The 72,089-nt window shown below is 43.6% G+C and overlaps 1 protein-coding gene across 1 annotated transcript; it reads left to right on the top strand.

Annotated features, from left to right (window-relative positions):
• The first annotated feature begins 17,505 nt into the window (after positions 1-17,505).
• Positions 17,506-40,355, top strand: polr1f (RNA polymerase I subunit F). The gene is made up of 4 exons (XM_078238490.1): positions 17,506-17,763; positions 29,454-29,595; positions 31,193-31,401; positions 38,701-40,355. Exons 1-4 carry the CDS (start codon positions 17,525-17,527, stop codon positions 39,089-39,091), a joined length of 981 nt encoding a protein of 326 aa, XP_078094616.1. The 5' UTR covers positions 17,506-17,524; the 3' UTR covers positions 39,092-40,355.
• The last annotated feature ends 31,734 nt before the right edge of the window (positions 40,356-72,089 follow it).

Below are 72,089 nucleotides of genomic sequence, written 5' to 3'. Positions count from 1 at the left end.
TTTTGCTGATCCTCAAAATGTCAGAGTATGATGACTTTACTGAGTCGTCTTCTTCCTTCAGGCTGCTGATCACAGAGCTCTCTCAGTGCTTTTTGGAAAAAGAAAGGTGAGCTCATCTTACCCTGCTTCATGGGGCGGACTCTGGACCGGAGGGTGGTCTTGGAGGCCTCCAAGGCAAAGAGTGAAGCTTTCTGGCCCTTCACTCCCTGGAGATCCTCCTTGACAGCGACCTCTACTGATTGCAGCCGGAGCAGGTTCTGCATGCTTTTCTGGAGTCGAGACATTTACTCCTGTCTCTCTCTCTCTCGCCTTCTGTACACCTTTGAGGCTGAAATACTTCTTGATGTTCTCCTTGATTGCTTCCCACCAGTGTGTCAGGGACTCAAAGTGAGGTTTCACGGTTCTCCAGTCTGTATAATCTCTTTTGAGTTCTTCAATGTCCTCTGGAGTCAACAGTTTCATGTTCAGCTCCCATGTCCCCTTGCCAACCCGCTGATCTTTCTGCCAGTCACAGTCAACCAATAGAAGGCATTGGTCAGAGAACACCAGCTTGACATTGGTGGATCTGACCACGAAAGCTCGGGGCACAAACAGGGAGTCTATCCTGGAATGGACAGACCCATCTGGCCGTGACCATGTATATCTACACTGTGCTCCATCTGTAGGGTTGCTGAAGATGTTGTGCAGTTCAGCATCTTTTACCATTTCCATCAGGTGTCCGGACATGCCATTCAATCTCTGCAGTTGACCCTGTTGGATCATCCAGCCTCATCAAGATGATGAAGACAAGATGAAGGCATGTAAAATCGCAGGCTCCAACGCACCCCTCCCTGATGAGCTCAATGCATTCTACTCCTGTTTTGAGCAAGAAGTCAGTGAGAGCATGCCCTCAATCCTGGAAGCCCTGGATGAACCCGTATCTGAGGTCACCATTGCAGATGTCAGAGCAGCTTTCTCGAAGGTCAACCCACGGAAAGCGACTGGTCCGGTCGGGATACCTGGACAAGCACTCAGATCCTGCACGGATCGGCTGGTGGGGCTATTTGCAGACATCTTCAGCCTCTCTTTACAGCAATCTGAGGTCCCTATCTGCTTCAAGAAGGCAACCACCATCCCGGTACCTAAGAAAAGCCAAGCAGCGTGCCTTAATGACTATTGTCTGGTGGCTCTGACATCCATCATTATGAAGTGCTTCGAAAGGCTAGTCATGGCACAAATCAGTTCCAGCCTAACCCACAGACCACAATCAGTAAGGATAGGCAACAACACCTCCTCCATGATTATCCTCAACACCGGTGCCCCACAAGGTTGTGTTCTCCGCCCCCTACTATACTCCTTATACATCTATGATTGTGTGGCCAAATTCCCCTCCAACTCGATTTTGAAGATTGCTGACTTCACCACCGTAGTGGGTTAGATCTCAAACAATGATGAAACACAGTTCAGGTGAACTGGTACGACAACAATAATCTCTCCCTCAATGTCAACCCACAGACCACAATCAGTAAGGATAGGCAACAACACCTCCTCCATAATTATCCTCAACACCGGTGCCCCACAAGGCTGTGTTCTCAGCCACCTACCATACTCCTTATACACCTATGACTGTGTGGCCAAATTCCCCTCCAACTCGATTTTCAAGTTTGCTGACGACATCACCGTAGTGGGTCGGATCTCAAACAATGACAAGACAGAGTAGATGAAAGAGATAGAGAATCTGGTGAACTGGTGCGATGACAATAATCTCTCTCTCAATGTCAACAAAATGAAGGAGATTGTCATCACCTTCAGGAAGCATAGAAGAGAACATGCCCCTGTCTACATCAATGGGGATGAAGTAGAAATGGTCGAGAGCTTCAAGTTTTTAGGTGTCCAGATCACCAATAACCTGTCCTGGTCCCCCCATGCCGACACTATAGTTAAGAAAGCCCACCAACACCTCTACTTTCTCAGAAAATGAAGAATATTTGGCATGCCAGCTACGACTCTCACCAACTTTTACAGATGCACCATAGAAAGCATTCTTTCTGATTGTGTCACAGCTTGGTATGGCTCCTGTTCTGCCCAAGACCGCAAGAAACTACAAAAGGTCGTGAATTTAGCCCAAATCCATCATGCAAACCAGCCTGCCATCCATTGACTCTGTCTACACTTGCCGCTGCCTCGGCAAAGCAGCTGGCATAATTAAGGACACCATGCACCCCCGACATACTCTCTTCCACCTTCTTCTGTCAGGAAAAAGATACAAAAGTCTGAGATCACATACCGACAGATTCAAGCTTCTTCCCTGACTTTTGAATGTACCTACCTTGCATTAAGTTGATCTTTCTCTACACCCTAGTTATGACCTGCATTTTCTCGTTTCCCTCTCTCTGAACAGTATGCTCTGTATAGCGCGCAAGAAACAATACTTTTCACTGTATACGAATACACATGACAATAATAAATCAAATCAAATCAAATCTAATCAAATCAATAATGCAGCTGAAGTCACCACCCAGAATGACCAGCCTAGAATTTGCTAGCAGCAGTGGGAGGTGCTGAAGGACAGACAGCCGCTTGCTGTTTTGAGCTGAGGCATACACGTTAATTCATCAGAGTGGAGCGTTCGTGTACAATTCGTCTGCTACTTGGAGGTGCTCGCCCGCCACCTCCTTCATTTCGTTTGGCAAAGTTGCTCTCCCTGCAGCAGAATACACAGGAGGAACGCAAGTCATTTCCTCCTGACCAGATTGATGGCCCCTGGGGCCACCAATACTACAGTTGCCTGTAGGAGCTGAGCTGTGGTACTGTACACTCTTGCATAAACAGCAGGATAGCTTTGACCTTGGCACCATAATCCAAGGTCGCAACAAACTGCATAGTAGATTTAACATTATGCACATTAACTGACACAAATTTTATCCCCATTTTAAAGTATTTTGTCGCTTACCAGACTTGTTGCCTTTGACAGTTCCAATCCTTTGGTCAGCTTCTGCCTACCCAAAGTATTTGCAAATTGCCTCACTTTCAATGGGCTGGACATCCCCATTGGAAATATTCCACCTAGGTGACAACAGGGGGTTCATGCAAAGAGTGAGATTTGGACTGTTCTCTGTTGGAGGAGTCTATCCCATCCATTGTCTCTCAGGGGCATTGCTGCTTCCAGCTTCCCAGAGCTGTATGTGCTGAGTGCATAACTGCTCCCTGCTTCCTGGAGATGGGGTGCACTGGCCTCTTCACATTGAGGACGATGTTGGGGTCACCTGCTGCCACTTCACTGATTGGTCCTCTGCTGGTTTCTCCTCCATTGATTCAGTCTGCTGAGAAATGAGAGGTTCAGGGGCGGTGCTGTCTTGGCCGTCTGCTATCTCACTCTTCCCTTTCTCCTTGTCTCTCTCAGTGTCTTACTTAATCCAATTCTGCTCACAGGATGCTTTGATGGGTGAAGATTTGCGAGTCTCCTTGGCAATTCCATCTGCTCGACTCTCCTTGGCTTTTGTCATCTATGAATAAGTCAGGTAGCATTTGGGGTAGATCACATAGTGATCACACAGGTTGTACCACTTAGTCTGCTTGCATTCCCTTGTCTGATGCCCTTCCTGCTTCCAATTCTTGCAGATGACTGAGCTGCAGTTGGCCGCCACATGACCAGATTTTCTGCATGTGAGCCAAACTTTGCGCTGCCCAGCATAGGTAAGGAAGCTGGACAGAGGGTGGAGAATTGCTGCCATACCATCTGTCTAGAGTGTGGCCTTGACCTGCCATTTGCTGGCCCAGATCCTGAAGGGATCATTGACCTTGATGCAGTTACTAACCTTGTCAATATGCCTGGCAAGAAAGGTGAGCACGTCAATGACAGGAACATGTGGGTTGTAGAGGTCACAGTCAACACCCAGTTTCATTGCAATGGCCGAGTAAAGAGGCCTCTGCTTTGGGGATTCTCAGCAGTGATAGGTCTCTCCTCTCCTTAAAGATCTTCAGAACATGCATGTGGGCAGTAACGTTCTTGAAGGTCACATCAACGTATCCAGTGCTTGGGAAGTTCTGCAGATAGTAGGGGTGGAAATTTCCCGCCCTGCCGACCACATAAATCGTAGTGGGCAGGGGCAGACCATGTAAAATTCTGTTGACCACAGGTGGGAATTTCCGGCTTAGGGGCGAGCGCAGCTGAAAAATCCCACCCAAGGTATCTGCAGCTTCAAATCTGCACAAATCTATAAGGATTCTCTTAATGAATCCCCCACCCTCCCCTCAGATGGTGTTACATAGCTCTGATTTGGGGATCGACTGGTTGTCGCCATTGCCTCTTTAAGTTCCTTATTGTGGTGAACCATCGTTGGTTCCCACTAGGTAGTACTGAGCCAGGGTCTGGCCAGTACTACGAGTATGTATATATGTTGCTGTTGGGGTTAGGGATGGGTTGTTCTACTTGTTGCTGTTGGGGTTAGGGTTGGGCTGTTACACCTTGTATTATAGTTATTATGGTACATCCCAGTCGGGCTCCGCCTCCTGGGAGAGGTATAAAGGTCACTGCTCTGTCTGGGACCCCTCAGTCTGGGATCGTGTACTATACATGGTAGCTTCGTTGTAATAGTAAATAAAAGCCTTTATTTCCTTGAGCATCTCAAGCCTCGTGTGTGATAACGCGCATCAATTTTATTTACTATTAATTAAACTCTCGTCGTTAAAAAAAAAAGAAAACGATACAGAGAGTATGGAGCAAATGATAAAACCCGAACGTCTTACACTGGATCCACGTGCGGCGGGCGCCTCTAACACCTTCGACCACTGGTTGAAATGTTTTGAGGACTACCTTGCAGCCTCCGCAGCGGTCACCACAGACGACGACAGACTCCGGGTCCTCCACACGAGGGTAAGCGACGCCATATATCTCGCGATCCGTGCGGCCACCGACTACACAAGGGCCCTCGAGCTTCTTAAGAAGCGTTACATTAAACCGCCAAACGAGATGCATGCTCGATACCTCTTAGCCACTCGACGACGGCAGCCCGGCGAAACGACGGAAGAGTACGCGAACGAGCTCCTACAGCTAGCCAGGGGCTGTAACTGCAAAGCAGTGTCGGCAGACCAGAACATGAACGACCTCGCTCGAGATGCGTTTGTGGCGGGAATCGGATCATCTTATATCCGACTCAGACTGTTGGAGCAAGATAATCTTGATCTCACTAAGTCGATAGAACTAGCGGATACGTTGGAGACGGCCTCCAAAAGCCTAGTATTGTATCCCGAAGACCACGTGGAGACAACGTGGCAGGAGCAGTCGCTGATCCCTCCTCGTCCCTCGGGTTCGAAAAGCTGCGTGATGGCGTGCCCACACTCGGGCCTGACGATGGCAGCAGCTCCGGGCGGCCCGCGGTGTTACTTCTGTGGGGGAGTGAAGCACACTCGGCAGCGATGTCCCGCTAAAGCTGTGTTGTGCTCCGCCTGCGGTAAGAAGGGGCACTATTCGAAGGTATGCCGATCCAAACTTACTTCCAGGAACAGCAGTGCGGCCTGCGACGCCCCGGAGCCTGGTTCTTCGTCGTCGGCATCGTCGAGGGTTTCGTCCACGTGCGAGGCCAGGACGCCGCCATTACAGTCGACGGAGTCGCAAGAGATGCGCGACCACCAGGGGTCGCTGATTTTGGCGCCATCACCCACGTGCGACCTATGAGAGCAGCCATGTTGGTCGGCACCGACCGCGAACGACCAGCAGGGGTCATCTTCATCTATCTCAGCTGCCTGCAGTGGCGCTCACGAACCAACGGTGCCGTCGATCATCCTGGACCAGGCCAAGCCTCACAGACTCGACAAGTCTATGATGGACATTCAGGTAAACAAACACTTGATTTATTGTCTGTTTGACAGCGGGAGCACTGAGAGTTTTATTCACCCAGACACTGTGAAGCGGTGTGGCCTCCAGATCCAACCTGTCAAACAGACGATTTCGATGGCATCAAGGTCCCGGTCTGTCATCGTGCTAGGGAGTTGCGTGGTAAATTTAACGGTGCAGGGCACGGTTTACGAGCGCTTCAAGCTCTTGGTGTTACCGCACCTTTGCGCGCCAATACTCCTCAGACTAAATTTCACGGTCCACTTGAAGAGTGTAACCCTACAGTACGGTGGGCCACTCCCTCCGCTTTCAGTGGGAGAACGGCAGCTTCCAAATTGCCCAACGCCATCACCCACGTGCGACCTATAGCCTCTCTGTAGCTTCTCAACGCTGAAGATTACCACACCCTCCCTGTTCCAGAATCTTGTGCCAGGCTCCAAGCCCATCGCGACGAAGAGTAGGCGTTACAGCGCTGAGGATCGGATCTTCATTCGATCTGAAGTTCAGCAGCTCCTCAAGGAAGGGATCATACAATCTAGCGCTAGTCCATGGAGAGCGCAGGTCGTGGTGGTCAAGAGTGGGAAAAAACCCCGGATGGTCATTGACTATAGTCAGACCATTAATAGATACACGCAGCTGGATGCGTATCCCCTCCCGCGCATATCTGACATGGTCAACCAGATTGCGCAGTACCGGGTGTTCTCCACCATAGACCTCAAGTCTGCCTACCACCAACTCCCCATTCACCCAGAGGAGCGACAATACACGGCTTTTGAGGCAGATGGTCGCTTGTATCACTTTCTCAGGGTTCCTTTTGGTGTCATCAATGGGGTCTCGGTCTTCCAGCGTGCTATGGACCGAATGGTGGACCAGAACGGACTGCGGGCTACCTTCCCGTACCTGGATAACGTCACCATCTGCGGCCATGACCAGCAGGACCACAACACAAATCTCCTTAAGTTCCCACGCACTGCATCTCGCCTGAATCTGACCTACAACAGGGAGAAGTGTGTATTTCGTACGCGCCGTTTAGCCATCCTCGGATACGTGGTGGAAAACGGGGTCATTGGCCCTGATCCAGACCGTATGCGTCCCCTCCTTGAACTTCCCCTGCCCACGAGCGCAAAAGCACTGAGAGGATGCTTAGGCTTCTTCTCTGACTGTGCACAGTGGGTTCCCAATTACGCGGACAAAGCCCGTCCGCTCATCAAGTCCACCTCTTTTCCCCTAACACCAGAGGCTCGATTGGCCTTTGATAAACTAAAAGCCAACATCGCGAAAGCCACGATGCACGCTGTTGATGAGTCCATCCCCTTTCAGGTGGAGAGCGATGCATCTGATTTCGCCCTGGCCGCCACACTTAACCAGGCGGGCAGGCCCGTCACCTTTTTATCCCGCACCCTCCAAGACCCCGAAATCCGACATTCAGCGGTGGAAAAGGAGGCCCAGGCCATTGTGGAGGCCGTCAGGCATTGGCACCATTACTTGGCGGGAAAACGGTTCACCCTGATCACGGACCAGCGGTCCGTGGCGTTCATGTTCAATAACACGCTGCGGGGCAAGATCAAGAATGACAAGATCTTGAGGTGGAGAATCGAACTCTCCACCTATAACTACGACATCATGTATCGTCCAGGGAAACTCAACGAGCCCTCGGATGCCCTGTCGCGTGGAACATGCGCCAGTATACAGGAGGACCGTTTACAGGCTCTCCATAATGACCTATGCCATCCTGGGGTCACTCGGCTCTACCACTTCGTAAAAGCCCGCAATCTGCCCTACTCGGTGGAGGATGTCAGGTCCATAATGAGAAGTTGTCGGGTATGCACGGAATGCAAACCGCACTTTTACCGACCTGACCGGGCACAACTAGTCAAGGCCACTCGTCCCTTCGAAAGACTGAGTGTCGACTTTAAGGGCCCCCTTCCCTCGACAGATTGGAATGTGTACTTCCTCAACATCATTGATGAGTACTCGAGATTCCCTTTTGTTATTCCCTGCTCTGATACATCCGCTGCCACGGTTATCAAAGCATTCCATGATCTTTTTACTCTGTTCGGGTACCCCTGCTACATTTACAGCGATAGGGGCTCGTCGCTCATGAGCGATGACTTGAGGCAATATCTGCTCTCATACGGGATTGCCTCTAGTAGAACCACGAGCTACAACCCTAGGGGTAACGGACAGGTGGAACGTGAGAATGCTACAGTCTGGAAGGCTGTCTTACTGGCGTTGAAGTCAAAAAGCCTTCCAGTCTCCCGTTGGCAAGAGGTGCTCCCTGATGCGCTCCATTCCATACGCTCACTCCTGTGTACGGCAACGAATGCTACTCCTCATGAGAGGCTGTTTTCATTCCCTCGGAAGTCTTCCTCTGGGACCTCATTACCGTCTTGGTTGACGTACTCAGGACCTGTCCTCCTGCGGCGACATGTAAGGGCCCGCAAGTCCGACCCGTTGGTCGAACAGGTCCATCTCCTGCACGCCAACCCTCAGTATGCCTATGTGGCATACCCTGACGGGCGAGAGGACACGGTCTCGATTCGAGACCTGGCGCCAGCAGGGGACGTAGAAACCCCTGTCGCTCCCATACCTCCTGTTAGAGACCCCCCAACTATTGTTTCCCCTCCTGACACGGCACGGGCAGCATCGGGACCATTACTTAACCCTTTTACTCCCGTGTACAGCTTGCCTGAGTCCAGGAGATGGTCACCACTTCAGGGCGTGTCGGAACTCAACGGATTATCATCACCTCAGGGTCAGCTGGCCCGTGTGACTGTGGAGGAACCGTTGGACATCGCCTTGGGGAGAACGCCACCGCGAGTGCCTACTCCGGTGTCATCACCGGTGTTGAGGAGGTCACAACGACGGTGCGGTCCCCCTGACCGTCTGAACTTATAGACTGATGACAAATTATTCTGTTTTTTTTGTACCCCGCCGGCCTTTGTCTTCAAAGGAGGGGTGAATGTGGTGAACCATCGTTGGTTCCCACTAGGTAGTACTGAGCCAGGGTCTGGCCAGTACTACAAGTATGTATATATGTTGCTGTTGGGGTTAGGGATGGGTTGTTCTACTTGTTGCTGTTGGGGTTAGGGTTGGGCTGTTACACCTGTATTATAGTTATTATGGTACATCCCAGTCGGGCTCCGCCTCCTGGGAGAGGTATAAAGGTCACTGCTCTGTCTGGAACCCCTCAGTCTGGGATCATGTACTATACATGGTAGCTTCGTTGTAAATAAAAGCCTTTATTTCCTTGAGCATCTCAAGCCTCGTGTGTGATAACGCGCATCACTTATGTTCGGCATTAAAACCCCTCCAAAGAGAACAAACAACCACTGAAGAGCTTCCAACACCAAAGGCCAAAGCATTTGCTGAAACGCCCCAGTAAAAGAAATGAAACCCATAAAAATCAAAACTTATACAAAATCGGAAGCGACCATCATCATTGTATCTCCCAACCAGGTAATTTATATGCAAACTCCAGTTCCAATCCCCTATATTAGCATAAATGTTAATTGCAATGTGGGGAACTATCTTAGTTGTTAGTCTATACACAGTAATATTTTGCTTGCAAACATGTTACAAGCATCTGCGATATACCAGGATTTTAGTTTAATCAGAATAAACCTCTCTGCATTCTGTGTTACTGTCTTGAAGCAAACGCTTCGAAGGCTCTCTTTAGGCTCCTGATTGCTCCAACACTTCTGTAGCACTTGACTGTCTGACTGCCTTTTTGGTGTCTGGGGTTTGATTTTTCAAAGCCTTTTTCACAGATCTACCAAGCTCAAAAAGGTTTCCTACATATGAAGATGTAAAGTGTCTTTCTGAATACCAGATATACTAACAAATCACTCAGAGAGAGAGAGAACCAAGAGACATCGCTTCTCATTTTGCATATTATTTTGCTCTTGTCCGACTATGGATCCACAACCTGGTACAGAGCTGTCCTGAGAAAATAATGCTTTTTAAACAAACTTTAGCTCCCAGCACATTTTAAGGTTTTCCCTGCCTCAGCCCTTGCAGTGGAAAAATAGATAAAGAATGATGAATCATGAAGAAGATCAACAAATAAGCTGTTGAACTACCGCCTTTAATGTTCCTCAAAGCAACTTCCTGAGATTATCCATCTGATGATTCATATGAAGAATTACTTTCCTCAAGGCTTGTTCGAGCTGTTTGCTGGAGATACAGAGGATGTTTCCTCACTGAGTGCATTAATTGGCTTTATTGAGCTGTCCGGTTATTGCACTGGTGGAATGAACAGGGTTTGAAAATGTAGGGTGTGAATCTCAATGTAATGTTCCCAATAGCAAGCCCTGGGCATCCCACCCAATGTTCCTCCATCCCAATGTAGCTCCTTTAATAAATACTTATCATGTGGGGTGGGAGGTGAAATTGATCTTGCGAGCTGGGTACTGCAAAATGGGCAATAGCAGCAGTCCATTTTACAATAAAATCCAACCAATTACATCTTTATCATTCATGTCTTTGATTACCTGTGCAAAACATTGGGCCTGAACCATTGCCAGAGTTGGATTGGGACTCCACTCCAAATTTCTTATGTGATCTTATTGAATGGCAGGGCAGGCTCGGGGGGACCAAGTGACCTACTCCTGATGAAGAGTTATCCAGACTCGAAACGTTAGCTCTGTTCTTTCTCCACAGATGCTGTCAGACTGCTGAGATTGTCCAGCATTTTCTGTTTTTATTTCAGATTCCAGCATCCGCAGTATTTTGTTTTAATTTTTGCTTTGACCTACTTCTGCTCCTATTTTGTATGTTCGTATAGCTGTCATATACCAGGTAAGTTAAAGGTCCAGCTAAATTATAAGGTCCTTGATAGGCCACTAAAAAGGTAATTATAGAGGGTAAGTGGGTAGGATTTGGGAGTGGGGGATTTTGGGAGGGTAGTGTTCGGATCAGTTTGTGCCTCAGGGAGGTTGGGGTGGGGTCTCAGTGTTTGGGTTCGGCCTCAGTGGGGTCGGGTCAGATCAGATCAGATCCAGCCTCGAGGGTGGTTGAGTGGGGTTGGGCTGCGGGGCGGGGGATGTGGTGAGGGGGTGTCAGGTCGGGCCTCAGTGGAGTGGGGTTCGGCCTTGGGGTAGGCGTGGGGTCAGGTCGGGTTGGGTCGGGCCTTCAGGCAAGTTGTGTCAGATCAGATCATCCCTCAGCGGGGCTCTGGGTTGGGTTGGGCCTGGGGAGAGTGGGTGCGTCAGATCATTTGAGATCTAGCCCTGACTGGTGTGGGTGGGGAGGGGAGCATTCAGGGAGGGTGTCAGGTCTGACCCTGAGGCAGAGGTCAAGTCAGGTCAGGTTTCGGGAAGGTGGGTTGGGTCATGTCACCAAGCCCTCAGGTGGAGGGCAGGAGGGTGGGAGGTGGTGGGGGAATAGTGGCAGGTCGGCTCTTGAAATGATGTGAAGTTGGGCCAGATCAGGCCCCAGGGGGTGTTGAGATGGATCTGGCCTCAGGAGGTTGGATTGGACTGGGACGAGCTGGGCCAGGCCTTGGCAGGAGATAGTGGGGTATGGGTGATGGAGTGGGGTACAGGTTGAGTTGGGTTGGGCCTCAGGGTGGGAGGTTGGGGGGCTGTGTCAGAGTTGCTTGGTCAGGCCTCAGGGCGTTGGGTGGCAACAGTTGGTTTTGGGCTTGTGGGGGGAGGGTTGCCCCAATGGCAAAAGGGATTGCTTGGTGTGGAGGGGTCTTCATTGGGGTGGGGAGTACCCATGGGGGAGATCGGTGGATGGAGGGTGTCCTATAGGGTAAGAGTTTGAGAGTTTGGGAGCAGTCCCTGGGATGTTGGTATTAGTCTGTACAATAGTTACTCAGTAGTTGAGAGAAGTTTTAATGTTGTTAACTTGTTTTACGTAACTATTGATGTAACACAGTTGGAGCCACCTTAAGTTTATGATTTAAATCACATTCTCGGATGATTTCCAGTGCAAGACAGTTTCCCAAGAGAAATTTCAGTTCAGGGGAGGCAATTGCCATACAAACCTTACCAGAGAACATTTGGGAAGTGGAATGAGGGGAGGGGGTGGGGGGTGGTGGGGAGCAAGGGGGGGTGCAGTTGGGTCAGGGGGGTGATGGATGGTGGTTGTTAGAAACATGTATAGCTTTAAGTTTAATTGATATTTGGTATTTATTTGGTAAGAAAGTTGAAGCCATGTCTAGTTTCATTTAGGACCTTTTTTGTGAGATGGGTGCTGACAAGTCTGGGGCCTTGTTTGCTTACGCGCATTTTTAATGAGGTTATACAAGTCTTGAGGTGAAGTTAAAAAGTAGCACAAAACAGAAAAAACTGTGCAATTGCCTAGCTGGGGGTTCGGGCACACATAGAAAACAGCAAAACAAAGAAAGGCTGTTCAATTAGTTAGTGGACGGATATCGCAGAGTGCAGGTAGTCTAATGTCTAAACTCTCTAAAACAAAATTATGCAGTTTTCTGTGGACCTGAATTTAAGGAACTCATGCTTGCTTTGCAGAAGTAATAGTGAGTCTAGAGTCCAATTTCTGGGTGCCTCAGGGAGAGACAACAATTGAAGAAGAACATCTCATGAATGTTCAGAAGTCTGCCAGAAAAAAACTGTTTGAAATTGATCCTTCGTGTTGAGATTGCGGCAAATCTTCACTGGGGTTTTGTGCCTGTAAGAGGGGGTAATAGGAAGAGTGCAACTTTGAATCATTTTTTGGTATTTGCAGTGAAATCTTTCCAACCTTTTACCTCGTGTAATATAATTCATCTTTCTTGTTTAATAAATGTTTTATGCTTTGTGTTAAATTTAGATCAGCAGACTTCAATCAGTAACTGTCCTCCACAGTTTGTAAAAAAATTAAAAGTTAGAATCTATCAAGCCAGATTCAATTCTGGGATATGATTTCTCCAGTAGTAACAGTAGCAGGAATGGTAACAGGTTCCTCAGGGAACATTAGGCAGTCTGAAGATAAAATAAGGGCCAGAGTTAGTGTTTCTGGTTGTCATATTGTCAGGTTAATATTTGTAAGCGGGAAGAATCCACTTCTGGAAGAAATGGAGAAGTTACTTAATATCCAAGTAGGACACCAGCTTCAAAAAAAGTTCCTGTTTAATGGCCCAATTATTAGAAGTGGAGGAGTTGTTTCAACCTCATCAAGTCTTTCCTAGAGTGATTTACACTGCTATTACTCCTTACCAAGAACTTTATGAAATTGAAAGGCAAAAGTCAAAAATAACACCTTTTTTTGTATCTACTGCCACGTAAACACCTATAACAGCTCCCTTACCCTTTCCCTTCTTCTCCACCTTCCAATATACTTCCACCAACATTACCTCCAAGCTTACATTCGGCTGGAGATCTTTAAGTGTATGTGTGGCTAATATATATTTCTTACTTTGTTAAACAGCAGGACATCTTTATATTAATAAAAAACATTGTTTTTATTCTCTATACGTATCAAAGCTTTGGCTGATTGGAACCTATCTGACTGACTCCCATTATAAAATATGTTTGTTCACCATTTGCGAATTTGCCAGTTGCAAGGTTTTCTAAGAAGACAACCCTTGCAAACAGTTGGACTTTACTGTAGATCATAACATTTTCTTTTCCATTGAACTTACGTCAAACATTTTGAGGTCATGAAACATCCTTTCCTTTATACTCGAGGAGTTGTTATGATTTTGGACCAGACCCTGAAGTTTTATTCAATCTGACCAGTCACTTCTTGTTTAGACAAGATTTGAGATCCAAGGCACCAACTAAGAAAATAAGACAGAAGACTCCATGGGTTTTGAACAAACAAAAATAAACTCTACAAGATCAGAAAGATAAAACAAATTTACAATCTCTATCTTATACTTTAACATTCAAGGTTTAAATTAAGTATATATGATGTGAATTAACAGGCAAATTGTGGTCGAACACACCACACTGTACAATCAATGGTAGGTGCAACCAAGAAAGGTTCCACAGATTTCTCAACATCAATCCAGATGTCAGTAACACTGAGTCAACCAATCTCACTAAAGTTCTGTCGCACTCATGAGGGATTCCAATCTTCACTTTCAAAGATCTAACTTTGGAATTCTATCCAAAATGTCATTCCAACTTGAACTGCTCCAATGATGGCACACCTTGCAAAGTTTCAGTCTTATCTTCCAAAGCTTTTTCCCCCTGTATTCCTGAGTATGCACTCCAGCATCAATGTTGAAACATTACCTCAGCACTTAGGCTGCCCTGAGCTGAATACTACTGTTCCAAAAGGTTACCTTTGCACAACAGCAAGCAGCATGGAATCACCAACCTTCCATTGATTGCCAGGGCTTCTCATGAGTCATTCTCCACTTAAAGACGGCCAACTGCAACCCTTTTTCTGTTTGGTGCTGTCTTTCTGGTCCTCTGTCTTCCTAACTTAACTGGGACACTTTCCTGTCCCCTGTCTAAGACTCTTCTCGGGTTATGCTGCTCCCCTCCCAGTCATATCACTGGAGTTATCATGCCATTTCTTTTTTTCACTCTTTTTACACAGGCGCACTGCAATCAGGATAGCTAAGCCCTTTTAATTGCCAGATTGCCCATGCACTGCCCACACCCAGCCCTTGCATGGTCAAATACTCCAAGGTCTGTTGGCACTTGGAGTTCCCAGTCCCCGCTCCACGAGGAGCATCACAGAATCCATGTCCGAAAGAGTATCCATTCACACCACTCTGTCAGCCAATGTAACAAGACTCACTGAAGTCTATTTGACAGCCAATATAGTCTGTTTACTCAGCAAACAGAATCATACACCCTATTTAAAAACAATTTCCTTGAACTACAGCAAACTGAACTCATTATTAAAATGCCTCCAGAAGAAAAAAACAAGCTGATTTCTCCAGCAAAATGCAGTAAATGGAATATGGCTACACACAGATTACGTGTATAAAATCTACAGTAGTCACTTGCATCAGTGCAGGCTCCTAACGTGATACACAAGGGAATTACCTAATCACTTTATTCTGACTGGAAATGGTGACATCATTATATGCAGCCCAACATCCATTGGGAAATATCAGCAGTGACATTGATAATCAATGGTGACTGCAAACTCCAGATTGGAGATAAACAGTGATGTGTGCCACAGACCACAAAGCTCAAACCCCCGAGGCCTGTTCCTGGAATTCATATCTTTATTTTACTTTGTTGAATGATCATGTCCTGTATTTTTTAAAGAAGAGAAAAATAAACAACTTGCACTTCTACAGCACCTTCAATTCAGAAACAGGTCACAAGGCGCCTCAAAGACAAAAATATTGAGACAAAAAAAATAATGGGTATATTTTCCAGCCCTGCCAGCTGCGGGAATCGTCATGGGAGGGACAGAAAATTTGACGTACCACTGAGAGGCCCATTGACCTCGGGTGGGGGTTTCCAGTCTCAGGGCAGGACGGACTGGAAAATCCCAACCAAGAGCGTCGACTAATTGCTTGGTGGGAGGGGTGAGCTGTAAAGGGTGCTTGATAGGAACAGACATAGATGGAGAGGCAAAGACTTAGGATGGGAATTCTAGAGTTTGGGCCTTAGATAGCTGAAGGCACAACTGCCAATTGTTGGGAAGGGGGTAGATTTCACATGTATTTAGTTTCAGCGTCAGTTTTAGTGGATGCAGAATGTGGTTGGGAAGCAGAGCGGGGATCAGGGGGTGGGAGGATGTGAATGGCAAGATAGACACAATTTATAGGCTGGTTCCAAAGATAGAAATACAGCGGGGCAAGATTACAAGGAACTTACACGTGTAGCACAAGCCAATGTGAATTAGCAAGAACAGATGATGCAGAATAAGGTGCAGTCAGCAGTGTTTTTTTATTCATTTGTGGGACAAGGGCATCACTGGCTGGCCAGTATTTATTGCCGCTTCTTAGTTGCCCTTGAGAAGCTGGTAGTGAGCTGACTTCTTGAATTGCTGCAGTCTACATGCTGTGGGTTGACCCACAATGCAGTTAGGGAGAGAATTCCAGGATTTTGACCCAGCGACTGCGAAGGAACAGTGATATGTTTCTAAGTGAAGATGGTGAATGGCTTGGAGAGGAACTTGCAGGTGGTGGTGTTCCCATGTATCTGCTGCCTTTGTCCTTCTAGATGGAAGTGGTTATGGGTTTGGAAGGTGTTGTCTAAGGATGTTTGGTAAATTGCTGCAGTGATGGCAATATGATTGAATGTCAAGGGGCAGTGGTTAGAATCTCTTTGTCATTGCCTGGCATTTGTGTGGTGTGAATATTACTTGCCACTTGTCACGCAAGCCTGGATATTGTCCAAATCTTGTTGCATTTGAAAACGGATCGCTTCAGTATCTGAGGAGTCGCGAATGGTGCTGAGCATTGTGCAATCATCAGCGAACATCCTCACTTCTGACCTTATGACGGAGACAAGGTCATTGATGAAGCAACTGAAGATGGTTGGGCCTAGGACACTACCCTGGAGGACTCCTGAAGAGATGTCCTGGAGCTGAGATGGCTGACTTTCCACAACCACAACCATCGTCCTATGTGCCAGGTATGACTCCAACCAGCGGAGAGTTTTCCCCGATTCCCATTGATTCCAGTTTTGCTAGGACTCCTTGATGCCACACGGTTGAATGCTGCCTTCATGTCATGTTTAAGGTGAGAGGAGAGAGAAACAAAAGTGTCCAGAGGGGCAATTCTTTCACACAGAGGGTGGTGAGTGTCTGGAACAAGCTGCCAGAGGTAGTAGTAGAGGCGGGTACAATTTTATCTTTTAAAAAGCATTTAGATAGTTACATGGGTACGATGGATATAGAGGGATATGGGCCAAATGCGGACAATTGGGATTAGTTTAGGGGTTTAAAAAAAAAGGGCGGCATGGACAAGTTGGGCCAAAGGGCTTGTTTCCATGCTGTAAATCTCTATGACTCTATGACTATCACTCTCACTTCACCTCTGGAATTCAACTCTTTTGTCCATGTTTGAACCAAGGTTGTAATGAGGTCACGAGCTGAGTGACCCTGGCGAAACCCAAACTGGGCGTCACTGAGCAGGTTATTGCTGAGCAGGTGCTGCTTGATAGCACTATTGATGACTCCTTCCATCACTTTGCTGATGATCGAGAATAGACTGATTGGGCGGTAATTGGCCGGGTTGGATTTGTCCTGCTTTTTGTGTACAGGAGATACCTGGGCAATTTTCCACATTGTTGGGTAAATGCCAGTATTGTAACTGTACTGGAAGAGCTTGGCTAGGGGAGCGGCAAGTGCTGGAGCACCAGTCTTCAGTACTATTGCTGGAATGTTATCAGGGCCCATTGCCTTTGCAGTATCCAGTGCCTCCAACTGTTTCGTGATATCACGTGGAGTGAATCGAATTGGCTGGAGACGCACCTGAGATGCTGGGGACCACTGGAGGCTGAGATGGATTATCCACTCGGCACTTCTGGCTGAAGATTGCTGCAAATGCTTCAGCATTTTTTTTGATGAGCTGACGTTTTATAGAGGATGAAGAGTAGGAAACCAGCAGCTTTGGAATAATGAAGCTTTGTAACACAGGAATTAACATGGCTGATATAGTGGGCAAAAGGGGGATATTACCCAATTATTGCAATTCCCTCCCCTCTCTCTGACACAATGCAGGCAGCGCCACCCTGCGGCGGAGGTTGGTATGACGGCGGTGCTGGAAACTCGTTTCAGCGACACTTGGCGACATCGCCGTGCCTTTACGGCACGCGGCTTTACGGCAGTTGCTGCAGCATGGCGATGTCAGGGGAAGCGGCGAGGATGCAGAGTCCGCCGGCGGCGGCGGCCCCAACCCCGGAGGTCCTCCAGCAGCTCTCCTTTCCACAGGCCTGCTCCCTCATACCGAGCCCGTACTCGTGCCTGGTGCTGGACACCTGCCGCAGGCACATCGCCCTCTCCCCCCTCTACCTGAAGCGGCAGAAATCCGGCATCGAGAGGCAGCTCCGCACCGAACTACACCGCTTCTCCGAGAGGTGGGAGGGGGGATATAGAGTGGGAGGGGGGGATATAGAGTGGGAGGGGGGGATATAGAGTGGGAGGGGGGGATATAGAGTGGGGGGGGGAAGGGGGGGATATAGAGTGGGGGGGGGGGAAGGGGGGGATATAGAGTGGGGGGGGGGAAGGGGGGGATATAGAGTGGGGGGGGGGAAGGGGGGGATATAGAGTGGGGGGGGGAAGGGGGGGATATAGAGTGGGGGGGGGGAAGGGGGGGATATAGAGTGGGGGGGGGGAAGGGGGGGATATAGAGTGGGGGGGGGAAGGGGGGGATATAGAGTGGGGGGGGGATATAGAGTGGGGGGGGGAAGGGGGGGATATAGAGTGGGGGGGGGAAGGGGGGGATATAGAGTGGGGGGGGGAAGGGGGGGATATAGAGTGGGGGGGGGAAGGGGGGGATATAGAGTGGGAGGGGGGGATATAGAGTGGGAGGGGGGGATATAGAGTGGGAGGGGGGATATAGAGTGGGGGGGGGGAAGGGGGGGATATAGAGTGGGGGGGGAAGGGGGGGATATAGAGTGGGGGGGGAAGGGGGGATATAGAGTGGGGGGGGGAAGGGGGGATATAGAGTGGGGGGGGGAAGGGGGATATAGAGTGGGGGGGGGAAGGGGGGTATAGAGTGGGGGGGGAAGGGGGGTATAGAGTGGGGGGGGGAAGGGGGGTATAGAGTGGGGGGGGAAGGGGGGTATAGAGTGGGGGGGGAAGGGGGGGTATAGAGTGGGGGGGGAAGGGGGGGTATAGAGTGGGGGGGGAAGGGGGGGTATAGAGTGGAGGGGGTGTAGAGTGGGGGCGAAGGGGGGGATACAGAGGGGGCGAAGGGGGAGATACAGAGGGGGCGAAATAGGGAATGTGTGGGGGAAATCTGGGGGGGTGGGAGAAGTGTGTGGAGGAGAGAGGGGGTGAAGATTAAGGGGAGGGGGATTGTAGTGGGGAAGTGAGTGAAGAAAGGTGAAGTGAGAGGGAAGCAGGAGGGTTGATGGGGATATGAGGTATCGGTTGGTAGGGATGGTGGAGGACTTGTGGAATTACTGACTTGGATCTTTTCTAGTCGTGACTTCTCTGTGCTGGCTGCTGGAATTCTCTCCAAACAAGCACGGTCTAGAATTCATTTGTGGGGGTGGTGCGGTCCAGCATTGATTGTATTTTAAAATCCATTAAATAGTAAGCTTGGCGTTTGCAACTTTTGAAAGAAAAACTCTATCTAATTGTCCAATTTGCTGACATTGAATCTAATGTCCAGTCTTGGGTGGACTACAGCAACACAAGGAATAGGAGCAGGAGTAGAATGTACTGCCCATTGAGCCTGCTCCACCATTCAATACAAATCTGGCTCATCACGACCTCAGTTCCACTTCCCTGCCTCCTTCCCATATCCCTGGAAAAATTCAAAATCTGTCTATCCTAGCCTTAAAAGTATTCAATGATGGAACATCTACAGCTCTCTAGTACACTTGCGGTTCTTGGCACATTCTTCTAATCTCCTTTGTGTTGATCCCCTGGCTTGGTGGTAATGGTAGAGTGAGGAATATGCTGGGCCATGTGGTGATCTATAATTCCCAATATTCACAACCCTCACCCAATTAAGGATGTTCCCACGTGCTACCAGATGTGGGATGGCAGGACTGATGTCTGAGGAGAGGTTGAGTCGGTTAGGATTGTATTCACTGGAGTTCAGAAGAATGTTCTCATAGAAACCGCTAAAATTCTAACAGTACTCAATAGGGTAGATGCAAGAAGCATGCCCCAATAGTGGGGATATCCAGAACCAAGGGTCATAGTCTGAAGATACAGGGTGGACCATTTAGGACAGTGATAAGAAGAAACTCCTTCACCCAGAGTGTATCAGCCTGTAGAATTTGTTACCACAGAAAGTAGTTGAAGCCAAGACATTGAATGCTTTCAAGAAGCAGTTAGATGTAGCACTTTGAGGCAAAGGGGATCAAAGGATATGAGAAGAAGGTGGGATCAGGCTTTAAGTTGCATAATCAGCCATGATAGTGAACGGCAGAACAGGCTCGAAGGGCCGAATGGCCTCCTGCTCCTATTTTCTATGTTTCTGTTGTATGGATTCTATATCCAGACCAAGGTAGAAGGAGTTAGCATTGATGTTAAAATGATGATTGTGCTTGAAAAGTCATATTGATAATTTATGGTAGAAAGAGGAAATGCAGAGGACACTAACGGACCTTAGAAAATTGGAAGACTACTGGAGAAGGATTAGAGCTATGGAATTAGGGGAGAATAGTAATCTGCACTAAGAACATGAGAAGCGGGAAGAGACAATACATTTCCTCAACCCTGTTCTGCCATTCAACACCATCATTGCTGATCTTCAGCCTACTTTCCTGCTAACTCCCTGTATGCCTTTGATTCCCCAAGAGACCAAAGATCTGTCCATCTCAGCCATGGGTATATTCAACAACGGAGCATCCACAACTCTCTGGGGTAGGGAATGCCCAAGATTCAAAACCTTTGAGTGCAATAATATTCCTCATCTTAGTCCTAAATGATCAACCCCTTATCCTCCAACTGTGCCCCTTAAAAAGATCTGCATTTCTATTCTTAGAACCAAATTGAATAACCTCACAATTTACCACATTAGACTCCATCTGTCATTTTCTTGCCCACTCGCCCAACCTGCAGTCTTTCTATGAAAAGCGGTGTAACGTTTGCCAACTTTCAATCTATTGGGACTTCCCGAATTGAAGGAATTTTTTGAAGTCATAGCCAGCTTCTTCACATTTTTCATCATGTTAAACATTGCGAACATTGAAACCATGGTACACTTGCGGTTCCTAGCAGATTCTTCTAAACTCCTTTGTGTTGATCCCCTGGCTTGGTGGTAATGGTAGAGTGAGGAATATGCTGGGCCATGTGGTGGTCTATAATTCTACTGCCATTGAAATGTTTAGTTTTGAGCTGCTAAACCTATTCTGATCAGGGCCTGGCTCTTCTGACTTATGGAAGCTCCTGAAGCCCTATAGCCATGTCCGCTTTCCAAATTTTATGGTTCTGACTTTTCCTTACACCCTTCACCCAGCTATTAATGTCTGTGCCTTCATCCTTCAAGACCTCATGCTCAGTAATTCCTGCCTTAATCTCCTCTGACACTTCACCAACTCTCCTTTAAGGCCCTCCTAAAATCCTGCTCTGTGATCTAGCTTTTAGTCACCCCTCCTAATATCTCCTACTTTGCAGAGTCCATTTTTAACTCCTGAACCACTGAATCATTTGCAATGTTATTCTGCACTGTAAGTTGTTAAATCTTTCACTGTTTATGGGCCAACACACAAAATAGAAGAGTCAGATTAGTGACCATGAATGTAATTTATTAATCATAAAATTCTGTTTATCTTTAAACTACTGTGCTGCAGTAAGATTGATATGCTATAGAACATAAAAAGGGTAAGACATTTGGCCCTTTGCGCCTTCTCCACAATTCAATAAGATTAATAAGGCAGTTCTGATTGTGGCCTCCACTCCACTTACCTGCCTGCCTCCCTTAACCCACAACTCCCTTGTAGATCAAAAATTGTCTAACCTGATCTTGAATATATTCAATGATGCAGCCTCCACTACTCTTTGGGATAGAGAATTCCCAAGATTAACAATCCTTTCAGAGAAGAACTTATCTTTTTAAATGGGAGACCCCTTATTCTGAATCTGTTCCTTTGTTCTAGATTCCCTAGAAGTGTAATAGGATTACCCCTCATTTTTCCAAACTTCATTGAGTATACACCATCCTGCTCAATCTTTCCTCAGAAAACCACACCATCATCCCAGCAATCAAATTAGTGAACCTTGTTGGTGCTGTCTGCAATCCAAATATACATATCGTTAAATAAGGAAACTAAAACTGTTCGCAGTACTCTGGATATGGTCCACCAAAGCTCTGTTCGAAGACCTGTCTGCTTGTACATTCCATCCCTTTTGTAATAAAAGGCCATTCCATTTGCGTTCCTAATCACTTGCTGTAACTACATTCAAACTTTTTTGTGATTCATGTACACAGACACCCAGATTCCTCTGCAGTCTTTCTCCATTTAAATAATTTATTTTTCTATTCCTACCAAAATGGATGATGTCACATTTTCCCCACATTATACTCCCATCTGCAAAATATTTGCCCACTCGATTCACACAAATCTAGAGCACTTTGCACACTGTTTTCCTTACAGCTTGTTTCCCATTCATCTTTATATCATCAGCAAATTTGGCTATAATGCTCTTTCATTCATGTCATTAACGTAGATTGAAAATATTTGAGACCCCAGCATTGAAAATGACCATTTATCCTGACTAATCCTGTTAGCCAATTCTTCGTTCATGCTGATAATATCACCCCAATACCATGAGCTCTTGTGAACCTTTTATTTGGCAACATATCAAATGTCCTTTGAAAATCCAAATGCATTGCATCTACTGGTTCCCCTTTTATCCCCCTTGCTTATGATATCTCGGAGAACTTCAAAAACTGTTCAAAAAGATTTCCCTTTCACAAAACCACATTGAACCTGCTTAGTTGCATTATGATTTTCTAAATGTCTTGCTTATTGGATTTTAAAAATGTTATGGATATTCCCATTACATTGGGTTCATAGGAATCATAGGAAACCCTACAGTGCAGAAAGTGGCCATTCAGCCCATTGAGTCTGCACCGACCACAATCTCACTCAGGCCCTATCCCCATATATTTTACCGGCTAATCCCTCTAACCTACGCATCTCAGGACACTGAGGGGCAATTTTAGCATGGCCAATCAACCTACTCTGCACATCTTTGGACTGTGGGAGGAAACCGGAGCACCCGGAGGAAACCCACGCAGACACGAGGAGAATGTGCAAACTCCACACACACACTGACCCAAGCCGGGAATCGAACCCAGGTCCCTGGAGTTGTGCAGCAGCAGTGCTAACCACTGTGCTACCGTGCCTATATGTTGATATGTTGAATGGACTCTTCACAGAGTGGGAGGGCACGGTGGGGGCACTCCATGATTATAATTTATATGTTGATAGTGATGATTGGCTGCCCATTTTACCGCAACCCTGGAGGAAAATTGGGGAGGGTGCATAAAGGGAGGCTGATTATCATTATTTGTCACCAAAAGTTAAAATTATCCCCCATGTGGAGCAGTTAGCTCCCATCCACAGATTTGTTGTAGACATACAAATATAGAATCATAAAATCCTTGCAGTGGATAAAAGTGCAAAAGGAGACCATTCGGTCTATTGAGCCTGCACCAACAACAATCCCACCCAGGCCCTAATCCTGTAACCCCATATATTTACCCTGCTAGTACCCCTGACACAACGGGACAATATAGCATGGCCAATCAACCTGCCCCGCACATCTTTGGAGTGTGGGAGAAAACCCATGCAGACATGGGGAGAACATGTAAAATCCACACACAGTCACCCAAGGCCAGAATTGAACCCAGGTCCCTGGCGCTTTGCGGCAGCAGTACTAACCATTGCCACCATGCCTATATGTTGATATCCTCCATTTTGTCATTTATTCAGTGATGGTATGGACATTGCTGACAAGGCCAACATATATTGTCTATCACATATTGCCCATGAGTACGTGGTGGTGTACCAACTCCTTGAACCGCTGCAGTCCATATGGTGAAGCTGTTCCCACAGTGCTGTTAGGTAGGGATTTCAAAATTTTGACCTGATGATTACAGAATGTAATGATGGATATAATTTCAAATTAGGATGTGGAGGAAGAGGGGATAGCGTTTCTAAGCGACTACTGCCCTTGTTCACCTAGATGCTCAACATCATAAATTTTGGGAAGTGTTATTAAAGCAGTCTTACGTTGTTGCAATGCGTCCTGGAAATGGTGCACACAAAATCATTTTGCAATGTTGTAGGCTAATGGGGAGTATTGCATTACACTCCGGACTTTGACTTGTACCTTGTAGATAGATGGTGGAGAGGCTTTGGGGAGTCAAAAGGTGAGGACCCATGAATAAATGCAACTTGACACTTTTATCGCTGAGAGTTGGTTGATGGGGTAGTAATTGGCTGGATTGGATTGTCCTGCTTTTTGTAGACAACTAGGCAAATCACCACTATGTTGAGTAGATGTCAGTGTGTTAAGTGAATGGGAATAGCTTGGCTAGAGGTGAATTTGGTTCTGGAGTCTTCAGTATTACAGCCAAGAGGTTGTTGGGGTTCATAGTCTTTGCTTTATGCAGTACCCATCAGTTTCTCTATTATGGGGAGTGAACTAACTAAAGACTGCTATCTGTGGTGATGGGGACCTTGGGTGGAGGCTGAAATAGATCATCCTGCTGTCACTTCTGGTAAAGATGGTTACAAGTCTTTCGTACTTGTGTGCTAGGCTCCCCTGGGGGTTCATATGGATAGATATTTGAAGGTGGCGAGACGTATTGAGAGTGTAATTAGCAAAGCATATGGAATCCTTTGTTTCATAAAGTGCGGTGTTAAGTATAAAGCAAGAAAGTTATGCTGAACCCATATATAGTTTAGGTTAGGTCACTACTGAGGTATAGTATCGACTTCTGGTCACTACACTTTAGAAAGGATGAGAAAGACCTTGAAAAAATGCAGAAGAGATTTATCAGAATGGTTCCAGTGATGAGGGAATTTAACTATAAGGCTAGATTAGGAAATCTAGGGTTATTCTTGAAGCAGAGATGATTTGAGGTGCACAAGATAATGACAGGTTTAACTACAATAGACAAAAGCAGGACAAGTCCAACCCGGCCAATTAACGCCCAATCAGTCTACTCTTGATCATCAGTAAAGTAATGGAAGGGGTCATCAACAGTGCAATCAAGCAGCACCTGCTCAACAATAACCTGCTCAGTGACGCCCAGTTTGGGCTTCGCCAGGATCACTCAGCTCCTGACCTCATTGCAGCTTTGGTTCAAACATGGTCGAAAGAGCTGAATTCCAGAGGCAGGGTGGGAGTGACGGTCCTTGACATCAAGGCTGCATTCAACCGATTGTGGCATCAAGAAGCCCTAGCAAAACTGGAATCAGTGGGTGTCAGGGGCAAACTCCCACTGGTTGGAGTCATACCTGGTACCTAGGAAGATGGTTGTTCTTGTGGAGAATCGGTCATCTCAGCTCCAGGATATCTCTGCAAGAGTCCCTCAGGGTAGTGCCCTAAGCCCAACCATCTTCAGCTGCTTCATCAATGACCTTCCCTCCGTCATAAGCTCAGAAGTGGGGATGTTCAGCACCATTCGTGACGACTCAGATACTGAAGCACTCCATGTTCAAATGCAACAAGATCTGGACAATATCCAGGCTTGGGCTGACATGTGGCAAGTAACATTCGTGCCACACAAATGCCAGGCAATAACCTTCACCAAAAAAAGACACACCACTGCCCCATGACATTCAATGGTGTAACCATCAGTGAATCCCACATTGTCAACATCCTTGGGGTTACCATTGACCAGAAATTCAACTGGACTTGCCGCATAAACACACTGGTTGCAAGAGCAGGTCAGAGACCAGGAATACTGTGGCGAGTAACATAGAAACTAGAAGCAGGATTAGGCCCTTTGAGCCTCACTTCCTGACTCCCCAAAGCCTGTCCTCAATCTACAAGGCACAAGTCAGGAGTGTGATGGAATATTCCCCATTTGCCTGGATGGGTGCAGCTCCAACAACACTCATAGCTTGACACCATCCAGGACAAAGTAGCCCACTTGATTGGCACCACATCGACAGACGTTCACTCCCTCTACCACCGAAGCTCAGTAGCAGCAGTGTGTGCTATCTACAAGATGCACTGCAGCAATTCACCAAAGATCCTTAGACAGCACCTTCCAAACCCATGATCACTTCCATCTAGAAGCACAAAGGCAGCAGATACATAGGAACACCACCTCTGAGTTTCCCTCCAAGCCACTCACCGTCCAGACTTGGAAACATATTGCCATTCCTTCGCATTATCTGGGTCAGAATCCTGGAATTCCTTCCCTAACGGCATTGTGGGTCAATCCACAACACATGGACTGCAGCGATTCAAGAAGGTGGCTCACCACCACCTTCTCAAGGGCAACTAGGGATGGACAATAAATGCTGGTCAGCCAGTGATGCCCATGTGCCCCCAAGAATGACAAAAGTAGTTCCCAGTAACTGATGGGACGGGCTAAGGACGCACGTTTAAGGTTTAGGGCAAGAAATGCATGGAGAATATGAGAAAGAAGGTTTTTAATGCAGTGAGTGGTAACTCGATCACTGGAACTCACTGCCATAAGAGTGATCGAAGATGAGACATTGGTTTCAGAAGGAAATTGGATGTTGAGAGAAACTTACAGGGCTATGGGGATAGAGCAGAGGAATGGGACGGTGAACCACCCTGGCCTCTGCTGAATGATCTCTGTGTCAGGCTGATTATTTTTATGAAATTCCAGAAGACATTTGATGAAGTCCCTCTTAAGTGACTGTTAGCTATAGTTGAAATCTGTGGAATTGAAAGCAAATTATTAACCTCGTTAGAAAATTGGCTGATGGGTAGTGTGTTGGGGCCGCGACTATTCATTCTTCTTCATGGTTTGAATGGGAAAACCAAAATATGCCAATGAAATGAAGATCAGCGGTGTTGCAAGCAGTGTAGACGGAAGTGTAGATGTTAAGTGAATAGGCAGAGTATTGCTGAAAAAATACATTGAGTCGTAACTTCCTTAGATTGCCCAATTACTTGCACGGAATTACTTCTGTGTCTGCCTTGTCTGACCTTCCGACATAGGCCAAGCGAGGTCCAGGCAGTGCAGATGTCCAGAAGAGTTGGATTGAAGAAGGACAATAATCCCTTTTTTTACAGCACCAGTTGCTGTAAGCTAGATCAGTTTAAAGGTCTGATTGAAAATAACAGGCGAGGGAAAAGGTAAGGGGGAGGGCATTGTCTGGGTTTTCATGATAGTTACCCAGAAGTTAGAAGAGGCTTTAATTTTTTTAACATTTTCTGAGTAACTATTAATGTAACCCTGTCGGAACCATCTGAAATTTGAGATATAAATCCCATTTTTGGATGGTTCTCAGGGCAGGGTAATTGCCCAGAGTAAATTTGCACTTTTGGCAAATTGCCTTGCAAATGTTTACTTGTGAAGTTGCGAGAAGGATTCCCCAGTGCATCTTTGGGGTACTATTCCCAAATTGACACTGGAGAGCTTGGAATTTACAGCCCGGTTTGAAGAAGCTTTTTATCTTGGACAATCGCAAGAATCCCAATGTCAGGCAACAACTTTATACTGTATGAGAAGAGAGTGTTGATTGTTTGGCACTCTGGTAGTGGCACTGCCATGAAGATTGCACCAGTTGATAGTGAGTGACAGTTTACTGCCAAACATTGTTTGAAATTTAAACCAGGCAGCTTAACTCTGGGCAAGGGTTTGCCCTGAGGAATAAGCCAGTGAATTGCTATCACTTAATTTGTTTAACTGAAACGTGTGCAATGTGTGTACATGTTCTTTCTGTCTGCAAAGAACAGGATCCTGTGTATTAATAAATGTAGCTTCCAGTAAACGCAAATGCGCCACATTGTGAGCCCAACTGATAATCTTAAATTGGTTGTCAGAGTAATTTTTAGCACACTGAAGACTATTTAGCAAATGTTATCCAATTGTAGAATCACATCCAATGTTGGATACTCTGCTTTAAGTTTCGCAGGCACAGGCGGGTTGGGTGCATAGAAACATAGAAGATAGGAGCAGGAGGCGGCCATTTGGCCCTTCGAGCCTGCTCCGCCATTCATCATGATCAAGGCTGATCATCCAACTCAATGGCCTAATCCTGCTTTCTCCCCATAACCTTTGATCCAATTCGCCCCAAGTGCTATATCTAGCCATTTCTTGAGTATTGGCATCAACTACTTCCTGTGGTAATGAACTCCACAGGCTCATCACTCTTTGGGTACAGTCTGTACTTTGCCCATTGTAAACAGCAGAAGGAGCATGCTGTTTGATACAATCCACAAGTCTTTGGAACATGCTTTTAGTGGATCATTGTTGTTTCCCTGACATTGGTCATCTTGCCATTGTCCTGATGAGTGCAAGATGGAAAGTTTTGACAAAATGATGCTTTTCAGCAATACTCCAAAGCTCTAGACCAAACAACTATTTGAATTGACAAAGCTGGTAAATGGATTTCCATGTAAGCAAAGGTGGAGTCATCCACTTTGGACCCTTAGGGGACCTGACAGGAAAGCTTCTAAATGGTGAAAAGCCAGAAATAGTGCAGATCTAAATTTATCCCTCAGCCAGTATCATTAAAACAGATTACCTGATCATCAATCTCGTTGCTGATCGTGGGACCTTGTGCACAAATTGGCTGATGCAGTCCCTGCATTAGAACAGTGGCTCCAATTCAAAAGTACTTCACTGTCTGAAGGGCTCTAGAACATCTTGAGATCATTGCAGGAACTTTATAAATAGAAGTGCTTTCTTTCTTACATTTTGGAAATCAACTGTTGATTTTCCAGTTGGAAAAATAAGTAATGATTCATGTTTTGATTTCTTTTTGGTGCAGACATCACATGGATATCTGCAGCTGGGAAAAAACCCAAAGTGCCATAAAATTGCCCATACGATCTGTGCTGCATATGTTATAATTAGATATATGAAGTTAATTAAAAGGCAGTCATTTTATCTTGGGTTCAGATAATTATTCAAGATCACGAGTTTTAATCTTGCGGTTTCTGATCTCATCTGGAACCTTTAATGAAATGATTGCCTGTAAGGAAACCTATGATTCTATTATTCACTGTATAATTCACATCAACTTTTAATTAGATGTGGCTTAGTGAAGAAAGGAACCACCCAGTTTAGTATTAAACTGTATCATACAGAAGATCCAGGTGCGATTCCCAGCCTGTATTGAGTTAACAGCTTTCAGCAGCATACAGCAATGTTGTTATGGTTGGCCTAAAACTTGTAATCAGGAGAGGGAAAAATGCTGAAGATGGCCAGTATGTAGGTGACAGGTCAGCCTGTTATGCCATTCACAGTAGATTGGTCTTTGTCACATCTCATGATGTGATCATTTTGGTGAAGTTACATCAGCCTGGAATTCAGCACTTTACTCTCAGGAGGGATGGGGAAAATGTACCATTGAATTGAGCATCCTGACCTGTGGTTACTTTCACTGATTTCATCAGTGGTGCCTCTTTGTCCCAGAAGATGTGTTTGATGATTTGGCCAAAACTGATTTTTTTGGCTAAGCTGTGGGAAAGCATCGTTTGGAGACTGGGAATCGCATAATTTGTGGAGTCCATTGTACTTGCCTTTCATGCTTGCAATTTCAGTCTCTGCTGAACATTTTTGTAATTCATAGAATCCCCACAGTGCAGAAGAAGCCAATTGGCCCATTGAATCTGCACTGATTCTCTGACAGAGTATCTTGTTGGAAGTGACTTGTTTGGAAGTGAATTGTTTAAGCTTTAAAATCCATCATGTATGCTGCAACTTCACTTATCTCTTTACGGATTTATAGTATTATCAGGAAAAAAAATCTTTCAGCCATTTCCATTTGGATAAAATGCCTGCTTTTGTTTAGTTTGGAATTTTTTATAAATGAGCTTCTGAACCCTCAGTGCGGTTATTGTGCAATTATTGTGTCTTAAGTTTTTACCTAACAGGTTCTGTTGGAATGATTGTATAACCTCTTAATGTGTTTGTTAGTCTGCAGGGTGTCCCAATCGCTTTCGATAAAGTCAAATTAATTGGTGAATTAGGCGATATCTATGACGACCAAGGATATATACATCTCAACATTGAAGCAAACTTTGTTATCTTCAGGCCTAAAATTGGACAGAAGCTGGTGGTAAGTTTAAGTTTCATTGAGGACGGGAAAGGCAAACTTGAAACGTAAATAAATTGCAGGCACTGAGAAAGCAGAAAGGCCAAGATTGTTTGGATTTTAAAAAACTGATTTAAAATTGGGATTTCTTGAGAAGCACATTTGAATTTTACGACTTGAGCAAGGCGAGATATTGTCAAGAAAATAGGTTTTAAGAATAGACTGCCACCAAAATTAGTTAATACTAAAATAGTGTTAAACAAGGAGCTATTTTGGAGTGTCAGACAAGTGTGGGAATACAAGTAGACAAGGTTGTTGAAAGAATCTCGGATTTGCTTGAGCACAGCTTCATCCTGTAAAGAAATAGGAATGAGACCTATTGGAATTAGATAATACATTCAAAATCCCTGACTATTCTTAACCACCTGTAGGTTTACGGTGAGGCAAAAGTGTTGAAGTCCCAGTGCTCATTATTTGTCCCCATCAGGGGATGAAGTCATTGAGAAGAATGGATAATCATGCAGCTGGTACATTAAAAACAGTGACTGACAAATGGGCTTTTTTCATCGATGAAACACTATTGTAATATTTTATTGATTGCAGTTTGGTGGATCAGCGTGTTCGTGTACCAAGATTCTGAAACGGGGAAAGGATTTCCTACTGCATTTTGACTTGTAAATAATCCAATAGCTCCTATTCAACTAAAGGGAACCAAAGTTTGAGGCAATTGCTATGTTAGTCTGACTCTTCCTAATGGCTTGTTTAACAGCACAGGCAAAAATATGGAAATATGAATACCGCCCTCCTTTCTACCTTGGGAATGTTACTGGAAAAGATTTTTAAGAAGATGAAAATAAGTCACTCAAAATTAGGGTGGGGCAAAAGAGGATTAGTTTGTTTAGTAAAAGCAGGATTTCTTCCGACTTGCTGATTTTTCAGGATATTCACTTAATGTGCAAATGGCACAGTTTTGAGGGAATACAGATTCCATAAGATTGGAATAGTCAAGTTTAGAAATGACAAAAAATAAGGATGAAGGTTTCAGCTGCAAAAGGACTGAGACAGGCAGGGAGGCTGGCAATGTTATGAAAATTCAGGTGGTTGGTGTTGGTGATGGCAATTACATGGGATCAGAAGCTTGGAGTTGGAAAGGATGCAAATATTGTTGATGGTTTTATTCACCTGAGACAGTCACTCGGGAGGGGAAGGAATTGCAAGTGAAGGTATGGAATTTGTAATGGGGGCTGAAGATGATTTTGGTGTTTCCAACCTTTAACTTCAGAGAATTGAGGCTCATCTAGGACTGAATCTTGGCCTTTTATTCCATTTGTAAATATGAAGGTGCTTGTCTTAAAGTTAACTTAAAACAAAATGGTTTGTTCTGCAGTAGATATAGCCTTTCATTTTTTCAAAGAGCTGCCACCATCTTCAGCCAACAGGACAGTGTAGTCTGGGCTATAGGCTTTCACAAGCACTATCAGACTGTTAATTATACTGAGTGCCAGTACCTTTTAAAAAGGAACATAAAATCACAAGTTGATACTTTACTGATACTTTTCTGCAAGGATTTTAAACGCATGAGGACAATAGGTTAATCACTTTGTGTGCTGAATTTTTTCAGGGTATTGTGAATAAAGTTGCCCCCAGTCATCTTGGTTGTCTGGTGCATGGATGTTTTAATGCTTCAATACCCAAACCACATCAGGCAAATGGAACTTGGCCAGATTTTGCAGTAACTGTGGGCGATAGCCTGAAGTTTGAAGTTCTACAGCTGGATGCTGATGTCGCTGGTGTACTGTGCATTCGAGGACGGTTGAGTAAAAAGTACCGGTAAGTATACTGTTATATAGTGATGAAACATTTTGACAGAGTAGATCAGACTTTGACTCAGACTTTTTGGGCTGTGATTCCTTTGTGTGAAAACTGGGAGAATGTCTCCTTTTCATCGTAATTAATTACCGTACGCAAAATTTCCACTTTTCAAAGCCACGGTTTTCTGCAATTTAATTTCATCATTAAGAAAAGAGAATGGACATTCTTGCCATTTATTTTACTGTTTAACTTCATCTCTCCCACATAAATGCAATGGTTTTATTATCAGTCTATTAAGAGTGATAATTTAATCTACCCGATAGCCTATGACTTTATATGTAGCCTATGACTATATGTAGCCAATGTGAATGCAAAATTTGATGATGCATAAAAAATGTAGGTTTACACTTTCTTTGCATGTCTGCATGGGTTTCTTCCAGGTGCTCCGGTTTCCTCCCACAGTCCAAAGATGTGCTGGTTAGGGGGATTAGCGGGGTAAATACGTGGGGTTACAGGGCTAGGGTCTGGGTAAGGTGCTCTTTTGGAGAGCTGGTGCAGACTCGATGGGTCGAATGGCCTCCTTCTGCACTGCAGGGATTCTGTGATTCCGGGTCAATAAAATTAGTCTGTGCCTTGTGTAGCAATTTGAACTCCACAGGCCACATGCATATCTGCCAACTCTGTTTGCATTTGTTCTCAGTGTTGCTAAAGCTTCATGAGGCAGTTAGAATATTGCGCACAGAGGTACCTAGATTCACAAGCAATTGCGACTTTTTTAATGAGAAGCAAAATACTGCAAGTGATGGAAATCTGGAAGAACAGACATGTCAGAAATTCTCAGGTCAGGCGGTATCTGTGGAAAGAGAAGCAAAGTAGACATTTCAGGTTGATGATCTTATTCAGAATTGAAAAAGTTAGAGATGGAACAGATTTTAAGCAAATACAGAGGCAGGAAAAAGGGGGACGATATCAGGGAGGGTCTGTTATAGATTGGAAGGCAGGAGAGATTAAATGATAATGGATGAAAACCCAAGGCAAAAGGAGATGGGACAAATAAGGATGGGTCTTAAAGAAATGGAAATAGTCATCAATAGATATCATCTGGAAAAAAACAGGAGCTGAGGTTATGATCTGAAATTGTTGAACTCAGTGTTGACTCCAAAAGGCTGAAAAGTGGTTAATTGAAAGGTGAGATGCCTTCACTGAGCTTTAATGGAACATCATAGCAGGCAGAGCTCAGAGATTAAAGTTGGGAATGGGGTGGAGAATTGAATTGACAGAAGCTCACAGCTATGCTTGCAGACTGAATGGAGGTGTTCTTCAAAGCAGTCACCCCAGTGTAGAGAAGACTGCAGTATGAGCGGGCGCTACTGCGTAATAAATTGAGAGAAGTACAAGTAAATCACAACTTCACCGGAAAGGAATACTTGATGGAGGAAAAGAGGATGCAGAAGAGCAGGTGTGGTACTTTCTGTACTTCCGTGGAAAGGGAAGCAAAGGGGAGGAGATGTCGAATGTGACTGGAATCGATGAGAGTGTCACAGAGGGAATGGTCCCTTTGAACTGGCAAGAAAGAGAAGGAATGTTTGGTTGTGGCATCATGTTGGAGGTGGTGGGAATGGTAGAGGGTGATCCATTGAATGTGAAGGCTGATGGGTTGGGTGATGAAATCAAAAATAACCTTATTGTGGTTCTGGGGGCAAGGGAAGAGGCGAAAACAGAAGTGCATGAAATGGAATTAACACTATTGAGAACTCCACCAACCAGAGTGGAGGGGAATCCTCCATGGAGGAGAGAAGAAACATAGTGGAAGCACTGGTATGAAAGGTGACATTGCCAGTACAGCTTGACAGAGAAACTGGGAGAATGGAATAGAATCTTTGCAGATCATGCGGTGGGAGGAAGGTAGTCAAAGTAACTTGGGGTTAGTGGTCTTATACTGGATTACTATACTAGTTGATTGTCTATTTCCAGAAATGAAGACAAAAATTGAGGAGAGGAAGGGAACAGTCAGATGAAAAACACAAGCTAAATGCAACATCTTTCATTTTATGCCATAGGAAGGGTGGAAATTAGAATTTGCAATCACACTCTGACCTCTCTATTCTCGACCTCCTACACTGTTCCAATGAAACTTAACCAGAGTTCAAAGAACGGCATCTCATTATTCAGTTACGCACTTTGCAGCCTTCTGGGTTCAACATTTAAGTTCAGCAATTTTGAATCATAACTTCTGGCCATGTTTTTTTCCAGAGGGCAGATGTTGGTAATGATTCTGCCGTTACCACTTATAAAAGATGGGTCTCAATGGTATTTCCTTTTAATTATTATTTACTATTTCCCCCCCCAGCAAATGTTCCCTGCTCTACTGCGTTGTTCTATCATTTTCTATTTTTATACCACTTTGCTACCTTGTATACCATAAGGATATGTAGATGAAACAACTATATAACATTCAGGTATTGATTTTATCAACACTGGCAATCTGACATAGAATTTTGACCGGTTGACATCTTGATCAGTTTTAGCTTGCCAAGATGAACAAAATGACTGTGGCAGAAAATGAAAGATGCTGCATTTAGATAGTGTTTTTCATGACCTCTCCCAAAGTGCTTCACAATCAATGAACTAGGAAATGGAACCAGCCCAATTTGAAAGATCTGTTTGGTGATGTCGGTTGAGGGATAATATTGACCAGGACTGTGGGAAAAACTCATCTGTTTTTTGTCAAACGCGTGTCATGGGATTATTTATGTCCACTGAGTCAAAATATTGCAATCATCTTGATGCATTTATAGTAAAGACCTCCCTCTGATTCGTTATATATGGTGGGGTTCGTGGTTATGTTAGGAAATCTGTACTATTATTGTAAATATTATACACTTGCATTAGGAATTGTTGCAGAACAAGAAGTTTGTGAATGTTTCAGCACAAACAAAATGCAAGAGTGACTGACCAAGAAGACCATTTCAGTTAAATTGATCTTCATTGTAAATTCTATGCAAACTTTTTAGGATCAATTTGTGTCTTTTTCTTATGGCATGCAGCTGAGTTGCTAGTATCTAGAATCATTATATAATCATTCTTTTGGTGTAAGACTAAGTAATATATTGTTCATTATAAAATGATTTGTCGGTCAATTTCAGAAGACCCTTCCAAAATAATTTTGATATTGCATCGAACAAGTGTTTTTCCTTCATACACCCATATATTACTCTTTAACAAAGGATGATACAGATTTTACTCTTCATGAAAAGAAGGGCTATCTTTGAAATTGTGATCACAATTGTACTGAAGTAGCATTTGACTGTTATTTATTCTGGTACAGTCCGTAACTGAATTTTTTGTCCATTAAAAATTATATGACAAGAGTAAGAACATGACCAGGAGTAGGCTTGACTAATCCAATGCATGGCTTATTTCCCACATTCTACCCTCCATAAACTTGAAGTCATCCAAAACTCTGCTCATGTCTTAACTCAGAGCAAGTCCTGTCTCCTTATCGCCCCTTTGTTTGCTGAGCTACATTGGCTTCCAGTCAAGCAGTATCTTGATTTTAAAATTCTCACCATTGTTTTCAGAATTTCTCCACGGTCTCACCCTTCCCTAAATCTGCAATCTCCTCCAACTCCACAACTCTTAGAGATATCTGCGCTCCTCTAATTTGGGTCTCTTGTGCATCCCCAAATATAATTGCCCCACCTTTGGTGACTGTCTTCAGTTGTCTAGGTCCCAAATTCTGGAATTCTCTCTCTATTCCACTCCTTATTTAGGATATTTTTAAAAGCATCTTACCTAATTTCTAGGTATGTTCCTCACTGTTTAATAATGTTTAAAAACATTTTAATAATGTTGTTACATTTTAATAATGTTGTTTAATAATGCTCCTATGAAGCACCTTGGAATGTTTTATGTAAAAAGGTGCTACATAATACAAGTTGCTGAGTAGACCATACAGTGCCTCTACTGGTCTGCCATTCAATAAGATCACGATTGGATTGATCTTGGCCTCATCTTCATTTTCCTGCCTGTTCCCCATAACTATGGACTCCCCTCCAGTTCATACGAACATATGAATTAGGAGCAGAGGTAGGCCATTCAGCCCCTCAAACCTACTGCACCATGGCTGATTTCTTTGTTACAAAATCCGCATTCCCATCTACCCCTGATAACCTTTGCTTCCTTTGCCAAATAAGAATCCATCTACCTCTACCTTAGAAATACACGGTGCCTCCACAGCACCCATCTAGGTAAGAGAATTCTAAGGATTCCGTATTCTCTGCGAAATCCCCCTCATCTCCTCCTTAATTGGGCAGCGGCTTATTCTGAAATTGTGTCTCAAGTTCTGAATTCCCTGATGAAATGCCTTGTCAGCATCTATCTTGTCAGAAGCTTATGTATCAATGAGATTACCTCTCATTTTTCTAAACTCCAGTAGACATAGGTCCATTCAGACAACCACTTTGTCCCAGGACAACCTTATGAACCTTCCCTGAACTGCCTCCAGTGCAAGTTATCTCTCCTTAAATAAGGAGATCAAAGATGTACACAGTACTCCAGGTGTTTTTCATCAATGCCATGTGCAGTTGAAGCAAGGCAGCCTACTTTTAGCACAAGCCCTTGCAATAAAGGCCAACATTTCATTTGCTTTCCTAACTACTTGTGCTTAGAACCATAGAATGGTACAACAAAAGAAGAGGCCACTTAGCCTGCGGTGTCCGTGCCAGTTCTCTGGAAGAGCAGCTGAGCCAGTCCCACACTCTGCCATTTTGCCCTGCAAAATTTTTACTCTTCAATTAATTAGTCGATTTTTTTTTTGAATGCCAAAATTGAACCATCTCTCTCTCTCACACACACACACACACACACACACACACACACACACACACACACACACACACACACACACAGTGCATCCACATAATTGAAGTCTTTCAATCCCAGAACTATAGTAAATCTGTTCTGCAACCTCCCAAATACCATCACATCCCTAAAGTGAGGTGCCCAAAGTTAAACACTACTGCAATTGAGGCCAAACCAGTTTTATAATGGTCCATGCTAACTTCCTTGCTTTTATATTTCATGCCACTATTTATTAAGGCCAGGATCCTGTATGCTGTATCTGCTTTCTCGACACGTCCTACCACCTTCAATAATTCATGCACGTATATCCCCAAGGTCCTTTTGCTCCTGCATTCTCTTAGTTTCATATTCCCTCCATGTTCTAACTAGCAAACTATTCATCTGCCAAGAGTCAGCCCATTCCATCAACTGGTCAATGTCCTCTTGAAGTCTTTCACTATCCTCGCAGTTCACATAGTTTCCAAGTTTTGTGTCATCAAGTTTTAAAATTGTGCCTTACACATCCAAATCTGGTTTGTTAATACAGATCAAGAAAAGCAGGGTCCTAAACCAATCCCTTGGGAAGACCACCTATATATCCTCCTCCAGTTCAAAAACAATGTTCACCATCATTCTGTTCCCTGTCACTCAACCAACTTCATCTCCATGTTACATTGTCTTTTTATTCAGTGGGTTTCAATTTTGCTGACAAGGCTGTTTGTGGCACTTTATCAAATGTCTTATGGAAGCCCATGTACATCAGTGAGTTTTCCCCATCAACCCTCTCTGTAACCTCATCAGAAAATCTCAACCAAACTAGCTAAATTTGCCCATGACAAATCATGCAGGTTTTTAATCAATCCACCTTTTTCCAAGTGTCTTAATATATCCTAGATTTTTATTTCTAAAAGCTTTCCCACCACTGAGCTTAAACTGACCAACCTTGTAGTTGTTGGGTTTAACCTTATACCCTTTTTTAAACAAGGGTGTAACATTTGCAATTCATCAGTCCTTGGGAACCAACCCTGTATCCGGAGGAGATTGGAAAATTATGGCAGGTGTGGTCAAATTTTCCACCCTTCCCTCCATACCCTTGGATGCATCTGATCTGGTCCTGATGGCCTCGCAATTTTAAAATTTCTCATACCTCTTTGTCATTTTTTAGCTCATCTAGTGTTTCAACTACCTCCTCTTTCACTATGACAAGACAGCACCTTTTTCCTTGGTAAAGGCAAATGCAAAGTACTCATCTAGTACCTCAACCATGCTGTGGAATCTCAACTGTGCAGAAAGAGGCCATTCAATCCATCGAGTCTGCACAGACTCTCAGAGCATCCCACCCTACCTTCTCGCCTTGTGGGAATATATACCTTGACTAAACACAGAAGTATCTTCTGTTTACAGAGCTAATCATTGTGGACAAGAACACTCAGATCCTTTTGTACCACCGAATTCTGTAGTTCTGTTTCTGTTCTTCCTAACAAAGTGAAAAACCTTGTACTTTCCGCATCATACCCAACTACCAAATTTTTGCCTATTCACTTAACCTATCTATACCCCTTTGCTGACTGTATCTTCCACACGTCAGCTAATTTGGCTGCACTTTGACCCTTTATTCAAGCCATTGACATATAAATTGAAGTTAAATGTAAATTGCATTGTTAATTACTGTCTGATGTACGCTGATGACCAGGGGTGTAGTATTATTTTGGTAATATCACTGGACTATAATGCAGGAAGCACAAGTTCAAATCCCATCATGGTAGTTTGAAAATGTTTTAAAGAAATAAATCGCGCATTGGTAATGCTGACAAAACTTGTATTTTTATAAAAGCCCAATTGATTGACTGTTGGAGAATTGGTGTACACGTGATGGGCTGAATGGTCTCCTTCTGCATTGTCAGGATTCTATGATTCTATAATTTACTTGTGTCATTGACTCTTAACTGCCCTCTGAATTAATACCAAGCTATTACTCAGTGGTTTGAGATTTGTCCCAGCCCCCTCTTTCTCAGTACATATCAGATTAGTCTTCCCGCCAGAGAATGAACTTGATAAGAACCAAACTTGTGTTTTTCATTTCCAATGGAAAACGTTGCATTCTGAAAGATTGGATATGGACAATGCAAGTTATAAACTGGACAGAAAATATTCCTAAGAATGCTAGCAAGTTCATAACCCAAGGTTAAAAATAGACTCAATCTATTCTATAGAGTTTGTTATTGGCTCATTTAGTTACCAGTTTAACCATATGGAAACTATTATTGTTCATGTATTCAGGCCCTCTATTTAATTCTAGAATTTTGAACATCTGCATGGGCCCCATGCTAGCCATGGAACAAAGCCAATGAGAGCTTAAATATGGATAAATTTACTTATTGTCGTGTGACTGAGTTATGATCAAAAACCAGAAATGTTGTTTTTGTATTGATTCATTTGATGTGCACTGAAATGATTTATTGCTTTAAATCCCAGTGTGCAGGCAGCAAATGGTGTGGCCTCTGAAGAGCTGCTGGAAAAGAATAGTGAAGAACCAGATTACGAGATGGTAAGAAAGAAGAAAAAGAAGAAAGGTGAAAAATGTATTGGAGAAGGGACAGCTGAAGAGGCTGTGAGCAATGAACTTTCAGACAAGGGTCTTCATAAAGATGGAATAGGAAATGCTGAAGTAATTTTAGACAGCAAGAAATCCAAAAAGAGAAAGCGGAGGACTCTGGAATTAAATGCAGATACTGAAAACCATGGGAGGGATGACAGTGATTACCACAGTGACAAAACAAAAAAAAAGAAAAGAAAATTGTCTGAGGGTGATTCAGACACCACTGATAATGTACAAGCACCAAAAGTCAAAAGAAGAAAAAAGTGATGTTAAAATATCAAAAACTGCTTCATCAGACTACTGCAGAGATGCCTTACAACCTTGGTGGAAATGTGAAAAGGAAGACCATTCCAATCTGATAACAGACACTTTAGAATGCTGTTCGTTATTATATTTGGACAAATTAAAACTGTCTATGTTTCCAGCTCTTACTGATCTATTTGTTAAAGTTTATAGTGGCCTAATATGAAGCATTCATAGCATACACCCATTAACAGCAGCTATTATCAATGTTTCAAACAGGAGAAACCAAATTTACCAAAATATGGGAACCAGAGGCAATTAGGAATTTAATTGGAAAACTGAAATTTGTCTTGCAGAGGATTCCCATACCGTGTCTTTTTGGTTTGAGATTGACGCGTTAGATCATTCCCTTGTACTAAGTTGGACATGTATTAACTGGTCTACAAAAAGTATTGATATTTTTTGCTTTGGTGATGTTTGAGTTACGTAAAGGGAAATTTGGCTCATTCTCCCAAGGATTGAGTCAGATGTTAAGTAAATAATGGTGTGATATGATTTTTATAATTATTGGTTTTTGACTGAAGAAAAATTATTAAAAAGCAGCTGCATGTAACTCTCTTTGTGCTTCTGCAAATTGCACTATTTATATATTTACAATCATCTAAGTGCTTTTGCAAATTTGTGGTCAGCGGTTTACAGCATTTAAAAGCATTTTATAAATAGTTAATTATCATCGCTACTTTACAGTTTGATCTTTGAAAATTGTCTCCAAGGCTGCCTCTATTTGCAAACAACTTTTATTATCCAGTTATTCCTACCCGTCATTCTCAGCCAACTGTTTATTGATTTTTAAAATATCTGAATGCTGGGGAAAGCTGAAGACTGGGACAGTGCTTTCCACATTAGACCAATATTTCAGGCTAACTTGCAATGGAAAAAGGAATTTACAATATTCCCTGTTAATGATATTGCCTATGGAGACCTCTTTTACACTGGTATTCTTTCTGTACTTTTAAAGCAACCATAAATGCTAGTTAAGATTTTAGTTGGCAGTTTTTTTTTGTCTGTTATATGCTTTGACAAAATGTTCTTTAAAGAGCCCTTTCCACAAACGAGTGATCTACAATAGAATTGTATCAGAGAGAATTACATGCATTGTGGCCTTTTCCTAGCTTTTTATATTACAACAATGATTTTAATTTTGAATATGCGTTGATTGGTCATTTCCTGTCTGATTATTCTCTGATGAACTTGCTTAGTCAAAAATACAAAACGAAGAAGTATTTGCAGTGCGTTGTAGTATATTGGAATTCATGTGTCGTGTACTGTAGCCAGTATACTTTTGTGTGTGGGGAGGGATTCTCCCAACCCGTTACGCCGCTCTAACTGACTACACTGGAAATCTAGCACATCTCCGGCTGGATTTCTGGCGTCGTCAGCTCCGCGCCAGAAATCGGCGCGGAGCTGAACAGATTATTTAAATCAGGATTTGCATCCCAGTAGCGGGCCTGGGACTGCGAGTGCCCCCCACTACCACCCCAGGTCGGGAGTGTTTCACTGCAGGGGGTTTACAACAGCTCCACTAGCTGCAGCCCGACCCAGCTGGAGTGAAGGGAGACTATGGAGGCCCCCGGCACTGCCCAAGGGGCAAAGTGGCAATGCCCAGCAGCATCTTGGCACTGCTCACTGGGCATTGCAAAGGGGTTGGTCAGAAGGGGCAGGGCCTAATTCGGGGGGGGGGTTCCCCTGTCACTCTGCATTTGGGATTGTAGACAGAGGGAGGGAGGACAGTGATAGGGGCTGGCCATTGGGGGAGGGCGGGGGGGGGGGGGGGGGAGGTGTGCGGGTATGGATTGGGCCTGCCTTTGGGGGCGGGGGGGGCACTTAGAATTTTTGGGGGAGAATTCCATCTCTGGTGTTCAATGTGTTGTGGTATTTCTAAATTGTCGCAAATTGTCTCCCGTCACCACCACTGACAAACATAAGATACGAATTAGGATCAGGAGTAGGTCATTTGGCCCCTTGAGACTGCTCTGCCATTTAATAAGGTCTTATTGTGGCCTCAAATCCACATTCACCTACCCCCAATAACCTTTGACTCCCTTAGACTATAAGACATAGGAGCAGAAATAGGCCACTCGGCCCATCAAGTCTGCTCCGCCATTCAATCATGGCTGATTTTTTTCTCATCCCCATTCTCCTGCCTTTTCCCCATAACCCCTGATCCCCTTATTAATCAAGAACCTATCTATCTCCGTCTTAAAGACACTCAGTGACCTAGCCTCCACAGCCTTCTGCGGCAAAGAGTTCCACAGATTCACCACTCTCTGGCTGAAGAAATTCCTCCTCATCTCTGTTTTAAAGGATTGCCCTTCAGTCTGAGGTTGTGCCCTCTGGTTCTAGTTTTTCCTAATAGTGGAAACATCCTCTCCTTGTCCACTCTATCCAGGCTTCTCAGTCTCCAGTAAGTTTCAATAAGATCCTCCCTCATCCTTCTGAACTCCTCAACGAGTAAAGTTAAAGTTTGTTTATTAGTCACAAGTAAGGCTTACATTAACACTGCAATTAAGTTACTGTGAAATTCCCTTAGTTGCCACAGTCCAGCACCCGTTCAGGTCAATGCACCTAACCAGCACGTCTTTCAAAATGTGGGAGGAAAGCGGAACACCCGGAGGAAATCCACGCAGACATGGGGAGAACATGCACAGACCCAGAGTCCTCAACCATTCCTCATATGACAAGCGCTTCATTCCAGGGATCATTCTTGTGAACCTCCTCTGGACCTTTTCCAAGGCCATCACATCCTTCCTCAGATACGGACCCAAAACTGCTCACAATACTCCAAATGACCAGGGCCTTATACAGCCTCAGAAGTACATCCCTGCTCGTGTATTCTAGCCCTCGCGACATGAATGTTAACATTTGCCTTCCTAACTGTCGACTGAACCTGCACGTTAATCTGAAGAGAATCTTGAACAAAGACTCCCTTTGTGATTCTGATTTCCTTAGCATTTCCCCATTTAGAAAATAGTCTATGCCTCCATTCCTCCTTCCAAAGTGCATAACCTCACACTTTTCCACATTGTATTCCATCTGCCACTTCTTTGCCCACTCCTAACCTGTCCAAGTCCTTCTGCAGCCCCTCTGCTTCTTCCATACTACCTGTCCCTCTACATATCTTTGTATCATCTGCAAACTTAGCAACAGTGCCTTCAGTTCCTTCTTCCAAATTGTTAATGTATATTGTGAAAAGTTGTGGTCCCAGCACCGACCCCTGAGGCGCACTGACCCCTGAGGCACACCACTAGTCACCGGCTGCCATCCTGAAAAAGATCCCTTTATCCCCACTCTCTGCCTTCTGCCAGTCAGCCAATCCTCTATCCATGCCAGGATCTTACCCTTAACACCATGGGCTCTTATTTAACAGTAACTTATTTAACAGTCTCCTATGCAGCACCTTGTCAAAGGCCTACTGGAAATCTAAATACATCATGTCCATTGCTTCTTCTTTACCGAACTTCCTTGTTACCTCCTCAAAGAGCTCAGATTTGTCAGATATGACCTCCCCTTGATGGAGCCGTGCTAACGCAGTCCTATTTTATCATGTACTTCCAAGTACTCCACAATCTCATCTTTAATAATGGACTCTAAAATCTTGCCAACAACCGAAGTCAGGCTAACCGGCCTATAATTTCCTGTCTGCTGCCTCCCTCCCTCCTTAAACAGTGGTGTTACATTAGCTACTTTCCAGTCTTCTGGTACCCTCCCTGCCTCCAGTGATTCCTGAAAGATCACCACCAATGCCTCCACAATTTCCTCAGCTATCTCTTTTAGAACCCTGGGGTGTAGTCCATCCGGTCCAGGTGATGTATCCACCTTCAGATCTTTCGGTTTCCCCAGAACCTTCTCCTTATTGATGGCCACTGCACTCACCTGTGCCCCCTGATTCTCCTGGAGCTCTGGCATCCCACTGGTGTCTTCCACCGTGAAGACTGATGCAAAGTACCTATTCAGTTCCTCTGCTATTTCTTTGTTTCCTATTATTACTTTTCCAGCCTCATTTTCCAGTGGTCCAATGTCTATTTTTGCCTCTCACCTTTTATGTATTGAAAAAAAACTCATCTTTTATATTACTAGCTAGTTTACACACACATTTCATCGTCCCCCACTTATTGCTTTTTTAGTTGTCCACTGCTCACTTTTAAAGGCTTCCCAATCCTCTAGCTTCCCACTAATCCTTGCCACTTTGTATGCTCTTTCTTTTGCTTTTATGCTGCCCTTGACTTCCCTCGTCAGCCATGGATGCCTCGTCCTCCCCTTAGCATGTTAGACTCCCATGTTAGTCAGGAATCTACCTACTTGTGCCTTAAAATTATTTGGTGATCCTGCCTCCTGCTCTCTGGGGATAGCATTCCAAAGATTTACAGCCTCCAGAGGACAAAATTCTTCTAATCTCCGTTTCCATTACCTCAGCCAATTCTTATAATGCTCAAAGTCTGAAGAATAACCAAAGTTTGGGAGGAAGGGGAAAAAAATCAATAATAGTTTGCTGTTTTTCAGAGTGAATGTGGAGATAATGTAAACATGCACATTCATGCCAACTCTGTTTGCAAAAATTCTAATGCAATTACCGCTGTACTGGAGGCAAAAGGTTTAGTTATAACTTTTATTTCTCATGTTGTAAGAGACAAGTAACCACAAAAGAAAATTGTATTTTGTACTTTAAATAAAGCTTTATTTTGTTGATCAGGAGTGTAATTCTCTCCACTTGCCAGATATTGCAGTAATCATTATGACCTGTAAAAAAAAATGTATGCCTTGCTGAGACTTTCCTCATTTTCACTGTTAAACTGCACACTCCTTTTCAATATATTGCTTAATATATGCAATATATTGCACTTCTTCAGGGATGTATGTCGTGAAGTGATGAATTTTACTCCAAAAGGAATGTCAGTTGAGAACAATGAATTTTGATGTAAATGAGTGGTAGTTCTCAATAGGTTAACGAGACTCAAAAGACAAATCCATAGAGTAGATGGCAGTGCTTAAGGAAATAGGAAAGGGGGTGGTGAAACTCTGTTTCCATGTCTCTGTTGCATCTTTTCTGGTGATGCCACCTTCCATATCAATGTCTCCAATTTGTTCTTTTTCCTCAATCAAGGATTCCTTTCCATGGTGGCAGGCAGGACTTTTTGACTATGTCCGAACCATTTCCCACATATCTACTTGCTAAATAGTGGCACTCCAGGCGTCATCAAGACAATTCAGACTTTGTTAGAACAAAAGGTAATTATTGAATATATACAGGGCGTTGCAGTCCGACATCTCTGCAGCCGCCTGTCAAATTGTGATGGAGCATATGGACTGGCCATGGGTATACTGCCAATGTCATAGCTTCCTAATTTACAGGCCGACCTGCTTATTTTCCTGTCCACAGTTGACCTGTAAAATTCAGCCCATGGAATTTAAGCTTCTTATGTCTTTCACTTTGGCTCCATGATACATTTGGCCATGGATGTAACTGGACACCCTTTCTCCTAATGACTATTGGGAATGTTTCCACCAATTGACAGGTCATTTGATATTTATGAACAATTATTTCTGTCAAGCTCTTCTGGACATGGTTCTTTCAACCCTTGGGGATTTGGGCAAAGTGGAGTTTCTACTTGATTCGGTGGATCCAACCACCACAGCAGTCTAAAACTCTGCCTACACAATTGGTTTCCTGTCCCTATCACTTGGTAGGATGTCTTGTACTGCTATATCTATTAACAAGAAGAACAGATGCCCTTCTAAATTGGGGTGTCATGAATTAGAGATGCATTTACTAAAACTGGTGACATTCAAACCTTTCCATAAGAACTAGGAGGAGGATTAGGCAATTCAGCCCCTTGAGCCTGCTCCGCCATTCAATATGATCATAGCTGATCTAATCTCAGCCTCATCTCTACTTTCCCGCCTGCTCACCATAACCCTTCATGCTACTAATTAAAAACCTATATCTCCAAATTTGTTTAGTGTTCTGGCATCCAGTCTGGGGTAGAGAATTCCACAGATTCACGATCCTCTGTGACATAATTCCTCCTCATTTCTGCTTTAAATCTGCCACCGCTTATCCTAAAACAATAGCCTCTTGTTCTAGAATGTCCAACAAGGAAAAACAACTGCTCTTGTCTACCCTATCAATCCTCTTTAGCATCTTATATACTCCAATTAGATCTTTGTTATTGCAATGGAGAGGGATAGGGCCGTACGGCAGGGCAAGGTTTACAATTGGGGGAGAGGTAATTATGATGCGATTAGGCAAGAATTAGGGGGCATAAGTTGGGAACAGAAACTGTCAGGGAAAGGAACTAATGAAAAGTGGAACTTTTTCAAGGAACAAATACTGGATGTCCTTGATAGGTATGTCCCTGTCAGGCAGGGAGGAAATGGCCGAGTGAGGGAACCATGGTTCACGAAAGAGGTGGAATGTCTTGTGAAAAGGAAGAGGGAAGCTTATGTAGGGATGAGGAAACGAGGTTCAGATGGCTCGATTGAGGGTTACAAGTTAGCAAGGAATGAGCTGAAAAAGGGGCTTAGGAGAGCTAGGAGGGGACACGAGAAGTCCTTGGCGGGTCGGATCAAGGAAAACCCCAAGGCTTTTTACTCTTATGTGAGGAATAAAAGAATGACCAGGGTGAGGTTAGGGCCGGTCAAGGACAATAGTGGGAACTTGTGTATGGAGTCAGTAGAGATAGGCGAGGTGATGAATGAATACTTTTCTTCAGTGTTCACCAAGGAGAGGGGCCATGTTTTTGAGGAAGAGAAGGTGTTACAGGCTAATAGGCTGGAGGAAATAGATGTTCGGAGGGAGGATGTCCTGGCAGTTTTGAATAAACTGAAGGTCGATAAGTCCCCTGGGCCTGATGAAATGTATCCTAGGATTCTTTGGGAGGCAAGGGATGAGATTGCAGAGCCTTTGGCTTTGGGTCCTCGCTGTCCACGGGGATGGTGCCAGAGGACTGGAGAATGGCAAATGTTGTTCCTCTGTTTAAGAAAGGGAATAGAAATGACCCTGGTAATTATAGACCGGTTAGTCTTTGGTGGTTAGTAAATTGATGGGATTTACGACCATTTAGAAAGATGCGGATTAATCCGGAATAGTCAGCATGGATTCGTGAAGGGCAAGTCGTGCCTCACAAATTTGATAGAATTTTTTGAGGAGGTAACTAAGTGTGTTGATGAAGGTAGGGCAGTTGATGTCATATACATGGATTTTAGTAAGGCGTTTGATAAGGTCCCCCATGGTCGGCTTATGATGAAAGTGAGGTGGTGTGGGATAGAGGGAAAGTTGGCCGATTGGATAGGTAACTGGCTGTTTGATCGAAGACAGAGGGTGGTGGTGGATGGAAAATTTTCGGATTGGAGGCAGGTTGCTAGCGGAGTGCCGCAGGGATCAGTGCTTGGTCTTCTGCTCTTTGTGATTTTTATTAATGACTTAGAGGAGGGGGCTGAAGGGTGGATCAGTAAATTTGCTGATGACACCAAGATTGGTGGAGTAGTGGATGAGGTGGAGGGCTGTTGTAGGCTGCAAAGAGACATAGATAGGATGCAAAGCTGGGCTGAAAAATGGCAAATGGAGTTTAACCCTGATAAATGTGAGGTGATTCATTTTGGTAGGACTAATTTAAATGTGGAATACAGGGTCAAAGGTAGGGTTCTGAAGACTGTGGAGGAACAGAGAGATCTTGGGGTTCATATCCACAGATCTCTAAAGGTTGCCACTCAAGTGGATAGAGCTGTGAAGAAGGCCTATAGTGTGTTAGCTTTTATTAACAGGAGGTTGGAGTTTAAGAGCCGTGGGGTTATGCTGCAACTGTACAGGACCTTGGTGAGACCACATTTGGAATATTGTGTGCAGTTCTGGTCACCTCACTATAAGAAGGATGTGGAAGCGCTGGAAAGAGTGCAGAGGAGCTTTACCAGGATGCTGCCTGGTTTGGAGGGTAGATCTTATGAGGAAAGGTTGCGGGAGCTCGGGCTGTTCTCTCTGGAGCGGAGGAGGCTGAGGGGAGACTTAATAGAGGTTTATAAAATGATGAAGGGGATAGATAGAGTGAACGTTCAAAGACTATTTCCTCGGGTGGATGGAGCTATTACAAGGGGGCATAACTATAGGGTTCGTGGTGGGAGATACAGGAAGGATATCAGAGGTAGGTTCTTTACGCAGAGAGTGGTTGGGGTGTGGAATGGACTGCCTGCAGTGATAGTGGAGTCAGACACTTTAGGAACATTTAAGCGGTTATTGGATAGGCACATGGAGCACACCAGGACGATAGGGAGTGGGATAGCTTGATCTTGGTTTCAGATAAAGCTCGGCACAACATCGAGGGCCGAAGGGCCTGTTCTGTGCTGTACTGTTCTATGTTCTATGTTCTCTTCTACACTCCAGTGAGTATAGGCCTAAACTGCTCAATCTCTTAAGACAAGTTCTTAATCCCTGAAATCAGTCTAGTTGAACTTTCTTTGAACTGCCCCTAATGCATTTACATTCTTCCTCAAGTAAGGGGACCAAAACTGCAGTATTCCAGGTGCAGTATCACCAATACCCTGTACAGTTGCAACAGCACTTTAACTCTATTCCATTAGCAATGAATGTCAAAATTCCATTTGCTTTCCTTATTACCTGCTGACTTGCATACTAACTGAGATTCAGGCACGAGGAGACACAGATCCCTCTGCATCGAAACATTTTGAAGCTTCTCTCCATTTGTTGGGGAGACAATGGCCTAGTGGTATTATCATTAGCTAAGTTTCTGAATTAATATCTGGGGACCTGGGTTCGAATCCCACCATGGCAGATGGTGGAATTTGAATTTAATTAAAAAATATCTGGAATTAAGAATCTACTGATGACCATGAAACCATTGTTGATTGTCAGAAAAACCCATCTGATTCAATAATGTCTTCTAGAGAAGGAAATCTACCGTCCTTACCTGGTCTGGCCTATGTGTGACTCCAGAGTCACAGCAATGTGGTTGACTCTCAACTGCCCTCCAAGGGCAACTAGCAATGGGCAATAAATGCTGGTCAGTCAGCGACATCCCATGAATGAATATAAAAAAGCATTAGGTACGTTGACTTTTTATTCCTCTGACAAAAGTGGATAACCTCACACTAGATTCCATCTGCCAAATTTTGGCCCACTAGCAGATTTAGGAGTCACTGAAGAGCAGTTCGTAGATTATAGAAGAACTAAATCAGGGTAAAACAAAGGGCTGGAAATACTTAGCAGGTCTGGTCTGGCAGCATCTGTGGACAGAAGCAGCGTCAATATTTCAAATCAAATATAACTTTGGAATGATATTTCTAGCATCTGTAATATTTTACTTCTATCAAATAAATCAGTATGCATGCTTCCATCAAAAAGGCTTTATATGTGATGGTCAATTTGATTCAATGATACAATTTGGATACCATACAATTTAGAAAGCAACACAAATATACCTCTGCACGTCAAAATCAGTAAGAATGCAGGACAACAGTAAAAAAGTGTCATTTTAATTCTTAGCCTACCATATACGTCCAGGACGAACATAGGATGTGTTTTTAACACATGCAGTATTGAACCAGATATAGTATATTGTAGTTAGCAACATCATGAATTTTTGAAATAGTGTATAAATCAAAAGAGCTAAATTATCAATGCAACAAGAAAAATGTTTTTTTGCATTACAACATGGAATTAGTTCAGATCAACTTAACAGTTTCCAAGATTCGGTATGTGGTGAACTCCACTACCTTCAGGAGAATAGAATTCCACACTTGAATGACCCTCAGAGAAAAAAAAATTCTCATCTGTCTTGAAAGGCAAACAGCCTCTTATTTTTAAACTATATCCCTGAGTTCCAATTTTCCCCACAAGAGGAAAAAATCTAGTATTCGCCCTATCCAGTCCCTTCAAAATCTTACATGTTTCAATAAGACTACGTCTCTTTCTTCTAAACTCCAATATGTATAAGCCTAACCTATTCACCTTTCTTCATAAGATATGCCCTTCATCCTCGGAAAAAATTGCATGAACCTTCTCTGAACTGCTTCGAAAGCAAATATATATATTTTAAATAAGGAGACCAAAACTGCACAGTACACCAGATGTGGTCTCACCAAGGTCTGCACAGCTGTAGTAAAACTCTCACCTTTATATTCCATTTGCAGACTCGCTACCTCCTCTTGACAACTTGCTTTCCTATCTATCTTTTTGTCATAATAAAATAGAGATACCATAGATGCAGTCCCTTCACCTAATTTGTTGACATAGATTGTAAATAGTTGAGGACCCAGCATTGGTCTCTGTGGCACTCCACTGGTTACAATCTGAACAACACCTATTCCTTTTCTTTGCTTCCTGTTAACTAATCAATCCTTTTATCCATGCTCATGTTGCCCTCTACACCATGTGTCCTTGTGTAGTAACCTTTGATGTGGCACCTTATCAAATACCTTTTAGAAATCCACCAGTTCCCCTTTATATATCTTGAATGGTACTTTGTCAAAAAATAGGTCAGTTCAATGCGATTTTCCTTTCACAATGTCATGTTGGTTCTGCCCGAACACATTGTGAATTAACTATCCTGCTATCATCTCTTTAATAATAGATTCTAGCACTTAGCCTAACATGTCACAGGGTAACTGCCCTGTCATTTTCTGTTTTCTGCCTCCCTCCTTTCTTGAATGAAGATGTTATATTAGCTATTCTCATATCTGCTGGGACGCTTCTAAAATTGAAGCAATTTTAGACTTGTAAACAATGCATCTAATATCTGTGCCACCACTTCTAAGACCTTAGAATGCAGGCAAACCAGTGCTGGGGACTAGTCAGCCTTTCAGTCTAATAGTTTCCCTAACACCTTTCCCTGGCGATATTGATAGTTTTAAGTTCATCCTTACCAATCACCTTTCGATTTTCAATTGTGTTTGGGAAGTCTTCTACTGTCAAGACGGACACAAAATACCTGTTTGACAGCTCTTCCATTTCTTTGTCTTCAATTCCCCAGGCTCATTGTCTACAGAACCAACACTAGATTTAGTTACCCCTTTTCCTATTCAAATAATTGCAGAAACTTGTACTATCTGTTCTTGTATTACCAGCGAGATTTCTCTCATACTGTGCTTTCTGTCTCTTTATTTATCTTTTCGTAATCCCTCGCTAGTTCTTAAAGCCTGTACAACCCTCTGACCTACCACTAATCCTTTCAGATTTGTACAATGTTTCTTTCAATTTAATACTATCCTCAGCTTCCTTATTAGCCTTTCTTCCTCACGTGGATAAATCTGTTGAGAGCTGTTAGAGAGGAGATGAGGAAAAACGTTTTCACTTGAAGGGGAGGGGGAGTCTAAAACCATTGCCTGAAACAGTAGGAGAGGCAGAAACTCTCAACTCATTTAAAAGGTGTCAGGATATGCACTTTAGGTGCTATAACCTGGAGAGTCATGGACCAAATGCTGGAAAGTGGGATTGGTTTGGGTGGCTCGAATTGGCCAAGGCACAATGGCTGGAAATTTACCGCCCCACTCGCCACAGGCATTAGAGCGGGCGAGGGAAGGATCATGGAAAGGTCCTTTGACCTCGAGCGGGGTTTTACAGTTTCCAGATGAGCGAGGCCGTAAAATTGTGTCCAGTGGGTCAAGTGACCTCTTTCTGTGCCATAAATTTTCTATGATTCTTCTACAACTCAATATCTCCTTAAAGGTCTGCCGTGCAACTCTACTATCCTACCTTTTTACCTAGTTTCTCAGTTCACCTTATCCAGCTCTACCTTTGTACCCTCATTGTTACCTTCATTTAGGTTTAAAACACTAGTTATGGACCCACACTTCTCGCTTTCAAACTGAACAAGAAATTCTATCATGCTTTGATCGCTGCCACCTAGAGATATTTGTTAATCCAGTCATATCACATGTTATTAGGTCTAGGGTGGTCTGCTCTCTGGTTGGTCTTAGACTAGACTGCTTCAAGAAATTGTCCTGAAAATACTCTTATGAACTCATTTTCCAAGCTAACCTGATTCTCTCAGTCTAAATGTAGATTAAAGTCACCCATGATTATTCTGGTATCTTTCATACATGCCTTATTTATTACTTCCTGTATGCTCTGTCTTGCTCAATTATTTCCAAATTTCTGCCCTGCTTTACTACTGTTAGGGGAGCTATAAACTATGACGAGCACTCTTGCCTTTACTATTTCTTATCTCTACCCAGACCAATTCTGTATCCTGATCTTTCAAGCTAAGGTTGTCTCTCAATACTGAATTAATGCCATTCTTAATTAACAGATCTACTCTGCCACCTTCTCCTAGCTTCTTGTCATTATATGTCAAATACCTTTCAACATTCGGATCCCAGCCTTTGTTACCTTTCAATCATGTCACTGTAATTTCTATCAGGTCAGACATATTTAGCTCTATCTGTGCTAACAGTTCATCCCTTTCGTTACAAATGCTGCATGTACTCGGATACAGGGCCTTGTGTATTTTTTTACCATTCTTGCAACCTCTGGCCCTATTTGCTGGTGCACTCTAAGGATTGCATGTTCTTTCCCTTCCTGTCACTCTTATTTCCAAATTTCTGCCCTGCTTTACTGCTTTGTTGTTTTTCTTTACTATATCTCCTTTTAGGTGATCCCTTCCTCCCACCATATGGTTTAAAGCCCTCCTTACCACCTTAGTTATACGATTCGTCTGAACACTGGTCCCAGCATGGTTCAGGTGTAGACTGTCCCAATGGTACAGCTCCCACTTACCCTAGTACTAGTGCCAGTGCCCTGTAAGTGCATAAATAAATTGAAGGAATGGGGTTACAATTAGTTAGGCAAGTAAAAAGGAAAATAAACATGAAGAACATTAAAATAGAAAGCCCAAACAAAAGGAAATATAAATTATCCCTTGTGTTCTTGGGGTTTCTGATTAGTCCACACCAAACAAAACAGACTAACCGCTGATATGACAATTTCACTAAGATACTGGCATACTTGACTCCAATAGAAATTTTTTAAAATGGAAGCTCAGTAATCAATTTAACTACAGTACAGTCAAGATCTAACCAAATATCTTTGCATTAGAGTGTGGAAGCAGTCAGTTTGTCTGACAGGTTTATTTACAATGTGACTCTATGCTGCACATGTTTGACAAGAGCACTTTACAATGTAAATTGTGAATGTTTGCATTTCAATGAATGCATGTAACAATGTCTCCTGTTCAGTGACAGCTGTGAAGGGCCAGCTTGGGTATGAAATTGGGAGAATGTTGTGAATGGTGATGTCAGTCATGTATTACAGTGGGAATAACTGAGCATGGATCAGGTCTGGGAACAGAGATGGTTCTGAATTACCAGCCAGCTAATTAGATGTGTAACGTCTAAGCCAGTACACAGCTTCTGTCAGTAGTTGACTGATACTTATAACAGTTTGACATCCTGTTCAAAATTTAACACCAGGTCCTACTAACAGCACATTCGCCTTTCTGGCTTCATGCAGAATGCATTTTCTTTCTAACTTCACCTTCCATTTACAAAACTTTTTTTTTTGCTTTCATTGTTTGCCTTTCAGCACTTTATCTTTGACAGAACATTGAAGATGTTGGTTTGGGAATAAACTTTTAACTATAGTAGAACTAAATTGAGGGGGAACTCCTTCACACAAAGGGTTGTGAATTTGTGGAATTCCCTGCACAGTGAAGCCGTTGAGGCTATCTCATTGAATGTTTTTAAGGCAAGGATAGATAAATTTTTGAACAGTAAAGGAAGTAAGGGTTATGGTGAGTGGGCGGGTAAGTGGAGCTGAGTCCACGAAAAGATCAGCCATGATCTTATTGAGTGGCAGAGCAGGCTTGAAAGGCCAGATGGCCTACTCCTGCTCCTAGTTCTTATGTTCTTATTAAAGCATTACAGGAGCAGTACCAAGCCTGCCTGAGAAAAATGTACAGATCTAATGAAGCCGCAACCTGTATTCTCCACACCAAAATTGGCAGGATATAGACCCAACTAAAAGAGAATTAACAACCAAAGAAAAACATCTATGGAGAAAGAAACAGAGCAAAGGCCATCAAGCTGAAACACACACTGTTTCTTTCCCCTAATGATGTGGAGATGCCGGCGTTGGACTGGGGTAAACACAGTAAGAAGTTTAACAACACCAGGTTAAAGTCCAACAGGTTTATTTGGTAGCAAAAGCCACACAAGCTTTCGGAGCTCCAAGCCCCTTCTTCAGGTGAGTGGGAATTCTGTTCACAAACAGGGCATATAAAGACACAAACTCAATTTACATGAATAATGGTTGGAATGCGAATACTTACAACTAATCAAGTCTTTAAGAAACAAAACAACGTGAGTGGAGAGAGCATCAAGACAGGCTAAAAAGATGTGTATTGTCTCCAGACAAGACAGCCAGTGAAACTCTGCAGGTCGACAATCACCAGGCAAGACTGTTCTCTTCCTGTTGGGGAGCACTTCAGCGGTCACGGGCATTCGGCCTCTGATATTCGGGTAAGCGTTCTCCAAGGCGGCCATCGCGACACACGACGGCGCAGAGTCGCTGAGCAGAAACTGATAGCCAAGTTCCGCACACACGAGGACGGCCTCAACCGGGATATTGGGTTCATGTCACACTATTTGTAACCCCCACAGTTGCCTGGACCTGCAGAGTTTCACTGGCTGTCTTGTCTGGAGACAATACACATCTTTTTAGCCTGTCTTGATGCTCTCTCCACTCACGTTGTTTTGTTTCTTAAAGACTTGATTAGTTGTAAGTATTCGCATTCCAACCATTATTCATGTAAATTGAGTTTGTGTCTTTATATGCCCTGTTTGTGAACAGAATTCCCACTCACCTGAAGAAGGGGCTTGGAGCTCTGAAAGCTTGTGTGGCTTTTGCTACCAAATAAACCTGTTGGACTTTAACCTGGTGTTGTTAAACTTATTACTGTCTTTCCCCTAACACAGATGCTGCCTGGCCTAATGAGTATTTCTTGAACTTACAGTTTTTATCACCATCCTGGAGTTAATCAAAATCTAACTCTTCAGTAGTGTCCTTTAAGGAAGGAATTCTGCCATCCTCACCTAGTCTGGCTTGCATGTGCCCTCTGAAATGGCTGAGCAAGCCACTCTATTGTACAAAACTCCTACAAAATGGTTCAACCAATGCACAGTTAGTTTATATTGTATAAAACTAACTTAGATGGGCGCTTGCAATGCAGCGGTATACAAGACTATGAGCCAAATGCTAGGAGATGGGATTAGAATAGTTAGGTGGTTTGTATTCGACTGGCGCAGATGCGATGAGCTGAAGGGCCTTTTTCTGTGCTGCGTACATCTATATAGCTCTGTCAATAATGCTCATATCATATGAAAGATAGAAAGAAGAATAATTGACCGAAAACTGGTCTGAACTAACCACATCTACATCATAAGAGCAGGGTAGAGACTTGATATTCTATGAGAAGTGGCTCAATCATTTTGCCTTATGGGAACCGAAAGAGAAAATGAATTAACATTCAAATAATTTTTAACTTCTGCCACTAGATGGAGCATTGGTTCAGAAAGAAAATCTGCTGATGTTTTAAGTGACTTTGTATAGAAAATAGATGTTGGAGTCTTTGAATGGTCAACCATTCATCACAGCTACCCAGTCTCTGCCCTGACCTAGGAGCCATGGCGTTGATATGGCTGGCTCAGTAAAGCTACTGCTTAACAGTGACAACCTCCAGCCCCCACCCACCCCCAGCTTGCCTGAACATGTTGATGGTGGTGGAGTTGGTGACAGCTGTTGTTCAAGGCAATTTTAAGTGGTGTGAATGTTACCTGCCACCTTTCAGCCAAGGGGTAGAAATCAAACCTTGTTGTACTAATTTAAATCCAGGCCTCGAGAAAAAAAAATGTCAAGTCAATTTTCTGGAGCAGGGATGCTGCCTGGTCAGGATTTAGTCACCTTGTATATGCTAACACAGGCTGAACAATTGGCTATGGACCATTCTGTCAATTTGGGCTATCATGACACGGCATTGCTTTGCTCAAGTTTTCTGGGTATTGATGCAATCTAGACAGAGGCCGAAAGATAATTGGAAGTTTTTAATATTTATGTTAAAACAGGAAAAGCTGGTGCACTCCCCGACCCCACAACTTGCCTGATGTCATTTCTTCCATTAGAATTTAACTGCAGGTCCCTGTCAGCCTGGCAAATGGCCTGAAATTGTTTTTAGTCGAATAAGTTGCCTGAGGAATTGTGACAGGCACTGGCAGCTCATTATAGTATTGTAGACAAGGCCCGAGGTCACGATCCTTGGGCCTCTGTTTTCAGGCATAGGGCAGGTGCAAGGTTCATTCCCTGTGACCATTTGGCACATCAAAACTGGCCAAAACTAATTTCCAGGCTGAAACCTGGATGTTATCCAGTTCCTGCTGTAGATCAGAGTGGCAAGTTTCATTATCAGAGGATTTTTAAATCGAGTTGAACAGTGGGGAATTATCACCGAACAGACGCACTCTTGGCTTTATGACAGAGGGAAGTTAATTGATGAAGCAGCTGGAGATGGTTTAACTGAGCATGTGTATAAAACAGACTCAAAGGCCCCAATATTTACTGGCTTTTGGAGCAGTGAAGAGCAGGATTTATGATTGATACCTGGAAGTCCAGGTTTGCTCAAATTGCCCATGACATTTGTGCCCTTTTTTTTTCAACAGGTTCTCCTCCTCAGAAGCCAACCTGATTGACAGACTTGCTTGCATGCTGGATGGGGAGTTCTCCAGAGGGAACTGTAGCCCAGGAACTTGTACATTTGATACATTTCGGCCAGAATTTTACTTTCCCACCTGCCACGGGGATCGGAGCGGGCAAGGGGCGGACCATGGAAAGGTTAATTGACCTCGGGCGGGATTTTTCGGTTTCAGGATGAACGAGGCCGGAAAATCCTGCCCATAGAGATTACTGGGGTGTGGTCGATCATAGTCAAGAGAGTCAGGAGGAGTGACTCCGGGAGTGTGAAGATTGAAGAAGATCATGGGGAGATCAGGGTGGTGTTGGAGATTGGGAACAGAGATGGGGGAGGATTGGGGAGAGACAGAGATGGGGACTGATGATTGTGATGGGGGCTGCTGCAGTTTTGGTGGTGTGTTGGGGGGGTGTGATGGGGATTGTGAAGATGTTGGGAGTTGGATTTATAGGTAGGCTTATTGTGCTGTGAAGAAATGCTCCTGCTGCTGCTCCTGGCCCACAAGCAATGCTGCAAAGACATTTACCAGATGTCCAAAGATGTGCGGGTTAAGTTGATTGGCCACACTAAATTGACCCTAGTGTCAGGAGGATTAAAAGGGTAAATGTGTGGGGTTACGGGAATAGGGTGGGATTGTGGTCAGTACAGACTCGATGGGCCGAATGGCCTCTTTCTGTACTGTAGGGTTTCTATGATTTCTATGATCAAAACCAGTGTAGCGACAGTGGGGGGAGGGTGTTGGGGAGAGGATGTGAGGCTGTTGCTGGGAGTAGGAGCGCTCGGGTGTTGGATTTTCCATATCAATCAAAGAAGCTTTCTGCCAAATCCATGAGACAGAAATGTTTGTGGTTGAATCATGTGAATGATATTGGCTTGTGTTTGTGAACTGTAGTTGACTGTGCAGTTAGTTTATATTGCATAAAACAACACTCTTGAAAGCTCTTGAAAATCAGGACATTATCCAAACCTCTTTACTAAATTACAACCTTATAACCTCCTCCACAACCTCAATTATTGTTTAAAATCATGTATTATGAGGATGCACGAGCTTAGAAAAGGCAGAACAATACTTGCTAATGCAACAATTCATACGTACAATGAAGTACTCAATAGATCTTGTAAAAACATATTGATCTATGGTTTTCCAATGAATTGCAAAATCTATCAAGTTTTGCAATTCATCTGTCAAGTTTTATCACGTTGAAATTAGAAGCTAGAATTGAGCCATCCAAATGTTTACAGCTGTGATCTTTCACATCAGGTTAATCCATTGTTCTTGGTGCCAATATTTCCCTTAAAAATTATTTCTTCTTGAACAGTGCATTAATAAATGTTTATGGCAAAATTTCAGACCACGTTCCACACAGGCTACAGAAATCACAGTGAAATGAGAGGAATTAGATGTAAGGTGGAGCGAAATTAATTGGAAAGCTCTACCAAAGAGCTGGCACAAGCAGGATCAGCGTAAGCATCCTCATAATTTTGTTTCGTGCTTTGTTACATTTTGGCAATAATACCTCAAACATGATTAAAATGCCATTTCAGCATTGTTTCCTTTCCTCCTGTGCTTACAGTTTGGAATCATACTAATAAATGGATCAGGATTATTTATCTTTCTTTGTTAGTGCCTTTGAAAATAGGGTTTGAATACCTGACCGCCCGGTCTTTGAATTTCACAGATGTTTTTTCCAATCTCTTCCAGAATAAATGTGCAAACCTCTTTGCTTCCATTACAGGGATATATACAGTATTGTGGCTCAGATGGTAACGCTCTTGCCTCTGAGTCAGAAGGTTCTGGGTTCAAGGTCCCACTCTAGAACTTGAGCACAAAAATTGAGGCTGTCACCCCAGTGCAGTAGTGAGAGAGTGCTGCATTGCCAGAGGTGTTGTCTTTCAGATTAAATGTTAAACTGAGACCTCATCTGCTCCCTCAGCTGGGCGAAAAAATATTCAATTTTGAAGAAGATTTTTCGCTGGTGTCCTGATCTAGATTTATCCCTCAATCAACATCACAAAAACAGATGATCTAATCATTATCACTTTGCTGTTTGCAGGAGCTGGCTGTGGGCAAATTGCCTGCTGTGTTTTCTACATTACAACAGTGACTGTACTTCAACAAAATGTTCTTCATTGGCTGAAAAGCACATTGAGATCGCCAGTGGTCATGAAAAGCACTATGTAAATACAAGCCTTTCATTTTATGTAGAATTACAGGTAACGTGGATTACAGTTTAATGGATTAATGAATCTGGTAATTTGTACATTACACAGCGTATTGCCCCTTACATAACAATTATTGTGACAAAATCATAGAACTATAGAAAGGTGCAGCACACAAGGAGGCCATCTGGCCCATCCTACTTGTGCCAGCTCTTTGGTGGAGCTATCCAATTAGTTCCACTCCACCTTACATCTATTTCCCCTCGTTACTGACAGCTCTGCCTTTGAAAAGAGTTTCCATTTATTTACTCTATCAAAGCTGTTCATGCTTTTGAACATTTCTGTCCAATCTCTTTTAAGCATTCTGCTCTATGAATAAAAACCTCAGCTTCTCCAGTCCCTCCACACAACTGAAGTCCCTCCTTCCTTTTACCGTTATAGTAAATCTCCTCTCCCTAATCGTTGAGGCCTTTACATCCTTCCAGCAGCACAGACTCAGAGCTGAACAAAATACACCAGCTAAGATTTTTTTCAATGTTTTTAATTAAGGTTTAGCATAATTTCCTTCCTTTTGTACTCTATTCCTCTTAACAAAGCCTAGGGTTCCATATGCTTTTTTAGAACAGTCTTAACATGCTCTGCCATCATCAAAGATTTGTGTACATACGTCCCTAGATCACTCTGTTCCTCTACTCCCTTTTAAATTGTATCATTTAGTTTAAATTATCTGTCCTCATCCTGTCAAAATATATCACTTCACACTTCTCTGTCTTAAATTTCTTCATCTATGTGTCTACCCATTTCACTAATCTCTCCATGTCCTCTTGATATTTCTTATTAACATTCCTGTCGTTTATACCTTTTTGAGTTTTGGGTCATTTATCAACTTTGAAATGATGTCCTGTATACCCAAGTTCAGATCATTACCATATATCAAAAAGAGCAGTGGTTTCAACACTCACCCCTGGGGACAGCACTGAAAATCCTCCCTTCATTCTGCAAAGCAACCTCTTTTGGCTACTCTCTGTTTTCTGTCCCTTAGTCAACTTTCTGTCCATCTATCATTGTCACTTTAATTCTATGACATTTAATGTTATTTACAAAGATAGCGGTGAGAAAGGCGTCACAATTAATTAGCCACAAGTTGATTGAAATGACTTTAGCATCTGATAACAGCAGCCAAGGCTCATTGAAGTATGTTGCTGTTTTTGATTTATAAATTTTCCACAGCGACAATTATCTGCAATAATCCCAAGGTTTGCACATGGAACCAGTTGCACTGTGAAGTCTTTTTTTAACTGGAAGGGAGATTCAAATTATTCTAGAAATAATTGCATTCTTACGTCTTCTGTTGAGATGGATAGTACAGATTTGTTTCTGGAAATGTGGAGGAGCAGAAATAGGGTGACACAGTGGCACAGAGGTTAGCACTGCTGCCTCACAGCGTCAGGGACCCGGGTTCAATTCTGGCCTCAGGTGACTGTCTGTGGAGTTTGCATATTCTCCCCATGTCTGCGTGGGTTTCCTCTGGGTGCTCCGGTTTTCTCCCACAGTCCAAAGATGTGTGGGTTAGATGGGTTGGCCATTCTAAATTGCCCCTTAGTGTCTGGGAGACTAGCTAGGGTAAATGCATGGGGTTATGGGAATAAGGTCTGGGTAGAATTGTGGTCAGTGCAGTCTCGATGGGCCAAATGGCCTCTTTCTGCACTGTAGGGATTCTATGATTCGATGAAACTGCTGAAACCTCAACCTAGCTGGGATCTGCTGTTGGGATCTAGATGACAGACAATTGGCGGGATTTTATGGCCTTTCTCGTCCCGAAACCGCAAAAATCCCACCAGATATCAATGGACCTTTCCATTGGTCTGCCTCTCGCGGGCGGGACGATAAAATTCCGGCCAATGTTCGCATTCATTGCTAGTTGCATTGTGAGGGTAGTGGTGGATATTCTCCTTGAGCTATTGCTGTTCTGATACTATGCTGACAATGTGTGAAAACTAAATTTGTCATTGTAAATACAAATGGAAAACAACAGCCCTAACCTTGGGCACGTCGCCCTGCAAAACATATGTATGATTAAAAAGAGCTGACCCAAAAACTGTTGAGAAATTGTAGCACTCAGAAGTTAAGAGTATATATGCAAAACATTTTTATGTTGGTTGTGATGGAAATGAAGAATAGTTGACATTTATGGCTGGGAAATGCCTTGGAGCTGCTCCAGTGATGTTACTTTGCTTAAAATGCAGTAGAAACCATGTTTGCACACAAAACAATGCTGGCTGGAGCATGAAGAACTCAGGGATTTCTTGACCTATATCTTTTTATGTGAGATTTCAGTAACATTCAATTTAGCAAAGTTAAATTGGTTTCTGCATGTTGTGTCTGCTGGGTGGGGAGGGGTGTGGGGGAGGGGATATGGGTTTGTGCCAATATATACAATTATATATTAACTGCAATGGAAATTGTCTTTCCTGCTTGTGAAAACCTTTGTTTGACCTGAAGGTTTATGTAACTAAAGCTAATCAAGCTCTGGATTCTTTGAAGGCAATGATTATTTTATTTTGTAGATTCTAAACAAATAAATGAGAAAGAATGCAAGTTTGCAGATGGGAACGTTTCCTTAGTAGATGGACCATTCAGACCAAAAGGCACAAGCTAGGTGACCTAAACTACAAACTAGTTAGATGCAGAATGCTGTTCCTGGGATTAACCAGATTGTGCCTTGTAAGGCATTAGTTGGTCAGGCAAAATCTGAATACCTATTTTACTCAGCTGAATTAACTTGCTTCTGTTTATCATCCTTACAATAAATGTGTGATCTGTCAGTGTGGTGTTTTCCATCTATGAGAAGGTCAGAAGTATGTGGCCAGCAACCCTCAACTCACTGGTGCAAGGTCAGATCATTAGAACTGAGACTCACAATATTCCATTCACTTCAAAGTGAAACTGGTCTGCTAATAAAAGCTGCCTTTTGCAGTAAGCATAACGAAAAAACATTAACACACGGGTAAAACTGTACATCACCAAGATAGACCAATGGTAGAAACTCAAAACATTCCATAGCAAAATGTTGTTTTAGATTTGTAAACAATAGACAGACTGCCCCACTGAACAGATATCATCACAGGCGATCAGTATATTTAAGAACCATATTCAAAGTGTTGGAGTGAAGTCAAAGTAAAGGACACAAAATGGTTACCTGGCACAAAATGGACTCTGGGAAAAGACATTAAGAGGCACTGACTTTGGGCACAGACATTACACAAAGAGTTAAAACCTGTAGTGTTTAAATTACTGCAGGAAACAGGTCAGACCTTGAGGCACCTTAAACCTGAGATAAAAGCAGACCCAGAACAATGAGTTTGATAACGAGATCAGCCACTGATGGGGACATAACTGCATAAATGTATCTACTCTATGTACAATGATGTGATAACTATCAATGTCCGTACTTGTCTATGTATAACGATGTGTTAACTGTCAATGTCCGTATCTGTCTACTCAACTTGTAACGATGTGCTAACAGCTAATGTCCGTACTGTCTATTATCTAACAATGTATAAAAGATGCTCAACTACCATTGTGTAGTTGAGAAGGTGACTGCCTGTACTGTGGAGTGCCAGCGCTTCTCCCAAAGCTTTGTCCGAATAAAACTGTTTGTTGAACCTCCAAGTCTGACTCTGAAGTGGTGAATTTCCCACAACAAAGGGAAAAGCACCCATACTTACAGCTGTAACAAGTTGATCAAGAATTTTGAGTAAAGATCTTGTTATGATTCTGGTCCAGACCCCCAAATAGAGGGTACAATATGGTTAGGGACCAGTAATGATTTGTTTAAAGTAGACAAAGCTTGAGATCCCAGATATTTCCTAAGAGAATAAAGTCACAATATTCCACGTTTTTTTGAACAAAACAAAATAAACTTGGATATACAATGTCAGTAAAGTTTACAATTTACAATATTGATCTTATATTCTTACATTCAGAATGAAGGTGAGGTACATGTGAGTTAGTCGGTAAACTGTGGCTGAACATATCACGCTGCACAATAAATGGTAAATGCGACCAAGACAGGTCCCATGGATTTCTCAGCAACCCAATCTGATGTCAGTCTCCACTGTGAGGTACACAATCTCACTAAAACTCCACACCAGGGATTCCAAACTTTTCACCTTCGAAGATCAAGTCATTGAATTCCCCCCTCTGTCTGCTTCAACAACTGCTCACCCCCCAGGGTTTCAAGCACCTTTCCTAAAACTATGTTCCATTGTTTTCCTGAGTTTGCACTCCAGACTAACTGAGGCACAATTTCAGCCATTCAGCCATGCCGAGCAGAACACCACTGCTCCAAATGGTTACCTTCACCCCAACACCCACAAATTGGAATCATCAACTTTCTGCTTCCTTTTCACTCTCCAGGACTTCCCCCAAGCCTCACTGCTACCAGTGGTAGCAATATTTCTGCTTGAAGCCTGTTTCTTTTCTCCTATGCTCCAGTGATTTCTCTTGCAGGTGGTTCCTACCAATGGTCTCCTTCTGGTTGTCTCCTACTCGCTGTGGTCTCCTCCCAGTGGCTCCTTCCTTCTCCCTCTTTTTATGGGATCTCTCCCTGTTTCCTATCCTGTTCCCTCTACCTCTCTGGGACCTCTTTCTGCTCCCTGTTCCAGGACTCCTCTCATTCCTGCGCCCAAAATCTTGGGTCCTGTGATCGTATTTCCATGCTGTTTATTTCCCCACACAGGCGCACTGATCACTTGTCCCTGGCCTGAAGATCTCAAAACACTGAACTGCACAAGCACACCTCCCTCTCAATTCATGCATGTATGGAAACTTCAAAAGCATGTTGCAACTTGTAATTCCCAACTTCCAATCAGAAAATAAGTAAGTTCCTATTTCTTGACAATATTACACATATTCACAGTTTAGGTATGGTATGTTACCACTACAATGCACGCTATGCATTGTCCAGGACATACCATTTCAACTTGTTGTGTGCTTGATTATAACTTCCTTCACTCGGTGTTAAAGGGCAAAATTGTGTCAGTAATTTTAATGTTCTTTGATACTGACATTGTGCCTGATTCCATTTTGAAAATGACTTAATTTGGTTGTCTAAAGTGGCAATCTGTTTCAGATGATGAACCTCTTTTAATATGGAAACTGGGTTCCTATATTGTAAATAGGATACCAATGCCATTTAAGGTTGGAACTTTTCAAAGATCTGAGATGCAGTTTTTCTAGACAAGTTACATATGGACATATTGATCTTTTAAATAAGATGTTTTGTTCAGAAAAGAAAATGCAAGCAAAAATTGTTTGAGACTGTAAAGTAACCAATTACTGGAATTCCTATATGGATTATACTCAGTCCCAAGAGAGACAGCAGAATGTTGCATCCTTTTTCAGACAGAGACATTTCAAAGGAAGAGGTGCAATGCAAAAACTGAACTGTAATCTCCTGCATAGATAATGGAAGCTGATAGTCTCTGCTGAGATGGTAATCTCTTGAGAGTTATATCCTAGACATGTTTGTGTTTTTCCCTTTCCAGGGATACAAAGGAAAAGGTATTAAAAATCAACTGAAACCGTGGTCCCTGGGTGCTTGTTTGTTGTTCTAGTTTGACTGTATGAAGGTGTGATGTGAGGGTCACAGTTGAGGAATGTTCACTAGGCACCCCTGCTTGCATGTAAAGAAGTCTCTAACTCTCTCTGATTGCTGGAAGCAAGTCACAAGTCAGCAAAGCCACAGTCAAAAAGGAAACAGGACAGATTCTTACAGCTAACCTGCAGAACCAAGAATTTCCAAGCCAACTGGTCAATATCAGAAGTCTTCGCTACTGGAAATACCCAACTTAACAGGTGCAACATTTTACCATCTCCTCATGGATAAACCAAACTGATCCAGGTACCTAAGTTTTTGTTTAAGTTTGTTCATTAATGTCACAAGTAGGCTTACATTAACACTGCAATAAAGTTATTGTGAAAATCCCCTAGTCGCCACACTCCAACGCCTATTCGGATACACTGAGGGAGAATTTATCATGGCCAATGCACCTAATCAGCAGGTTTTTCAGACTGCGGGAGGAAATCAGAGTTCCTGGAGGGAGAACGTACAAACTCTGCACAGACAGTGACCCAAGCTGGTAATTGAACGCCGTGCTTAGCGCTGTGAGGCAGCAGTTCTAACCACTGTGGCACTGTGCCATGCCATTGGTTACATGTTATTTTTAGACTCACTTCTCATTTCTGATCTGTGCGTCTATCCATTGAATTTCATTATTTTCTTCTTGCATTTTAGTAACTAATAAACACAGTCTTTCTTTAACTCAAGAAAACTTGATTAAATTGGTTCCTTTTAAAACATAAATATATGGGAAATATACTGGGAAAAAGGTATCCACAAAGGAAAAGGGGTTCTTTTTAAATTAACCTTGTTGTGATCACAGGGGGGAACAAATAAAGAAGGGAAGCCAGTTCATCCCTTCTCACCCAGGAGTATAAAAATTTGGGGGTATCCCATCCAGAATCATAACAAATTGGGAGACCTCACCCAGGGACCGGCTGTAACAAGGAGCAGAAGTATATTTTTCAGGCCCACAAGAATCAGATTCACTGAAGCTCCAGGATATCCCCCTATTGGTGTGCATTTTGGTGATAGTGACCACAATTCGGTTACGTTCACCTTAGTGATGGAAAGGGATAGGCATGAACCTCGGGCCAGTGGTTTTAGCTGGGGGAAGGGTAATTATGAGGCTATTAGGAGAGAATTAGGAAACATAGGTTGGACTAGGAGATTACAGGGACTGGGAACGTCCGACATGTGGAGTTTTTTCAAGGAGCAGCTACTGCGAGTCTGTGATAGGTATGTCCCTGTCAGGCAAGGAGGAATTGGTAGGGCTAGGGAACCGTGGTGCACCAAAAAAGTTTCTTTGTTGGTTAAAAAGAAAAAGGAGGCTTATGTTCGGATGAGACGTGAGCACTCGGGTAGTGCACTAGAAAGCTTTAGATTGGCTAAGAGGGAGTTGAAGAGCGAGCTTAGAAGGGCTAAAAGGGGACATGAGAAGACTTTGGCGGATAGGGTTAAAGAGAATCCTAAGGCGTTCTATAGGTATGTCAAGAACAGAAGGTTGGTTAGGGCAAGTTTAGGGCCAGTTATAGATGGCAGAGGGAAGTTATGTGTGGAACCGGAGGAGATTGGTGAAGCATTGAACCAATATTTCTCTTCGGTGTTCACGCAAGGGGACATGAATATAGCTGAGGAGGACACTGGGTTGCAAGGGAGTAGAATAGACAGTATTACAGTTGATAAGGAGGATGTGCAGGATATTCTGGAGGGTCTGAAAATAGATAAATCCCCTGGTCCGGATGGGATTTATCCAAGGATTCTCTGGGAGGCAAGAGAAGTGATTGCAGAGCCTCTGGCTCTGATCTTCAGGTCGTCGTTGGCCTCTGGTATAGTACCAGAAGATTGGAGGTTAGCGAATGTTGTCCCATTGTTTAAGAAGGGGAACAGAGACTTCCCCGGGAATTATAGACCGGTGAGTCTCACTTCTGTTGTCGGCAAGATGTTGGAAAAAATTATAAGGGATAGGATTTATAGTTATTTGGAGAGTAATGAATTGATAGGTGATAGTCAGCATGGTTTTGTGGCAGGTAGGTCGTGCCTTACTAACCTTATTGAGTTTTTTGAGAAAGTGACCAAGGAGGTGGATGGGGGCAAGGCAGTGGACGTGGTATATATGGATTTTAGTAAGGCGTTTGATAAGGTTCACCATGGTAGGCTTCTGCAGAAAATGCAGATGTATGGGATTGGGGGTGATCTAGGAAATTGGATCAGGAATTGGCTAGCGGATAGGAAACAGAGGGTGGTGGTTGATAGTAAATATTCATCATGGAGTGCGGTTACAAGTGGTGTACCTCAGGGATCTGTTTTGGGGCCACTGCTGTTTGTAATATTTATTAATGATCTGGATGAGGGTATAGTTGGGTGGATTAGCAAATTTGCTGATGACACCAAAGTCGGTGGTGTGGTAGACAGTGAGGAAGGGTGTCGTAGTTTGCAGGAAGACTTAGACAGGTTGCAAAGTTGGGCCGAGAGGTGGCGGATGGAGTTTAATGCGGAGAAGTGTGAGGTAATTCACTTTGGTAGGAATAACAGATGTGTTGAGTATAGGGCTAACGGGAGGACTTTGAATAGTGTGGAGGAGCAGAGGGATCTAGGTGTATGTGTGCATAGATCCCTGAAAGTTGGGAATCAAGTAGATAAGGTTGTTAAGAAGGCATATGGTGTCTTGGCGTTTATTGGTAGGGGGATTGAATTTAGGAGTCGTAGCGTTATGTTGCAACTGTACACAACTCTGGTGCGGCCGCACTTGGAGTACTGTGTGCAGTTCTGGTCCCCACATTACAGGAAGGATGTGGAGGCTTTGGAGAGGGTGCAGAGGAGGTTTACCAGGATGTTGCCTGGTATGGAGGGGAGATCCTATGAGGAGAGGCTGAGGGATTTGGGATTGTTTTCGCTGGAAAGGCGGCGGCTAAGAGGGGATCTTATTGAAACATATAAGATGATTAGAGGTTTAGATAGGGTGGATAGTGATAGCCTTTTTCCTCTGATGGAGAAATCCAGCACGAGGGGGCATGGCTTTAAATTGAGGGGGGGTAGTTATAGAACCGATGTCAGGGGTAGGTTCTTTACCCAGAGGGTGGTGAGGGATTGGAATGCCCTGCCAGCATCAGTAGTAAATGCGCCTAGTTTGGGGGCGTTTAAGAGATCCGTAGATAGGTTCATGGATGAAAAGAAATTGGTTTAGGTTGGAGGGTCACAGTTTTTTTTTAACTGGTCGGTGCAACATCGTGGGCCGAAGGGCCTGTTCTGCGCTGTAATGTTCTATGTTCTATGTTCTATGTTCTATTCCTGCAAATTATCTTTGCTGCAGCCAGCCAAATCTGATCTTTAGGCTTCAATCCAATGAGCTGCACTAAGTCCCTCGTTGGTGGCCTTCAGCTCACATACCAGACTTAAATGAGGCTGAATTCCACCCCGCATCCGTCCCCCCCCCCACCCCCCCCACCCCATGTTGCAGTGTGTTTTCTGACGGTGCAGGTGCCAGTGGGATCTTCCTGTGCTGCCGATGTCTATGGCATTTTGCATAGCTCGCCCCTCCAGCTGCTGTGGGGACCACTTTGGCAGGATCAGAACATCCTGCCGGTGGTAAGGGCCTGAAGTATTCACTTAATTTAGTCTTTATTATGATCTTGAGCTGTTGATCTCTATTGCTGTCGACAAAACTATTCTAGTTCAAAAAAATTGATCCATACCTCCCAGAACATCTGCCCCAGAACCTTTCATCTGACATTTAAAATGTTGCCTTTGATGTGCTAACAAGACAATATTTATTGCCTATCTCTTGATGCTGGGAGAGCATTAAGAATCAGTCATGTAGCGTGGGATTGGAATCACTTGTAGATCAGTCCAGGTAGGACTGGCAGGTCCTTCTTTAGATGCTATCAGTGAACCAGTTGGGTTTTGTATCACGCATACCTCCATGGCTAGAGTAAACAGTTAATTTCTTCTGGAAGCAGAAGAGCAATCTCAATAATTTCATTCTGTTTCATGCATTGAGTCATTGACATTTTCTTGTTCATATCCGAATGGTTTATTTTTTCTAGCTGGACAGCTGTATACATTATGATTTTTGTTTTGTTAATCAGGGAAGCAGAGTGCTTTTATTGCTGTTGCCCAAATAAACATCAAACTCTTCAGCAATACTGCACAATTTTGTTTGAGTAACAATGCTTTTATGCCAAGACAAAATGCCTCTTTTAATTTTGGTGTCAGGTCACATCAAAAACTAGACAGACAAGCCAAATAATTTCAATTTAATGAAGCTGCTGCTCTGTTGTTTGGCTATAGATGCACACGATGATCTAAATATCCAAACCACACATCCGGCTAGTGGGGATGCACTGACACAGGACTCCCACCCATCTATCTGGATTGATGCGGAATCTGCTGGATAAGCCAGGATTTCAGACATTTAAATAACACTGAGTGAGAAACAATTGCACGTCCTACAGGCAACTGGAAAAATGTGCTGGGTGAGATGGAAAATCTGTGGGGGTCAGCATGGAAAACTCTATGTAAGGGAAGTATTTGCCAAAGATCTTGGGGTGAATGGGATTAAAGGTAATGGGGAGAAAGCAGCATTAGGCTATTGAGTTGGACGATCAGCCATGATTGTGATGAATGGCGGAACAGGCTCGAAAGGCCAAATGGCCTCCTCCTGCTTCTAACTTTTATGTTTCTATGTTAGATGGCTTGAATGCAGTAGAGTCCTATGCTATTCTTTGCAAACTATCAAAGAAGGCTGACGTACAATGCTCAGCAATCTAGAGAAAAGAACAGCTCTAAGAACTTCTGAATATCGCCCAAAGCAACAGCAGCCTCTAATGCAGAATCAACCATGTTGCTAGATTGAGGTTTGCGGCTATATATCTTCAGCATCTATGGAAGACATAGATCTCCTCATCCCCAACATCCTTAGGGTTACCATTGACCAGAAACTCAACTCAACTCACCACATAAACACAGTGGCGACAAAAGCAGGTCAGAGGCTAGGAATACCGTGGCAAGTAGTTCACCTCCTGACTCCCCAAAGCCTATCGACTATCTACAAGGCACAAGTCAGGAGTGTGATGGAATACTCCACACTTGCCTGGATGGGTGCAGCTCCAACAACACTCAAGAAGCTTGACACACCATCCAGGACAAAGCAGCCTGCTTGATTGGCACCATATCCACTCCCTCCACCACTGACGCTCAGTAGCAGCAGTGTGTACTATCTACGCGATGCACTGCAGCAATTTATCAAAGATCCTTTGACAGCACCTTCCAAACCCATGACCACTTCCATCTAGAAGGACAAGGGCAGCAGATACATGGGAACAGCACCACCTGCAAGTTCCCCGCCAAGCCACTCACCATCCTGACTTGGAAATATATCGCTGTTCCTTTGCAGTTGCTGGATCAAAATCCTAGAACTCTCTTCCGAACAGCATTGTGGGCCAATCCACAGCATGTGGACAGCAGTGATTCAAGAAGGCAGCTCACCACCACCTTCTTAAGGGCAACTAGGGATGGGCAATAAATGCTGGCCAGCCAGCGCTGCCCATGTCCCACAAATGAATAAAATAAAAAGGTGCTGCCTTGTAATCCTGGTTTTTCAAGTTTTTCTGCTTTCCTTGCTGACGTATCCTTGAAAAAATTGGGAATGGGGAAAGAATGTAACAATGGTTATGCATTATTTGCTTGGTAGAAGTATGGAAAAAATCTAGGGATATGGGGAAAGTCCAGGAAAGTGGTGTTGAGGTAAATGAACAGCCATGATCTAACTGAATGGCGGAGCAGTCTCATTGCACCGCATGGCCTTCTCATGTCCCTATGTTCCAATGCGACGACAACTTAGAATATAGAACACTGTTTAAACCTCTGATCCCAATGATAACAAGGCTGCTTATTAAATAAAGGAATCTTGGCATGCTATTCCCATACTGGTGCCAGCGAATTCCTCACTTTGATCACATTCAAACATCCAACGGGGCTCCAGATAGGCACCTTCAGCTTCCTGCCCTCACTGGGTTTAAATTATTTCATTGTTTCTGACAAATGTGAAAAGCACAACATCTGGCCCCCACATGGGGAATGACACATGTTTGATCTGTGGATGTTTGAACATCACTTGCCACCCTGTAGTCCTACAAGTTCCTTCAACCACTATTCAAGTACTGTGGAGACTGTTGAGGCACTTCTCGAAGTGTAACAAACAGAGAATATCCATCCTGACCATCATCTGTGTAACTGCTCAGACATTTTAGAAGTTTACACAAGTAAATGGGAAGGTCAGCAATGATAATATGCACACAATAACAGATTTACAGATATAACTTATTTGATATATATCTTAGGAAATAAAGGAAAGGAAAATAGACTTGAATGTAAGTAATGCCATATCATGTTTTTCATTAATAAATTGTGATTCTTTCTATGCAGTTGATTACTCTGAGTTCTAATGATGTTTGGTCAGCAATCACAAGAGATGTTCATGGTAAATTCTTTGAGCAGCAAATGAGATAGATTACCAATTATTTTGTCTTGTCTTTGTGGTGTCGTTCAAGAAAATGTTTGCCAGGCTCTGGGGTGAACGTCCTACTCTTCTTTGATGAGTATAATGGAATCTTTACCACGATTGCAAATGTTATCTGATAAAGGATTGGGTCAGTAGCTAAGAAATGGAGATTAGGGAAGGACTGGAAACAATGACCTGAATCTTCCGAGAAGCAACAATCATTGTTGGATTGCTCTACTTTCTATGCCTTTACTTTCTCAGGAGGCTAAGGAAATTCAGCATGATTCTCACCAACTTTTATGAATGCATCATAGAAAGCATGCTTTCTGGTTGTATCACAGCTTGGTATGGCTCCTGCTCTGACCAAGACTGCAAGAAACTACAAAGGGCTGTGAATGTACCCCAGTCCATCACGCAAACCAGCTTCCCATCTATTGACTGTGTCTACATTTCCCGCTGCCTCGGAAAAGCAACCAGCATAATCAAGGACCACAAGCACCCTGGACATACTTTCCTGTACCTTCTTCCGTCAGGAAGAAGATACAAAAGTCTGAGGTCATGTACCAACCGACTCAAGAACAGCTTCTTCCCTGCTGCCATCAGACTTTTGACTGGACCTACCTTATATTAAGTTGATCTTTCTCTACGACTGTAACACTACATTCTGCACCATCCTTTCCTTCTCTATGTATGGTATGTTTTGCCTGTATAGTGCACAAGAAACAATACTTTTCACCGTATACCAATACATGTGACAACAATAAATCAAAGCAAATCAAATTGCTACTCTGCTTAAACATTCTCCCAACTTGATGCTGCCCTGCATTTTTTCCAGGACTCTTCTAAACTCCAATGAGGAACAAGAGGTGATCTGACTGAAACATATACGATTCTGAGGGAAGATTACAGGATAGATGGAGAAAGAATGTTTCCCCTCTTGGGGAGAATCTAAAACCATTAACATATTGGCGAACATAGAAACCAGAAGGGGAAGTTGGGTAACTAGCAGTTTAGTGACAACAGGGTCAAGGGAGAAGGTGGTGGTTTCAATGGACAAGATTAATTCAGTGAGGGCATGAGGGAGGATAGAAAAAAATATAAAGAAAGATGCGAGTTCAGGGATAGGGCAGGAGAGCTTTAGAGAAAGTTTAGGCTTCAAAGCTGGTGAGATGCATTAGGATATCTAACTGCTACCCTTCAGCTTGGCTGCCAAAGTTAAATGACAGGAATCACTTTGTCACCAGAATACGAATGTAAAAATATAAGAAATAGTAGCGGGACTGAGCTATATGGCCCCTTGAACCTGCTCTGCCATTCATTGTGATCATGGCTGAGTTTTGCCATCACTCCACTTTCCCACCTTACCCCCATATCCCTCAATTCTGCTACTGTCCAAAAATCTATCAGTCTCAGTCTCGATCATTTTCACTAGCTAACCATTCACAACCCTCTGGGGCAGCGAATTCCAAAGATTCACAACCATCTGCATGAATGCTTGGCCAATCAGCACATTTTGGTGGCCTGTCAAGCATGTTCAAGTGCGTATACGTGTGAACTTATGTGTTCCTCTCCATGTGTGTGCATACAAACATGTGTAAGTGTTTCCCCATCCTACCCTTTTGCTGAACTTTTTAAAATGCTGCTCATTTGTAGCATCTTCTCATTCTTTTGCTAGATCCAGACCTAAATTGTAAAATTTTTCTTTTCTTGCCACAGATGTTGCTTGTAACACAGGAACAGATTTGGATCATCCAGCTCTCTGTGACTTTTCCCCCAATCAATTAGATTATACCTGATCTATAACTCAACTCTGTACCACAACCTGCCTTTACCCTATATCCCTTCGGGCGGCATGGTGGCACAGTGCTTATCACTGCTGCCTCACAGCGCCAGGGACCCGGGTTCGATTCCTGGCTTGGGTCACTACCTGTGTGGAGTTTGCACGTTCACCCCATGTCTGCGTGGGTTTTCTCCGGGTGCTCCAGTTTCCTC

Source organism: Mustelus asterias, chromosome 2 (assembly GCF_964213995.1).
Source record: "Mustelus asterias chromosome 2, sMusAst1.hap1.1, whole genome shotgun sequence".
NCBI lineage: Eukaryota > Metazoa > Chordata > Chondrichthyes > Carcharhiniformes > Triakidae > Mustelus > Mustelus asterias.
The sequence above is the reverse complement of the archived record's forward strand: the minus strand, read 5'-3'. Positions and strand labels throughout refer to the sequence as shown.

Excerpts from the sequence above, each read along its gene's own strand:
- polr1f (XM_078238490.1), top strand. The coding sequence starts at position 17,525 with ATGGCGATGTCAGGGGAAGCGGCGAGGATGCAGAGTCCGCCGGCGGCG. Across the intron at positions 17,764-29,453 it reads CTACACCGCTTCTCCGAGAG|TCTGCAGGGTGTCCCAATCG; the intron begins GTGGGAGGGGGG and ends TGTGTTTGTTAG. Across the intron at positions 29,596-31,192 it reads AAATTGGACAGAAGCTGGTG|GGTATTGTGAATAAAGTTGC; the intron begins GTAAGTTTAAGT and ends GAATTTTTTCAG.